This window comes from Pelobates fuscus, chromosome 12, assembly GCF_036172605.1.
Source record: "Pelobates fuscus isolate aPelFus1 chromosome 12, aPelFus1.pri, whole genome shotgun sequence".
In the NCBI taxonomy this organism is placed as follows: Eukaryota; Metazoa; Chordata; class Amphibia; order Anura; family Pelobatidae; genus Pelobates; species Pelobates fuscus.
The window spans coordinates 139,214,598-139,286,686 of NC_086328.1; the positions used below are offsets into that span (position 1 = coordinate 139,214,598).

Consider the following 72,089-nt stretch of genomic DNA (forward strand, 5'->3'; position numbering starts at 1 on the left):
GACCTCAATTTGATACTTTTGGATGTTGTAATATTATTAAATGATGTATTTTTAATAAACTTTTAATATATTAAAGTGTCAATATATATATAAAAAAGCAAAAATCCCCTGCACTCACGCTTTAACCGCTTCACTGCCGGGTGCATCAACCAGAGCTCCACATGACACAGTATCCAGAAAGGAATGGCTGCCAACAGTGGTCACTATTTTTTAAACTCAATTAAATAAAGTTTCATTTTTTTAGGACTGGAGAGCAGCCATTCCTTTCTGGATACTATATATATATATATAAATCTAAAAAAAATTCAAACATTAAAATATTTCTCAATATATTAAATCATTTTTAAAGTTTATAAAAAAAATATATAAAATCATTTGAAAAAAAACATATTGAGTAATGTACTGAGCGCACTTATGGGTTAGAGTTATTCAAAATGTAACATGCAGTATTTCCAGAAGGAAGTGTATATGCCATGAGTATAATTAAAAGAAGATCTGAAAAAGCTATATATTATCTTTATGATAAAGGGAATGGGCTGTACTTCTTCTGCAAAATCACTGCTTTGAGTAACATTGCTTTTTACAGTGTTTATGGTGTTGCCTTGGACCCAAATTCCCCAGATCTTAATCTGATTGAGCATCAGTGGGATCTCCTGAAACAACAAATCCGATCCATGGAGATCCTACCTCGTAACGGCTGACGTCTTGGTGCCAAATACCGCAGGACACTTTCAGAGGTCTTGTAGAGTCCATGCCTTGATGCATCAGAACTGTTCTGGCACGAGGGAGTTCCTTCCCTTGACCTTCACTTATTAACATTTTTAACCCCTTAAGGACACATGACATGTGTGACATGTCATGATTCGCTTTTATTCCAGAAGTTTGGTCCTTAACACTCTTATGGATATTTCAATCCTTTTCTTTAACCCTCTTGATATCAGACCGTGGGTTGTGTAACTCCCATGGGATAAGCCTTTCCGATCTCATGGCTTGCAGTCTGGAGACTCAATATTGCCAGGCTCTGGACTACCTTACACAACTTTATGGTATGGAGCAGAACTTTGCAGTTATTAATTACAGGGACATTTAAAGCAGTCTAACATGCTTACTACAGCTATTGTGGTGGATATGGTGCTAGAAAGCCATGACCTCAGTCCTTCAGTTTGTTGTCAAACCATTTTCAATTAGCTTGAGGAACTGCCTGCACCCAAAATCCATACCATTTTCAACATCCTGACAGAGAAAACAGAGAATGGATCTAAGTGTCTTAATGTGTTCACGTCATGCACTGGGAGATTAAAAGCTCCAATGTGCAAATGTTCATTCAGCACAGGTCAATCGCTCTTAAAGGGGCCAGTGATGAGTTGTTTGCACCAAAAGGCCTCCGGTGATTTGGCCATGCGTGCACTTTTCCAGATTTGATATTTTTATATGCTAATCCAAGTAGTGCCACATGTTATACAACACACTTTACTACAGTGAGGGTTTCCCTGACACCAACTCACATTCATTAGCTAATCACCAGATTTACCTACAAAGTGGTAGCAAGCCAACTAGAACCCACTTTCTTAGCTCCGTACTTTAATACACAAAATAAACCACACAACAGGCAGATGTTGGAGAAAAAAAAGGTCCCAACCAAGGATTTTATTGAGAATCTTTATATCTGTTTATATTTATACATATATATATATTTGTAGTTGTTCTATGTGATGATGAAGTATGTGGTGTGGGAAGGGGCTGATCGTGCAGGGAAGGGGACAAATAATTAAAGAGATATTTACCCCCTCTTATCATTATGAAAACAACATCATTTACAACGGGGTAGATTGGATCAAACTGCTAAAAGGCACTTCAGAGTAGCCCATTGCACTATATATGTGAATGGTCCATACAGGACACATCCAGTTGGTCAGGAAAGAAATGATACCACATATTTCACCAATCAAGGGATAACATTAGTAAACAGGAGGAGGTGTTACCCGTACAACTCAGGCAGACATTAAAAAGTAGTGAAATTCGCATTAGGTGCTATTGATGTCACATGCGAACAAGCAACAATTTTAAGCATTTCACAAATTAGTCAAAAATTTCAACCCAGAAGATAAGTCGACATCTAGTTAAACATCTAAACTACTGCCTGGGTGTCCAACCCTGGGCCTCTAGCTGTTGATGAGCTACACAGTGGAATAGTTGGAGTCCATCAGAGACTGGCAGTGACTTGTGAGAGTTGGATACCTGCCCCATTGCAGAACAGCGTCATGGTGGCATAATGTCCTTTGCAAAGAGCTGTCAGTTGTCTATACACATGAAGTGGAGTTACATTCGCAGTACTCAAACTCCTGAGTGCCTTGCTGTATTATGGCGACCTTGTAAGTGGGAAAAATATATCCTCTTGGGTCAGTAGAGAACAGGAACTTTGTGGGGGATCGCCTCGGACAGTGTTAATAAAAGAGATAAATGGGGTGGGAGTGAGAGAAACAATGTCGGGTTATTTACACAGGAAAGACAGCTTGGGTCTTCAGTACACGGAGTAGATACGGATTCCACAGCACAGAACCATGCTGAATATCATCTCAACAATCTAAACAGGGAGAAAGTACAGAGAAAAAAATATGATTTCTATGGCACTCAAAACGTAACAGACCAAAAAAGTAAACACAACACCTGGGTGCGCAAGTACAATGGAGGGTGTGCAGATTTCAGACTTAGAGACCTCATCACTGCACCAGGTATGAAATGGTTAGCTCACATTGACCCTCAATAAATGCTACACTTTGCTAGAGTGAGATATACATAACGGGGTAAATATGAAACGCACTTATTAATGAAGCCTTTTATGGTTGTAACACTCGAAGGCACAGAATCTATATGAAAATTGATGTACATGCATGCATTTGGCATCACAATATTCCCATGAATTATGCTATGCTAGTAAGATTGTGCCATGAGGTTCTGGCATATCGTATACATCTCCCCCGAAAACAGGCTTCACATCACCATCTACCAGACTTCCTCAAACACTCTCCCAGCTCTAAATACCCTTTTCATTTTTACCAACCAACTGTGTTAGCAATAGCAGACATCTTGTTTTGGGGTATTTATTTTATTTATTTTTTGTATTTGAATCACGTAACATGTTGTAACTCATGCACATAACGATTTGAGGATGTACAATTACATGTACCATTTTTATTTCTCTAATTTCCTAACAGTTTGTATTTTTTAAGTTACTCTGTATGCTTAGCTATCCGAACACATTTATGTCTATGGCACTATGGAAGGAAACGCCATGAACACAAAGTGCTTACAATATGTCTCCCCTGAACTAGTCAACACATTAAAAGCTTCAGTAATGTTTAGTGGTCACTGCCAGAGAAGTTCCATTTTAAATAATAAATTTAGCTGCATTGGGATTAATCGTATCTAGGGTGACTGAAATGATTTCATTGCACTGGGCGCATTGCTATATTTTTCCTTATAAACAGATAATAAATCATAATAAATAACCAGTTCAGATAACTATGTTGTAAAAATAAAATGTATGATTCATTTTCTTGTAAAATTAATCAACAAGTCTTCTTTGTTGGTTTAAAGGGACACTCCAGGCACCCAGACCGCTTCTGCCCATTGGAGTGGTCTGGGTGCCAGCTCCCACTACCCTTAACCCTGCAAGTGTAATTATTGCAGTTTTTTATAAACTGTAATAATTACCTTGCAGGGTTAACTACACCTCTAGTGGCTGTCTACTAGACAGCCACTAGAGGGCATTTCCTGGTCTATAGCACAGGTTTTCGCTAAAATCACCATAGGAAAGCATTGAAAAGCATTTTCAATGCTTTGCTATGGAGAGGTCTAATGTGCGTGTGCGGCACTGCCACGCATGCGCATTAGGTCTCCCCAGCCGGCGGGCGTGATCAGTCTCCCCTGCCAGCTGATGTGATGAAGGGGAGGAGCGGCGGCGGAGGAAGAAGCAGCGTCGCTATGCGAGGACCTCCAGCGTCGCTAAAATCCCCATAGGAAAGCATTGAAAAGCATTTTCAATGCTTTCCTATGGAGAGGTCTAATGCGGATGGGAGGTGGGAGGGAGAGGGGACCTGCAGTGACAGGAAAACGGATTGTTTTCTTTCCTGGCACTGGAGAGTCCCTTTAAAGGAACACTCCTGGCACCATAACCACAACAGTTTGCTGTAGTGGTTATGGTGTCAGAAGTGCTGTGGCTCCCCCTCATTATAAGTAGTCAAACCGTTTTAGAATGGTTTGAATTCTTACCTGGCGTTGCTCCCTGCCTCCACTACAGCTTATAGAAGAGCTGTAAGTGCTCTGTCTGAGCTAAATCTGGCAGTGCAGCGTTTAGCTCAGGAGAGCTGTCAGCTCCTAAGCAGGAACTTTCAGATCTCTTACTAGCTGAGAGGTGGTGGGAAGCGGCACTTGTCGAACCCCACACAAGTTGTCAAGGTGTTCTAAATGATTTGACTACACTGCAGGCACCATAACTACTACAGCACAGTCATTGTTATAGTGTTTGCTGTAAAAAAAAGTTTTGCCAATTTTTATTAATAATTTCATAACAAATTAAGAATTTCCAAAAAAATTGGCACTTTTAAAAACTAATCTGGTTACACCTCCCTGGCTGTCAATCAGACTCCCGGTCCTGTTACTTCCTGGCTGTTTAGCTCAGTAGAGAGAAACTCAAGAGGCAGCAATTGCCCAGAGCACCTGCCGTGCAATGACTTCTCATTGAGCTGCATTGGGAGTCTGTGATTGGCCAGACACAGAAAGTCTGGGCGGGGTTAGCAAAGGCTGCAGACAACAGAACTTCAGCGTTTGTAAACTGGTTTTGATACAGGCCCATGAATGCATTTAATCCATGCATATTTTCATTTGCGGTATATCTACAGTACTAAGTAGTGTTTTTTGTTATTTTAATTTGAGTAGTGCAGCATCCCTTTAAGTGAGTCGAGTGCCTGTTTGTTTGTTCTTTTGGTACTTTACATCAGTTACCTTGCATAATGTGTTTGTTTATTATTTATGGTAGACATTATCTTGTGGCTATTGCAACGAGAGAACATTTCCCACAAACCTTCCGCTTTTTTTTTGCTGCAAGATTTCTGACAACTCGCCCTTCTGGTTTAGTATAACTGTTGGGCTTTATAATTTAACCAAACTTTCATCACCCGGACCTCAGAACTGGAATGAGGTTCACGTGGTTGGTTTCCTATCAACAATAATGGTGGCTTAGCTGACACTGGCTTTGAACTGACTGCAAGTGAAAGTAAATCTCAATGGAATGACCACACTAACAACGTTAACCTAAATAATAACCTGCATTTTTAAATGCATTTTTGTATCAAATTTGCATTCTGCATCTTAAACTAAATTCCACTGTCTCACCCACCTCCCCCATTCTGAAAAAAAACATTTAATTTCCTCCCAGAATCCTCTGCTCTAACCATAAAGCAATTTGTGGGATAAAACCAGTCCCATATAACAGTATTAACCCCCGATTTGCTGATCACTTTCTTGTTTTGGCAGTTAGTTTGCAGCCTATGTAACGCATAAACAATTATTGCAAATGTAACAACTTTCAATGGGAGTATCTTTATTATTTTATTGTTTTGGATTGGTAGCTTTTGCATCCATTTTCAAAATAAATAATAAATAAAACATAATAAATAATTAAGAGTGGGTGTACTGACTATTGGAGTTTGTACTTACCATGATTACGGCTACGATGACGGCCGCAATGCCAATCAGGTAAAGCTTTGTAGAGAAGAGTTCATCGATCTTTTGGTGACAATCCTGCGGGAAGAGATTGTGTTACTGAGCAGATGCAGTGCTATTCCTCGCCCGCCCTCCACAGTGACTATTGCTTAAACAACTAACCTTCGAGAACGGCTCGATGGGATCTTTGCACAGTGGTGTATTCTGCATGTACACCTGGATTGATCTGTCTGCACAACACTGGAGCTGTGAAGGGGAATTATCACAAAATCAGAGAATTCCTACAGGTAACAAGAGGTAATGGCAGGAGAGCTCCACAGATACAGTGAGTAGAATTACCGTCTCGTGGAAAACCTTCAGTACTGGAAGGGCTTTATCCCTATTTTCCTTGGACCCAGTCTGTGTCAGAGAATAGGCCTCGTCGTAAAACTGCTTTATCTCTTTAGACACCTTGGGGAGGAGGAAATAAAGCAAAAAGATTAATTCATTGAGCAAGTCCACCATTTCTATTTCTGTACAACATCTACCTGTCTCCTGCAAGTCTATCTGACGCCAGACGTTAAAAAATCAAACAGGCTAAAAATGAATTCTAGAAAGAAATGCACATACCGACCTTATTCCCTCTAGGTCCGCGGTGCCCAAAAGGTAGATCCCAGATGTTGCACAACTCCAACTCCTATGGTGCTTTGCATGCCTTTAGATTTAGAATAACAAAGCATCATGGAAGCATGATCTCTCAGAGAGAATATCCGGCATTTCTTTACTGCTCGCCGGGAGGTGGTGATGGTGACCTAAACAGTTGAGTAGTGTCAGGACACTATAGCGTTAGGACTCCATGTCTGCATGTCTAGTGCTATGAGGAAAGCTGAAACATTTGAATTCCTTTACAAGCAGTGTGCAGGGAGGCTGTGTGAGTCTCCCCCGGGATGTGTGGCTAGGTCTAGGTGTTTAATGAAGAATTGAGCAGTAACAGTGCAGCGTTATGACCTATATACCAAAACCACTGCATTAAGCTAAGTCCGTTATTTCTGTGCTTAGAGCGCTCATGTCAGTGTAAATTGTCCCCAATGGTAATCCTAAATTCAGGGCCAAAATGGATGAATTGGAACATTTTCCAAGTAAGTAGAGTTTCCTGCTCAGCTATTCTAACATAATGATATTGAATTCCTGACAAATCACACTTTAATATTAGTAAAAAACTGAGCCAAACCAAGAAGGTCCAGTATTTTCTGATTTGATGTAATCAACATAATTATCTAAACTACTAATCTTTGACTGTCCAATCACAGACTTCCCAATGCAGCTCAATGAGAAGTCATTGCAAGCCCTCCCCTTCTTACCCCACCCAGCCTTTCTGTGGCTGTCCAATCACAGACTTCCCAATGCATCTCACTTAAAAGTCATTGCAAACCCTCCAATCTAAGCCCGCCCAGTCTTTCTGTGGCTGTCCAATCACAGACTTCCCAATGCAGCTCAATGAGAAGTCTTTGAAAGGCAAGTGCTCTGGGCAATTGCTGCCTCTTGGGTTTATCTTAACTGAGCTAAACAAACCAGGAAGTAACAGGACCGGCTGTCTGATTGACAGTCAGGGGGAGTAACCAGATTAGTTTATAAAAGTGTCTATTTAAATCTGAATCATTTTGTAAAATGAAAAGAAGAGGGCACACCATCCACACATAAAGCTTTCCTGCAATGTAAGGAAAGCTTGGGGTCTGGATTGTCCCTTTAAATCAATCGAACAATTTCATGACATGTTTTGGTCTATTCCAAATCAGAAGTGTTTGTGCAGGAAGCCTCCCGGGATATATAGAGAGGATTGGCTGCAACTGTTATATAACTATGTTGTAAGTGAAGAGTTATCATTATACTTTCCATTTTATTCTTCTCCCCTGAAGGTGTCAAGTCCAAATCTTATGAAACACACAAGGATATTTTTTCTTTTTTTACAGCTTTTAAACCCTCCAACAATGTTTTGTGGCTCTGACAGTCTCATTTTGCTGTCTCCCTAAGGCTGACCTCAGGGCGAGGGATGAGATCACAGACTGTACCCGAGGGGTTGGAGTATTCATACAAAGCCTTTACTGTTCTTATAACTGTGAGTATGTTTTATGAATAAAGTATTGTTAGATTTCTAAAGCTGACCTACTGTTTCTGCTGGTCATTTTTGTTCCCTCGCGCCAATAACAATGTCATATTGCACAGCACCTGCTGAGACGCATCTGATATAGTAACACAATTTCAGATTTTTTAATTTGAGTATATTTCTTTTTAAACTAGATACATTTCCCTAATATTGTTTAAACATTATTTTTTTTATATTTCTATATTTTCTACTTGTGTGTGTGTGTGTGTATATAAGTGTGTGTGTGTGTGTGTATATATTTAGAGAGAGTGAGAGAGAGAGAGAGAGTCTATAGGTATCTTAAAGGAATATGGATAACTATAAAGGCTGTATTTTTTTCTCCACATCAGGATGGTTTGAGTCTTTAAATGAATATTAAACACCCCTAAGGCATTTAAAGGATCACTCCAAACTGAATTTTTATTTAAAATAACATTCACTTTTTGTAGATAAACCCTCAATGAATATGGATACATGCATGCATTTTCCATGCATTGGGGTCATATCTTAAAATAGCTTGAAAACCCTCCACTTCTTATAAACTTCACTTTGCAAGCCCTTCCTTTTTCAGGAAGAGACTAACCGTTTCTTCTTGAGGAAAGAGCCAATCAGAGCTTCTGAATCTGAGAGCCGAAAAGCACTCGAGCGTCTGATCTGATGTCTGTAAAGGAGCAGGTCTGAAGTCTGAGTGCAAGGAGGCATGCGCGCTCAAGTAGTGCGAGCCTGTAACTTATATCAGCTCAGGTTAGCTAACGGAAGAAGGCTGCTTATTGACAGAAAGGAGAGTGTTCCACTTTTATAAACTGGGTTAATAAGAGGATACTCCTCGCCTATAAAGCATTTCAGCAAGCTTTGTGCTTTATGGATGTGGAGTGGTCCTTTAAGCACGGTAAGTTGCTCTACGGCTTATCGTTCTACCCTTCATTTCACACTTTATAAACATGATGATTTCAAGAGAAATTGGTATCTTTATAAAATCAGACAGCCGGGAGAGTGCTTTTCCTGAATGATTTGTGCCCACCATAAAAAGATGATGGCAGTGCTTCTATATAAGACCCTCTCGCAGATTATCTACTTAGGGGGAAATGGGGGGCGGGGGGGGGCAACACAGACTGGCAATGTAACACCCTTCACACCCTGAGAGTTGGTGACTGTGTCAGATAGCAGGGAGTCTAGGATCACATTGACATGGCACCACCTACTATAACCACAGCAGGTGTTATTGGCACGGCATGGGTGTGAAAATAGGTAAACACACTATGGTCAGGAGTCAGAGGTAGTGATGATGTTAAACTACTACAACATATACCTTGTGCAGTACCTAAAAACAAACTAATTAGAATACCCAATCATCAAAGGAAAACCATCTGTTTAATGATCCAGCTCACCAGCTCTCTCAAACAACACGAAGCATTATTCTTTATATATAGGATCATATTAATCATACTTATGGTAACTTGCATCTAAGAGTGGCAAACCAAACATATGTTATCGTGGCTCACTCCCAGTAATCACAGCGGACATCTCACCTGTTCCCTGTTCACAAAGCCCCAGATTCCAGCGGCCACCTCACAGGCAAACAGGATTACCAGGCAGGCAAAGAACTGGGGAGAAGAAGGGATAAAGCAAGTGAGATATTGGGAAGGATGAGTACTTGTTACTATAAAGAGATCCATATGATGCTAGTACCTGTGATTATACAAGTGATCCTAGAACCTGAGATCATATTACACATCAATAAATGTAATTCTAGTACTCTTAATTAGTCTCCATTACTTTATTGAGAGGTACCCCATGACTCTATTATAAACAGATAAATATGGTGCTGGTTCCTGCGATTCTATTATAAATATGTAGATATGATGCTAGTTCAGCCACTGTTACAAATATGAGATAGCTAAAATGTCATTGTTCCCTTGATACTGTTTATGTGCATACAGATGGCCACGTCTCAAGCCTCGTTAGCCCAGACAATTTATAACCTCTCCATATAAAGGCACTCTGCAGTGATTAACGTAACGAGCACCGCACACTGCAGACTCTGCATCAGACTTACCGTCAGTAGCCATGAGTTAATCCACTTTAATATTTTCTTTCTCTTTATCTAAGTAAGTGCCTGCTTACACTCCACACATTGAAAGAGTTAGCAGACAATGGTCAGGGTGTAGATCACTAGCTGTTGCACCATTTGTTTAGATATCCACAGTTTTGCAATGCCGGGGAAATCTAAATTCTATCCACCTCTGGGTTACAAGAAATAGCCAAGTGATTGGTACAGGAATATATTTCTTCACATATCCCAGCTGATATACATCTCAGGTGTGCATCTCGATAGGAACCCCTTGGAACACATACAGATATTGAGACAGAGTATTTCTGAGCCTACGTCCCTCTGTCTTTCTGTTATGATAACAGACTGGTAATAAAGAGGCTGTGGTAATACATGCTGAGGCTCACATCCACTTACCGTTCCAAGGAGACACTGTGATTCTTGAATGGCCCCGTAACATCCAAGGAAGCCGACAAACATCATTACGGCTCCTACGGCAATCACAATGTAGATACCTGAGGTGGACAGATAGAGCCAGTCAGTATCTATGCTAATTAACGATGGGCTTGGATATGTGTTAATTACTCATAAAGTGTGTAGTCAGGCTTTCTACAGGACGTCTGGAAAAATGTTTCTACATTCGGCATTTTATGTAATGTCTGGAGAGACACATCCAATGAAAGAAAGTAAATACAACTCCAACATCTTCACCCAATTTTACACAAATGGCTCTCATATCCAAGTCAAACTACCATGGCTTATATTTTGAAACAAGTTTTAATTTTTAAACTTTTGGTTCATATGTTTCTAAAGGTCTTCAGTTCAGTACTTTTCTATTCAATACCGAGATAATATCTGTTTAAATCATTTTTCATACATAATCTATTTTTCTGTATAAAGCTATTCATTATAATGCCCAATTCAGGGCTTATAATCATCTGGTGACATTTATTCAGCTCCATACTCTAGCATTGGGCTGGTTATAGGGACACTATAGGCACCAATACAACTTTAGCTTAATGAAGCAGTTTTGGTGTATAGAACATGCCCCTGCAGCCTCACTGCCCAATCCTCTGCCATTTAGGAGTTAAATCCCTTTGTTTATGAACCCTAGTCACACCTCCCTGCATGTGACTTGCACAGCCTTCCATAAACACTTCCTGTAAAGTCATCTAATTTTTATTTTATTGCAAATTCTGTTTAATTTGGAATGTATTATTCCCTGCTATGTTACTAGTTACTAGACCTTGCAGGAGCCTCCTGTGTGTGATTACTGTTAAATTTACAGAGCAGGAGATAAACATTTTTAAAGCAAGTTAACATCTGAAGTTGTGCCTAGAGCTGCATGTACAGAAACAAAAGTGATTTAACTCGTAAAATGCAGAGAACTGAGCAGGGAGACTGTAGGGTCATGATCTATACAGAAAAACTGATTCATTAAGCTAAAGTAGTTTTGATGCTTATCGTATCGCTTCAAATTCCTCTGTGGTTCAATGTATTTACTAACAACGGAATGCCAATCAAATTTAGCCTAGAAATGATCTGTGCTATTTTCAAATGCATTTTATTGCAGCACTGAGGTTTGGCTGAAAATAGCTCTAATTACCTAAACTTACTGTTTCAATAAAAAAAAAAGAGAGAAAAAAAAATGCCACGATGTAGTAATAATTATTCAGTGTTGGTTTAGAGTCGGGGTATCGTTATTGGGTTAAGAATTATTTGGGGAAGTGTTAGAGTAACTTATGGGGCAACCAGTTCTGGATGCAATTCCCCTGCTCGATATCATGGAAACTGAAACAATTGAGTAAAGAGAACTTGGCTGCAATTTGGATGTTTGTGGCCAGCGAAATCAGACAAGTTGTATGAAGATTTGGAATTGGAGATTAATGGACACAACAAGGCTCACCAATGTAAAATGTCCCAGGAGCTGGTTTGTCTCCGATCTGCTGAATCAAAAGGTTGGACGTTTTGGGCTCATGTCGAAGCCATAAGGCAACTCCAAGTATGACTCCTCCAGCCAGCTTCACAGACAATCGAGTGGGATTAATCAAAACGTGCAGAAATAGAAAGACGTGGAGAAAAAGACAAAGATTAATTAGCCAACTTAGAACATCACAAACCATATTATGGCTGCAGTGACGGACATACATGGGTGCTTAGGATATAAATATAGTATTATGTTGTTTGAATAAACATGTTTTTAAACATGAAACAGGCTTACGTTATATTACATTTATTGATCTTTATAATGTCTAGTAAATATCACGGAGAGATTTCAAATAGGTCTTCATGCAAATATATCCATTCTTCCCCTCATGAAAAGGAAAACGGAAATAATTCTAAAAGTTTATACAAAAATATTTACCAATCAATAATCTCTGCTCTGGTGGAAGTGTTGTTTTTGCAATTAACATAATTATTGAAAATTGTTCTCACATTTAATTACTAAACACAGTTTTACAGAAATGAAAAACACGTGAGACTAATATGCCAGCTATAATGTAAGAATGGGTCATATTTTTGTGCAATGTCATTATAGTCAGTGTTACATAGTAAGATAGTTACATAGTAAGATAGTTACATAGTAAAATAGTTACACAGGCTGAAAAGAGACTGGCGTCCATCAAGTTCAGCCTTCCTCACGTTTTGTTTTTGCTGTTGATCCAAAAGAAGGAGAAAAAAAAAACCCAGTTTGATGCAAAAAAAATCCTTTTGACCCCAGAATGGCAGTAAGATTTATCCTTGGATCAAGCAGTTATTACCCTACATTGAAAGATTATATCCTTGAATATTCTGTTTTTGCAAGTATGCATCTAGTAGCTGTTTAAACATCTGTATGGACTCTGATAAAACCACCTCTTCAGGCAGAGAATTCCACATCCTTATTGTAAAAAAAACCTTTCTTTTGCCTTGGACAAAATCTTCTTTCTTCCAGTCTAAACGCGTGACCTCGTGTCCTATGTAAAGTCCTGTTAGTGAATAGATTTTCACACAATGATTTGTATTGGCCCCGGATATATTTGTATAATGTAATATAAATGAGTTGGATCGGTACTCGAGTCTAATTTGCAGGGCTGAAGGCCAACCAACTATTATAGAGGCAATTTGTCAGGCATATTAACGTAGGCATACCTCTGTAGGATGCCCGATCCTCGGGTGTATACACACCGTGAGAGTTTGTGTAATTTTCTAATGCATGCAAGGCTGTCAAGGCAGAGTTTGGCATCTCATGTAAATCACCTCAAATCCCTAATATCACTGTTAAAACGGAGTAAAAATGGCATTATGGGAAGAAGATGCCTGAGCGTGTGCATGCTCACCCAGCATCAAGATATCAAGGGAAGATGTCAGTGCCAGTGAATGTGTAGCCAAGGTAAGTGGTCTTCATAGATACCAACGTCACCCCAGTAAAAGTTTCTAAACTATTTCCAGCAGTGAGTGAAACCAGAACTGACCGCAGCTTAACATTTGACGGATCCTCTTTATATAATAATACAACGTCTTCCTTGTCATACAGGTGAAGCAGAATGGACATTATTGCATTATTTCTATTTAAATATAATGCACACTCCATCAGCTTTATGGATATACACCATATATTTATGTCCCCTGCCCCTGGAAGTAACAGAAATACACATTTCTGCAGGTTGTCCCAGTATATTTGCTTTTTACAAACATGTATTCCTAACCCTATTGTGTTAAAACCACCACCTAGGCCCCCTGGGCCCCTCATCTTACTGTATTTAAGCCTAAAGCTGTAAATCTGCATGCTTGTAGACTCAGAAAAACAAGCAGTCTGCTGACATCATTAGCAGTGGTAGTCTCAGCCAATCACAATGCTTCCCCATAGGATTGGCTGAGACTGACAAGGAGGCAGACCAGGGGCAGAGCCAGCATGATTCAAACACAGCCCTGGCCAATCAGCATCTCCTCATAGAGATGAATTGAATCAATTAATCTCTATGAGGAAAGTTCAGTGTCTGCATGCAGAGGGTGGAGATACTGAATGTTTGGATGCATTTTAGGCAGCCATGACCCAGGAAGGATCTCTAACAGCCATCTGAGGAGTGGCCAGTGACGTTATCACTAGGCTGTAATGTAAACACTGCATTTTCTCTGAAAAGACAGTGTTTACAGCAAAAAGCCTGAAGGGAATTGTTCTACTCACCAGAACGAATTCAATAAGCTGTATCCTATAAAATAAGCTGTAGTTATTCTGGTGACTATAGTGTCCCTTTAAGCTGAATTCACAATATTTCTGTTCACATCCATCATACAATAAGTGTTTTTTTCTGAGAGATTTACTACTTCCCAGAACATTTCTGAACAATTTATTCCTACACAAGGCACAGGGCATAACGTGCCTTCTGGCTCCATACAAGAAATCCAATATTAATCATATATCAATATTAACATGTTACGATAGGACTCCTTTACAGGAAGAGTCCCTGGAAACAATTAAAGGGACACTATAGTCACCAGAACAACTACAAATGAATGTACGGTATACAGCTTAATGTATGGTCTACAGCTTAATGTATGGTCTACAGCTTAATGTATAATATACAGCTTAATGTACGGTATACAGCTTAATGTATAATATACAGCTTAATGTACGGTATACAGCTTAATGTACGATATACAGCTTAATGTACGGTATACAGCTTAATGTACGATATACAGCTTAATGTATGGTATACAGCTTAATGTACGATATACAGCTTAATGTACGGGATACAGCTTAATGTACGATATACAGCTTAATGTATGGTATACAGCTTAATGTACGGTATACAGCTTAATGTATAATATACAGCTTAATGTATAATATACAGCTTAATGTACGATATACAGCTTAATGTACGGTATACAGCTTAATGTACGGTATACAGCTTAATGTATGGTCTACAGCTTATTGTACGGTATACAGCTTAATGTACGGCATACAGCTTAATGTACGGTATACAGCTTAATGTACGGCATACAGCTTAATGTACGGTATACAGCTTAATGTACAGAATACAGCTTAATGTACGGCATACAGCTTAATGTACAGAATACAGCTTAATATACGGTATACAGCTTAATGTGCGGTATACAGCTTAATGTATATTATACAGCTTAATGTACGGTATACAGTTTAATGCAGGGCTTGACAATTTTTTTTGAAATCTCAGAGCCAGCTAAAAAAGTTAGGAGCCAGTTTTTTAAGGGACACTATAGTCACCAGAACCACTAGAGAGTAATGTACGGTATACAGAATAATGTAGTGGTTCTGGTGCCTATAGCCTGTCCCTGTAGCCTTTTCAATGTAAACGCTTTATTGTCAGAGAAAAGGCAGCGTTTACATTGCTGCCTACTAGGACCTCTAGTGACAGTCCCTCAGACGGCCACTAGGGAGTCCTGTGTCAGTGCTCTGCATGGACACGCTGAATGTTACCCATAGAGAACATGCGCAATATCCTCCCAATGCTTTCCTAAAAATAATATCAGGAAGTATTACTTTACTGAGAGGGTAGTGGATGCATGGAATAGCCTTCCAGCTGAAGTGGTAGAGGTTAACACAGTAAAGGAGTTTAAGCATGCGTGGGATAGGCATAAGGCTATCCTAACTATAAGATAAGGCCAGGGACTAATGAAAGTATTTAGAAAATTGGGCAGACTAGATGGGCCGAATTGGTTCTTATCTGCAGTTACATTCTATGTTTCTATGTTACAAGATGGCATTAAATCGTAACACGCCCAGTACATGCTTTGATGGATGTATTTCTGTGTACGGACTGAGTACCGCTAGGTGGGGTTTACTAATAGAGGCAGTTTGAAGATTGAAGGTGATACAGAATAGCAGGAAGTGGTAACCTCGAGCTTCAGGGATCATCTGGAGATCAGTAGCGAGCAGTCTGGTTTACATAGGAATGACTCAGATCCTTTTCTGGGGGAGGAAATCCGTGTTTGAATACTTTATTTTTTCAAGGAAAGCAATGCAGGGTCAGATTTGGCACCACAGGAAAGAAAAGGTCATCTCGAGGAAGGCACGGATCGTGAACATACCCAACGTTTAACGCAGGATGTAAACATTTTATTCCTCCCAGTGGGGACGAGGAATTATGCACACTACTAGCCATTCTAAAACGGCCTCACTGCTAATAATAAGGGGGGGCCACTCCTGGCACCATATCCACTACAATGCGCTGCAGTGATTATGGTACTTCGAGTGTTCCTTTAAACATGAGAGAGAGAAAAAAACATGAAACTCATGGTTGGAAAAAAATCTGGATTAAAAAATAAATAAATATGTACATTTTAATTTTAAAAGATTGTTTTTATTTTATTTCAACAAATTTCTTTTGCTTGTGAATAACCATTCACAAAACAGTAGTTGTGTTGGTAAGATTGCTTGCATTCATCACTTTATTTATTTGCTAAATGTCATATAAAAAAAACCTTAAAGGAACACTATGGTGACAGGAAATCGATAGATTATATTCCAGATACCATAGTTCTAATAGCGCTATTTAGGTGGAGGCCCTCCTGTCTGAAGAGTATAAGGTGTTAAAACTCACCTTTATTCCAGTGCCACGCTGGTCTCATGGCGATCACCAATCTTGATGATCTTAGCCAATCCAATGCTTTCCCAGAGGAAAGCTTGGGAGGCTATTGCACATGCGTTGTGCCAATCAGTGCATCTCTATGGGGCACATTTAGCGCCTCGATGAGGAACGCAGAGACGCTGAATGTCAGTGCTGCGCATTGTAAAGCACTGACCCAGGAAGCACCTCTCTTCACTGAAAAGGCAGTGTTTACATTGAAAAGCCGACAGGGACAGGCTGCAGACACCATTATAACGAACGTGAGCTGTAGTTGTTCTGGTGTCCCTCTTTTGGAACGAGTGCAGCAAACAGCCATTTATTATAGGTACTTGGGGATAAATATACAAACTATGGCACGATGAAGAACGATGGCTGATGCTTATTAGAGAAAACCGAGTGACCATTTTCTCATGGTGACATTCTACGGTACACTTGGAACTTGTTATAAACCAGTCTGAAACTAGAATCCGGGCTGGCTAATGTGTGTGCGTTCATTAGCTGAGAGCTCTCCCGATACCCATGGATTTCACAGCTCGGTAGTTGTTAAAAGTGCGTCACTGGACCACCAGGTAGTATCTGAGTATCTGCCCCAATACCGAGGAACCCTGGTTATTATATTACTGTTTCGTTTATTTGCTTATTGCAAGTAGAGTTAACAATTAATTTTACATCCTTTAACTTATAATGAAACTGAATAAATTAAATGATTTATTAAAAATAAAAATCAAATTATTAAAATCAAACAACCTTGGAATTACCGCCAAGCGCTGAACTCCATATCCCAGAAAGCTTTGTTCAGAAATGGGTTATGGGAAATAGTGTTCCCATTGAGAACAGAGTGGACTGACATATCTCAGCCACTTCCTGGTCTGCTGAAATGTCGAAAACTAATGAGGGAAGTTCAAAGGCCAGTACCATGCTTCTCTTCCTTCCGTCATTTCTTTAGTGCATGTTATTTTTTAAATGCTTTGTCCTGTATTTACCCACATGGTATGGGTCATGCACAGCAACGCATTTCTCAGGCGTAAATAGACTAGCTTGCAGTATGAGCAGCTACGGAAATCACTTAACAAAACAGGAAGACTTGAAGTGGCTGACACAGGAAGGCAAATGTGAGACACATGAAGGAATCCAAATAGTTTTAGAATAGTACATTTGTAAATAGATAAAGTACACATATCCCACGCACACCCCTGCCCCCCAATGCGATCTATTGCTTTCACTTTTTTATTTTAATTCACAATTCACATCAGACAGACTAGAAGCTATGCCAGGATAGAAGGTGCACCCCAGGTGGATGTAGTTACTGATCACATCAGACAGGCTAGAATGCCAGGATAGAAGGTGCACCCCAGGTGGATGTAGTTACTGATCACATCAGACAGACTAGAAGCTATGCCAGGATAGAAGGTGCACCCCAGGTGGATGTAGTTACTGATCACATCAGACAGACTAGAAGCTATGCCAGGATAGAAGGTGCACCCCAGGTGGATGTAGTTACTGATCACATCAGACAGGCTAGAAGCTATGCCAGGATAGAAGGTCCACCCCAGGTGGATGTAGTTACTGATCACATCAGACAGGCTAGAAGCTATGCCAGGATAGAAGGTGCACCCCAGGTGGATGTAGTTACTGATCACATCAGACAGACTAGAAGCTATGCCAGGATAGAAGGTGCACCCCAGGTGGATGTAGTTACTGATCACATCAGACAGACTAGAAGCTATGCCAGGATAGAAGGTGCACCCCAGGTGGATGTAGTTACTGATCACATCAGACAGACTAGAAGCTATGCCAGGATAGAAGGTGCACCCCAGGTGGATGTAGTTACTGATCACATCAGACAGGCTAGAAGCTATGCCAGGATAGAAGGTGCACCCCAGGTGAATTTAGTTACTGATCACATCAGACAGACTAGAAGCTATGCCAGGATAGAAGGTGCTCCCCATGTGGATGTAGTTACTGATCACATCAGACAGACTAGAAGCTATGCCAGGATAGAAGGTGCACCCCAGGTGGATGTAGTTACTGATCACATCAGACAGGCTAGAAGCTATGCCAGGATAGAAGGTGCACCCCAGGTGGATGTAGTTACTGATCACATCAGACAGGCTAGAAGCTATGCCAGGATAGAAGGTGCACCCCAGGTGGATGTAGTTACTGATCACATCAGACAGACTAGAAGCTATGCCAGGATAGAAGGTGCACCCCAGGTGGATGTAGTTACTGATCACATCAGACAGACTAGAAGCTATGCCAGGATAGAAGGTGCTCCCCAGGTGGATGTAGTTACTGATCACATCAGACAGACTAGAAGCTATGCCAGGATAGAAGGTGCACCCCAGGTGGATGTAGTTACTGATCACATCGGACAGGCTAGAAGCTATGCCAGGATAGAAGGTGCACCCCAGGTGGATGTAGTTACTGATCACATCAGACAGACTAGAAGCTATGCCAGGATAGAAGGTGCTCCCCAGGTGGATGTAGTTACTGATCACATCAGACAGGCTAGAAGCTATGCCAGGATAGAAGGTGCTCCCCAGGTGGATGTAGATACTGATCACATCAGACAGGCTAGAAGCTATGCCAGGATAGAAGGTGCACCCCAGGTGAATGTAGTTACTGATCACATCAGATAGACTAGAAGCTATGCCAGGATAGAAGGTGCTCCCCATGTGGATGTAGTTACTGATCACATCAGACAGACTAGAAGCTATGCCAGGATAGAAGGTGCACCCCAGGTGAATGTAGTTACTGATCACATCAGACAGACTAGAAGCTATGCAAGGATAGAAGGTGCTCCCCATGTGGATGTAGTTACTGATCACATCAGACAGGCTAGAAGCTATGCCAGGATAGAAGGTGCACCCCAGGTGGATGTAGTTACTGATCACATCAGACAGGCTAGAAGCTATGCCAGGATAGAAGGTGCACCCCAGGTGGATGTAGTTACTGATCACATCGGACAGGCTAGAAGCTATGCCAGGATAGAAGGTGCACCCCAGGTGGATGTAGTTACTGATCACATCGGACAGACTAGAAGCTATGCCAGGATAGAAGGTGCACCCCAGGTGGATGTAGTTACTGATCACATCGGACAGACTAGAAGCTATGCCAGGATAGAAGGTGCACCCCAGGTGGATGTAGTTACTGATCACATCAGACAGACTAGAAGCTATGCCAGGATAGAAGGTGCACCCCAGGTGGATGTAGTTACTGATCACATCGAACAGACTAGAAGCTATGCCAGGATAGAAGGTGCACCCCAGGTGGATGTAGTTACTGATCACATCAGACAGACTAGAAGCTATGCCAGGATAGAAGGTGCTCCCTAGGTGGATGTAGTTACTGATCACATCGGACAGACTAGAAGCTATGCCAGGATAGAAGGTGCACCCCAGGTGGATGTAGTTACTGATCACATCGAACAGACTAGAAGCTATGCCAGGATAGAAGGTGCACCCCAGGTGGATGTAGTTACTGATCACATCAGACAGACTAGAAGCTATGCCAGGATAGAAGGTGCACCCCAGGTGGATGTAGTTACTGATCACATCAGACAGACTAGAAGCTATGCCAGGATAGAAGGTGCACCCCAGGTGGATGTAGTTACTGATCACATCAGACAGGCTAGAAGCTATGCCAGGATAGAAGGTGCACCCCAGGTGGATGTAGTTACTGATCACATCGGACAGACTAGAAGCTATGCCAGGATAGAAGGTGCACCCCAGGTGGATGTAGTTACTGATCACATCGGACAGACTAGAAGCTATGCCAGGATAGAAGGTGCACCCCAGGTGGATGTAGTTACTGATCACATCAGACAGACTAGAAGCTATGCCAGGATAGAAGGTGCACCCCAGGTGGATGTAGTTACTGATCACATCAGACAGGCTAGAAGCTATGCCAGGATAGAAGGTGCACCCCAGGTGGATGTAGTTACTGATCACATCGGACAGACTAGAAGCTATGCCAGGAGAGAAGGTGCACCCCAGGTGGATGTAGTTACTGATCACATCAGACAGACTAGAAGCTATGCCAGGATAGAAGGTGCACCCCAGGTGGATGTAGTTACTGATCACATCAGACAGACTAGAAGCTATGCCAGGATAGAAGGTGCACCCCAGGTGGATGTAGTTACTGATCACATCAGACAGGCTAGAAGCTATGCCAGGATAGAAGGTGCACCCCAGGTGAATGTAGTTACTGATCACATCAGACAGACTAGAAGCTATGCCAGGATAGAAGGTGCTCCCCATGTGGATGTAGTTACTGATCACATCAGACAGACTAGAAGCTATGCCAGGATAGAAGGTGCTCCCCAGGTGGATGTAGTTACTGATCACATCAGACAGGCTAGAAGCTATGCCAGGATAGAAGGTGCACCCCAGGTGGATGTAGTTACTGATCACATCAGACAGGCTAGAAGCTATGCCAGGATAGAAGGTGCACCCCAGGTGGATGTAGTTACTGATCACATCAGACAGACTAGAAGCTATGCCAGGATAGAAGGTGCACCCCAGGTGGATGTAGTTACTGATCACATCAGACAGACTAGAAGCTATGCCAGGATAGAAGGTGCACCCCAGGTGGATGTAGTTACTGATCACATCGGACAGACTAGAAGCTATGCCAGGATAGAAGGTGCACCCCAGGTGGATGTAGTTACTGATCACATCAGACAGACTAGAAGCTATGCCAGGATAGAAGGTGCACCCCAGGTGGATGTAGTTACTGATCACATCAGACAGGCTAGAAGCTATGCCAGGATAGAAGGTGCACCCCAGGTGGATGTAGTTACTGATCACATCAGACAGGCTAGAAGCTATGCCAGGATAGAAGGTGCACCCCAGGTGGATGTAGTTACTGATCACATCAGACAGACTAGAAGCTATGCCAGGATAGAAGGTGCACCCCAGGTGGATGTAGTTAATGATCACATCAGACAGGCTAGAAGCTATGCCAGGATAGAAGGTGCACCCCAGGTGGATGTAGTTACTGATCACATCAGACAGACTAGAAGCTATGCCAGGAAAGAAGGTGCACCCCAGGTGGATGTAGTTACTGATCACATCGGACAGACTAGAAGCTATGCCAGGATAGAAGGTGCACCCCAGGTGGATGTAGTTACTGATCACATCGGACAGACTAGAAGCTATGCCAGGATAGAAGGTGCACCCCAGGTGGATGTAGTTACTGATCACATCAGACAGACTAGAAGCTATGCCAGGATAGAAGGTGCACCCCAGGTGGATGTAGTTACTGATCACATCAGACAGGCTAGAAGCTATGCCAGGATAGAAGGTGCACCCCAGGTGGATGTAGTTACTGATCACATCGGACAGACTAGAAGCTATGCCAGGAGAGAAGGTGCACCCCAGGTGGATGTAGTTACTGATCACATCAGACAGACTAGAAGCTATGCCAGGATAGAAGGTGCACCCCAGGTGGATGTAGTTACTGATCACATCAGACAGACTAGAAGCTATGCCAGGATAGAAGGTGCACCCCAGGTGGATGTAGTTACTGATCACATCAGACAGGCTAGAAGCTATGCCAGGATAGAAGGTGCACCCCAGGTGAATGTAGTTACTGATCACATCAGACAGACTAGAAGCTATGCCAGGATAGAAGGTGCTCCCCATGTGGATGTAGTTACTGATCACATCAGACAGACTAGAAGCTATGCCAGGATAGAAGGTGCTCCCCAGGTGGATGTAGTTACTGATCACATCAGACAGGCTAGAAGCTATGCCAGGATAGAAGGTGCACCCCAGGTGGATGTAGTTACTGATCACATCAGACAGGCTAGAAGCTATGCCAGGATAGAAGGTGCACCCCAGGTCGATGTAGTTACTGATCACATCAGACAGACTAGAAGCTATGCCAGGATAGAAGGTGCACCCCAGGTGGATGTAGTTACTGATCACAGGTGGATGTAGTTACTGATCACATCAGACAGGCTAGAAGCTATGCCAGGCTAGAAGGTGCACCCCAGGTGGATGTAGTTACTGATCACATCAGACAGACTAGAAGCTATGCCAGGATAGAAGGTGCACCCCAGGTGGATGTAGTTACTGATCACATCAGACAGGCTAGAAGCTATGCCAGGATAGAAGGTGCACCCCAGGTGGATGTAGTTACTGATCACATCGGACAGGCTAGAAGCTATGCCAGGATAGAAGGTGCACCCCAGGTGGATGTAGTTACTGATCACATCAGACAGACTAGAAGCTATGCCAGGATAGAAGGTGCACCCCAGGTGGATGTAGTTACTGATCACATCAGACAGACTAGAAGCTATGGCAGGATAGAAGGTGCACCCCAGGTGGATGTAGTTACTGATCACATCAGACAGGCTAGAAGCTATGCCAGGATAGAAGGTGCACCCCAGGTGGATGTAGTTACTGATCACATCAGACAGACTAGAAGCTATGCCAGGATAGAAGGTGCACCCCAGGTGGATGTAGTTACTGATCACATCAGACAGACTAGAAGCTATGCCAGGATAGAAGGTGCTCCCAAGGTGGATGTAGTTACTGATCACATCAGACAGACTAGAAGCTATGCCAGGATAGAAGGTGCACCCCAGGTGGATGTAGTTACTGATCACATCGGACAGGCTAGAAGCTATGCCAGGATAGAAGGTGCACCCCAGGTGGATGTAGTTACTGATCACATCAGACAGACTAGAAGCTATGCCAGGATAGAAGGTGCTCCCCAGGTGGATGTAGTTACTGATCACATCAGACAGGCTAGAAGCTATGCCAGGATAGAAGGTGCACCCCAGGTGAATGTAGTTACTGATCACATCAGATAGACTAGAAGCTATGCCAGGATAGAAGGTGCTCCCCATGTGGATGTAGTTACTGATCACATCAGACAGACTAGAAGCTATGCCAGGAAAGAAGGTGCACCCCAGGTGGATGTAGTTACTGATCACATCGGACAGACTAGAAGCTATGCCAGGATAGAAGGTGCACCCCAGGTGGATGTAGTTACTGATCACATCGGACAGACTAGAAGCTATGCCAGGATAGAAGGTGCACCCCAGGTGGATGTAGTTACTGATCACATCAGACAGACTAGAAGCTATGCCAGGATAGAAGGTGCACCCCAGGTGGATGTAGTTACTGATCACATCAGACAGGCTAGAAGCTATGCCAGGATAGAAGGTGCACCCCAGGTGGATGTAGTTACTGATCACATCGGACAGACTAGAAGCTATGCCAGGAGAGAAGGTGCACCCCAGGTGGATGTAGTTACTGATCACATCAGACAGACTAGAAGCTATGCCAGGATAGAAGGTGCACCCCAGGTGGATGTAGTTACTGATCACATCAGACAGACTAGAAGCTATGCCAGGATAGAAGGTGCACCCCAGGTGGATGTAGTTACTGATCACATCAGACAGGCTAGAAGCTATGCCAGGATAGAAGGTGCACCCCAGGTGAATGTAGTTACTGATCACATCAGACAGACTAGAAGCTATGCCAGGATAGAAGGTGCTCCCCATGTGGATGTAGTTACTGATCACATCAGACAGACTAGAAGCTATGCCAGGATAGAAGGTGCTCCCCAGGTGGATGTAGTTACTGATCACATCAGACAGGCTAGAAGCTATGCCAGGATAGAAGGTGCACCCCAGGTGGATGTAGTTACTGATCACATCAGACAGGCTAGAAGCTATGCCAGGATAGAAGGTGCACCCCAGGTGGATGTAGTTACTGATCACATCAGACAGACTAGAAGCTATGCCAGGATAGAAGGTGCACCCCAGGTGGATGTAGTTACTGATCACAGGTGGATGTAGTTACTGATCACATCAGACAGACTAGAAGCTATGCCAGGATAGAAGGTGCACCCCAGGTGGATGTAGTTACTGATCACATCAGACAGACTAGAAGCTATGCCAGGATAGAAGGTGCACCCCAGGTGGATGTAGTTACTGATCACATCAGACAGGCTAGAAGCTATGCCAGGATAGAAGGTGCACCCCAGGTGAATGTAGTTACTGATCACATCAGACAGACTAGAAGCTATGCCAGGATAGAAGGTGCTCCCCATGTGGATGTAGTTACTGATCACATCAGACAGACTAGAAGCTATGCCAGGATAGAAGGTGCTCCCCAGGTGGATGTAGTTACTGATCACATCAGACAGGCTAGAAGCTATGCCAGGATAGAAGGTGCACCCCAGGTGGATGTAGTTACTGATCACATCAGACAGGCTAGAAGCTATGCCAGGATAGAAGGTGCACCCCAGGTGGATGTAGTTACTGATCACATCAGACAGACTAGAAGCTATGCCAGGATAGAAGGTGCACCCCAGGTGGATGTAGTTACTGATCACAGGTGGATGTAGTTACTGATCACATCAGACAGGCTAGAAGCTATGCCAGGATAGAAGGTGCACCCCAGGTGGATGTAGTTACTGATCACATCAGACAGACTAGAAGCTATGCCAGGATAGAAGGTGCACCCCAGGTGGATGTAGTTACTGATCACATCAGACAGGCTAGAAGCTATGCCAGGATAGAAGGTGCACCCCAGGTGGATGTAGTTACTGATCACATCGGACAGGCTAGAAGCTATGCCAGGATAGAAGGTGCACCCCAGGTGGATGTAGTTACTGATCACATCAGACAGACTAGAAGCTATGCCAGGATAGAAGGTGCACCCCAGGTGGATGTAGTTACTGATCACATCAGACAGACTAGAAGCTATGGCAGGATAGAAGGTGCACCCCAGGTGGATGTAGTTACTGATCACATCAGACAGGCTAGAAGCTATGCCAGGATAGAAGGTGCACCCCAGGTGGATGTAGTTACTGATCACATCAGACAGACTAGAAGCTATGCCAGGATAGAAGGTGCACCCCAGGTGGATGTAGTTACTGATCACATCAGACAGACTAGAAGCTATGCCAGGATAGAAGGTGCTCCCAAGGTGGATGTAGTTACTGATCACATCAGACAGGCTAGAAGCTATGCCAGGATAGAAGGTGCACCCCAGGTGAATGTAGTTACTGATCACATCAGATAGACTAGAAGCTATGCCAGGATAGAAGGTGCTCCCCATGTGGATGTAGTTACTGATCACATCAGGCAGACTAGAAGCTATGCCAGGATAGAAGGTGCACCCCAGGTGAATGTAGTTACTGATCACATCAGACAGACTAGAAGCTATGCAAGGATAGAAGGTGCTCCCCATGTGGATGTAGTTACTGATCACATCAGACAGGCTAGAAGCTATGCCAGGATAGAAGGTGCACCCCAGGTGGATGTAGTTACTGATCACATCAGACAGGCTAGAAGCTATGCCAGGATAGAAGGTGCACCCCAGGTGGATGTAGTTACTGATCACATCGGACAGGCTAGAAGCTATGCCAGGATAGAAGGTGCACCCCAGGTGGATGTAGTTACTGATCACATCGGACAGACTAGAAGCTATGCCAGGATAGAAGGTGCACCCCAGGTGGATGTAGTTACTGATCACATCGAACAGACTAGAAGCTATGCCAGGATAGAAGGTGCACCCCAGGTGGATGTAGTTACTGATCACATCGGACAGACTAGAAGCTATGCCAGGATAGAAGGTGCTCCCCAGGTGGATGTAGTTACTGATCACATCAGACAGACTAGAAGCTATGCCAGGATAGAAGGTGCACCCCAGGTGGATGTAGTTACTGATCACATCAGACAGACTAGAAGCTATGCCAGGATAGAAGGTGCACCCCAGGTGGATGTAGTTACTGATCACATCGGACAGACTAGAAGCTATGCCAGGAGAGAAGGTGCACCCCAGGTGGATGTAGTTACTGATCACATCGGACAGACTAGAAGCTATGCCAGGATAGAAGGTGCACCCCAGGTGGATGTAGTTACTGATCACATCGGACAGGCTAGAAGCTATGCCAGGATAGAAGGTGCACCCCAGGTGGATGTAGTTACTGATCACATCAGACAGACTAGAAGCTATGCCAGGATAGAAGGTGCACCCCAGGTGGATGTAGTTACTGATCACATCAGACAGGCTAGAAGCTATGCCAGGATAGAAGGTGCTCCCCAGATGGATGTAGTTACTGATCACATCAGACAGGCTAGAAGCTACGCCAGGATAGAAGGTGCACCCCAGGTGAATGTAGTTACTGATCACATCAGACAGACTAGAAGCTATACCAGGATAGAAGGTGCTCCCCAGATGGATGTAGTTACAGATCACATCGGACAGACTAGAAGCTATGCCAGGATAGAAGGTGCTCCCGAGATGGATGTAGTTACTGATCACATCAGACAGGCTAGAAGCTATGCCAGGATAGAAGGTGCTCCCCAGGTGGATGTAGTTACTGATCACATCGGACAGACTAGAAGCTATGCCAGGATAGAAGGTGCACCCCAGATGGATGTAGTTACTGATCACATCAGACAGACTAGAAGCTATGCCAGGATAGAAGGTGCTCCCCAGGTGGATGTAGTTACTGATCACATCAGACAGACTAGAAGCTATGCCAGGATAGAAGGTGCCCCCCAGGTGGATGTAGTTACTGATCACATCAGACAGACTAGAAGCTATGCCAGGATAGAAGGTGCTCCCCAGGTGGATGTAGTTACTGATCACATCAGACAGGCTAGAAGCTATGCCAGGATAGAAGGTGCACCCCAGGTGGATGTAGTTACTGATCACATCAGACAGACTAGAAGCTATGCCAGGATAGAAGGTGCACCCCAGGTGGATGTAGTTACTGATCACATCAGACAGACTAGAAGCTATGCCAGGATAGAAGGTGCACCCCAGGTGGATGTAGTTACTGATCACATCAGACAGACTAGAAGCTATGCCAGGATAGAAGGTGCACCCCAGGTGGATGTAGTTACTGATCACATCAGACAGACTAGAAGCTATGCCAGGAGAGAAGGTGCACCCCAGGTGGATGTAGTTACTGATCACATCAGACAGACTAGAAGCTATGCCAGGATAGAAGGTGCACCCCAGGTGGATGTAGTTACTGATCACATCGGACAGACTAGAAGCTATGCCAGGATAGAAGGTGCTCCCCAGGTGGATGTAGTTACTGATCACATCGGACAGACTAGAAGCTATGCCAGGATAGAAGGTGCACCCCAGGTGGATGTAGTTACTGATCACATCGGACAGGCTAGAAGCTATGCCAGGATAGAAGGTGCACCCCAGGTGGATGTAGTGCTGATATATAACTAAATCGAGCAATTCTCCACGTATCTCGAGGTCTCACACACTACATGCCTGGCCATAGTAAAACATCAGACTGGAATCACATATAAGACTGCTATGTTAGATAGTGTCTGGTAGGACACCGAATGATGTCCTTATTTGGCCTGTGTGTTCGAGTCCCAGCACAATGAGGTAAAGCAGATGAACATATTGTGTTCCCTTTGACTATTTTCCTATGCTTTCATTTCGGGCAGGTGAGAAGGCTTTTCCCAGAGCAAACAGGATGCAATAGATCGTTTATGACTGCTTTATTTTTTAATTGATATGTTACAGAAATAATCTAATAAAACATAATTATTTGGACGGAGCATAAGCAATGTATAATTTATACCCCATTAAATCACTAGTCTTCATGTTTTGGACTTCTACTACAACTCCCACAAATATCTCCCAGCCATTATCTGTCTTTGTAATGGTACCTGGATGGGAGTTGCAGTCCGCTAACACTGGATGTCTGATTTTCGACTACTCTGCCTTGAAATATTGTATCTGACGGACTCTACACAGTAACAGGTTGGTTTTGTTTTCCATGCTAGGCCTCAATAGCCAAACTGTAATCATAGCTGATTTGGGGGATTGTTCAAATTCCACTACTTTGGCCTGACATTAGAAATTCATTTTTGAGTTTACCCTTTAGTGATTAACTCTTTGTAAACAGCGGTGACATTGTCCTTCTCCTGTAATAAGCTGCCCTTCTAATCTCCAGAACTTTCAATGTATTCCATAAATTAAAACGGTAGGGATTAATCGCCAAATACAATATCTCAGATACACGTTTTGAGGAGTTTATTAGCGACTTGTGCAACGCTCGGCCCAGATCAGTTGGGTGGACCTTGGAAGGCAGTAAAATGACTCCTCGGTTAAATAGAAACCATAATAATTTCTAATTAGTATTTGTGGTTTTACAGTTTTTTTTTTTTGTTTTTTTAAAGTGGTCTTGAAACACATTAATGTGATGATTAATTAAATAAACAATAAGCCACACTGCACGAAGACTGAGGTTTAATTAATAATGAGGAGTAATTAATGATGTAGGATAAGATGAGCTGCAGACATCTCACACAGTTCCCCTTGGATAGATGACTGGGGTCCGTGGATTGTGGGCTGGTGTTAAAGTTGCAGAAAATGGAGGGGTTTTAAGTGGAGCAGAGGGGAGGGGATGATCAGTTAAGGGACTCTGACTGAATTTCCCACCCCCCTCCATGGTTTTTTGGTGTGTTTGTGTGGTCTCTCTTAGTTTTTTACTCTATGGTCACAGCTCACAGCGCATTGTCTATTGTGGACAGCGCAGTCGAAGGAAGGAGTATGACGCAGTGTCACCTTGGGGACACTACAGTCAACACATGGCTGATGGCAAGTGACGGTTGTGTTGGGCTCTTGGAAAGTAAGATGGAGAACTGTCTATTGGGCTCTCACCCAACAGCTGACAGAGTTTAAGAACATTATGTTATGATTTAATAAAGCTGTGGCCGTTGCCCTTATCCACTTAAACAGGTGTCCAGCGTGTTATTGGGGGCAACGGTGATCTGATATGGGTCAGCAGTCGTGTTTTATTGGAGGATGGGGCAAACTATGTTATTGGCCTTGCATACATTTTACCCAATGGTTCCCATACAGAGCGGTAAAGGGTGTATCTGTGGGATATGGAGGTATGGATTTCCTCCATAATCCTAAACGATTCCACCGTGTGGATCCATTCCCTAATAGAGGGAATAATGGGATTTTTACACTTTGTGGGGATGAGTAGGTTCGCAGCCGTGAGGAGGTGAGTGATAAGAATACGTTGGGGCTTGTGGAAAGGACACGAACAAAACAGGAAAACTAGCGTTTCTGGTGTGTGAGCCAGTTGAAGTCCTGTTATAGTCTTGATCATTGTCACTACTCTAGTCAAAGGCCACCAAGTGTAGGCGAGTGAGGCCCAGGTTGGGTACATTTCCAGCACAGGTCGGGTGTATTTGGAAATAGATTGTGGAGTTTAGCTGGAGAGTAATACCATCTGGATATTCTCAATGGTATTGTATATATATATATCTTTGACTTGTTGGGTTACATCAAATTATTGGATGGAAGTGAGGAACTTAATACAGAAAACTATGAAGATAAATCTTCCCCTTAAACCAGAATATTCCTTACTAGATATGTTCCTAGATGTCCTTAGTGGACCTCCTTTGGTATTACATATTCTTTTAGTAGCTAAAATTGGGATTCAGCTGCTTGGAAATCTTCTAAAACCACCTATTATTTCAGAATGATTTCCTGGTTGGAGGTCACCAACATGTATGAAGAAATGCCTAGTAGGTTGGCAGGTGATATGTCCAAATTCATAAATACTTGGGGACAATGGGGTCTCTAGCGATTGCCCTTGCTAAAGGATATCCCAGGTTCGATACGGTTCAAATTATTATGGGTATACAACGTAATTGCAATTGCTACCCTTAGAGCGGCACTGTTACCTCTCCCTGAACAATGACTAGTCCATAAACACTCATTATGACTGTGTTGGAGTTTCCCTGAAATTCCAAACAAGTCAAGAGATATACTGAGACAATGTAGGGACTACTTAGTCTTAATATTTCTCCTCCGTCTGACGTTCGTAGACACAAGGCGGAGTCTAAGAGTCAAACCGACAGCTGTCACCAATGACGGCTGCAGGGAATTGGCTGGGTTTATGGAGTATACGCCGCCTTGCTTGAACTGAAAGTTTTACGACTGACCCCACCGTTACCTGTTTATATCACTTGGAGAGTTTTATCATTAATGCACTTATTGTACTTGATAAGGTATATTGTGCAGTAGTCACGTATTGTCAATGTCTTTACTGTATTAACCACGAACTATACATTGAAAAAACATTAGCAGAAGTGTGTTGTATAACAGAAGCTTTGGTTAGAAATGTGAAGGAAATTCAAACCCGAATCTTTTTAACCCCTTAAACTTCTGGAATAAAAGGGAATCATGACCCTTAAGGGGTTAAAGACGCAGTAATATCTGAACGTAATGTTAAAACCTCTGTATATTTGGATCCCAGGACAAACTGTACCAATTACAACAAGCTAAACCCTAAACAAGAGTGGGCAACAACCAGAAAAAAGGCGTAAAAAGGGAATAGCACGTGGCCAGCATAAACTTCCATGGCTCTTAATTGACAAGGGCGGCTGTTAAAAGAAAATCAGTAACCTCAAAAGTACAGACTGTTTCCTATAGAAGTAAAAATAACCGTGGCTTTCAGAAAACCAGAAACTTTGTTTATTTATTTTTTCTAACGCTAACTTGAATTGTTTGATTTCCTGGTGGATTCTTGGTGGATTTGGTGGATTCCTGGTGGATTTTGGTTTTATCTGATTGATATCAAAAACAAATCTGTGGGAAAATATGGCAATGAATTAATGGCAAGGGCCTGAGGCCAATAAACATCCCAATACATTGGAATTTTAGGAGGCCACATGAAGTCTGTTGTCAAGTAATACCTAACTGTGGAAAAAAAAGAAACGCATTATCCAGCAGGCGAAGCTTCCAGATGACGTATTAAGGTGGAAGGTCTGTGGGACCATTTATTATTATAGTGGGTGTCTTAGTCAAGTAGTCTTCATGCCCTTATCACTAGTGAACTCATATTCTAGCTGTAACACAGATATTAATTCTCGATGTGTGCAACATATTAACAAACCGGTAAAAACTCACGTTTCACATGTCTGTTTCAATTTCGAGATGTGTTTATCATGGGAGGTGTGAAATATGGGTGATGTACGAGAACAGAGGCCTCCAAGTGGTGCAGCACATATTGATGGTGAAACAAGTATCTACAAAGAATGTCAGCTCTGCAGGCCAACCAGACTGGGCTACCAAAAAGCAGGACATCAGGATAAACACAAACATATTTTCAGGTGTAACATGCCACACAGGGAAATTTAAAGGGGCAGTCCAGACCTTGAGCTTGCTGAAGTGCTTTATGTGTGAAGAGTTTGTCCTATTTTACAAAAAGTGTAGATTTCATTAGAAATTAGTATTTTTATAAATGAACCTTGGCTCTATCACTTCCATCATGCAAAACATTATGGGTCAAACAAGTCCCTATGCCCCGGCTTTTAACACCGTATTATTAGTATGTTTCCAGGAAATATAAGGGTTACTGGACTCCGCGTCTTCTCTGAGTCTATAAAAAGGCAGAGACTGAAGGAATGTTTTTGGCAGAGACCCTTACAGCTGGAAACAGGAAGGGTGCGGCCCCCAAACAGCTACTGAGGAGACGTGAGTGCAGGAGAGCACAGCGAGAGTGCAGGAGAGCTAGACAGACAGGGCTACTCTCTAAAGTGGAAACTGTCTCCAACTCAAAGTGAAGTTCAGATTGGAGGACAATAATGCCAAATTAGAAAAATCCTCTAGTCTGCTATTCTGGACTGAAATTTAAATTCACTCTGAATTCCTGGCAATTCACACTAATAATGAAAGGGATAATATAAGTGCCAGGAATACAAGCTACAACAACTCCCTCTGCATCCCCCCTCCCCAGTGCCCCCCACCTTGGTGAATAAATGGTTAAAAACCCTTTATTTAATTACTTTATCCCAGCGCAGAGGGTTGCGGCTCCGCCTCCTTCTTTGTCCTGCGAAGAGCGGGCGCTAATGCGCATGCATTGAATCAATGCTTTCCTATGGGGAAAAATCTGAAGCTGGGGTCCTCATGCAGAGCGTGAGGACGTCCAACATCAGATACCAGACCAAAAGGTCCGTTTCGATTTGAGGAAGCCCTCTGGGGGCAGACTTGGTGCTGCAATGTGAACATTCTAGTTTCTCTGGAACGGCAATGTTTAACCGCTTAAGGACGCTGGATGGCAAATTTTCCATCATTGCAGTCCTCCCCTTAAGGACGCCAAATATCCTAATATTACTAAAATTAACCCAAGATTGCCGCAATTGTAGGGTTAATGTTGGATTTAGGTAAACTAGAAAAATGGTCAGAGTTGTGGCAACTGACATTTAATGTGGATAAGTGCAAGATAATGCATCTTGGACGTAAAAACCCAAGGGTAGAGTACAGAATATTTGATAGAGTCCTAACCTCAACATCTGAGGAAAGGGATTTAGGGGTGATTATCACAGATGACTTAAAGGTAGGCAGACAATGTAATAGAGCAGCAGGAAATGCTAGCAGAATGCTTGGTTGTATAGGGAGAGGTATTAGCAGTAGAAAGAGGGAAGTGCTCATGCCATTGTACAGAACACTGGTGAGACCTCACTTGGAGTATTGTACACAGTACTGGAGACCGTATCTTCAGAAGGATATTGATACCTTAGAGAGAGTGCAGAGAAGGGCTACTAAACTGGTTCATGGATTGCAGGATAAAACTTACCAGGAAAGGTTAAAGGATCTTAACATGTATAGCTTGGAGGAAAGACGAGACAGGGGGGATTTGATAGAAACATTTAAATACATAAAAGGAATCAACACAGTAAAGGAGGAGACTGTATTTAAAATAAGAAAAACTACCACAACCAGAGGACATAGTCTTAAATTAGAGGGACAAAGGTTTAAAAATAATATCAGGAAGTATTACTTTACTGAGAGGGTAGTGGATGCACGGAATAGCCTTCCAGCTGAAGTGGTAGAGGTTAACACAGTAAAGGAGTTTAAGCATGCGTGGGATAGGCATAAGGCTATCCTAACTATAAGATAAGGCCAGGGACTAATGAAAGTATTTAGAAAACTGGGCAGACTAGATGGGCTGAATGGTTCTTATCTGCCGTCACATTCTATGTTTCTATGTTTCTATGTTCCTGCAGTGTGCCCCAGACACCGAGCAGGCAGTATCTCCGATTCAGCTTATATGATTGCCCTGACCGGAATTCAGAGCGATCACACGTGCTGCAGTAAATCTGATCTGCCTCCCTGCATCTCCGTGTAACTGCGATGTGAAGGGAGACAGATTGGTGCTGATCTATTTCTCACTGTTAAAAAAAGTGTCATGGTTAAAATCCAACCCCTTCCCAAATAGAATGTAACCCCTTCCCTGCCCTTTGGTCACTGTCTGTAGTGATCAAAATACAGATCACAGTATTTCACTGTGATATAATTTTTTTTCTTCTAACCCCTGATAACCATTTTTTCTAACCCCTGGGTTAAATTTTATTTATTTTTTTAACCCTCAGGTGCTTTATTTAATTACTATTTATAAAATATGTATTTATTTACTGTTAGGCTAGTTAAGGGTTAACTGTAAAAAAGTTTAAAAAGTTAAAACAAAGTTTTAAAATAGTAAGAAAAAGTTGTTAAAAGTAAAAAAGTTTTCAAATATAGGAAAAAAAAAGTTTAAAAAAGGGAAAAAAATGCTTTTATACCTTAACACTTGGTACAGGCTAGCAAAAAAAATTATTCCACGCTAAGACTCCAAATATGCCTTTTAAAACACCATGGGATGTCTTAAAATGGGGTAGCTGGAGTTTGTAGCCTGCTAAGAGTGGACTATGCAAAACCATCTATGAAAAAATGTACACTTAAAAATCTGAAATTGTCACGTCTCTTTTACAGCACTGTAATTTCACAAAATAGTATCTGTCATACATTGGGCATATTGTTTTACTCAGAAGATGTAACTGAGCACAATTTGAGGGATTTTATGACACTGGCACATATGAAATGTGAGAAATGCACAGCAAAAATGCAACATGTCACTACTATAGTCTAAGTTTGTCTGGACCACCCGTCCTTATTAAAAATGTGCCGATGAGATATAATGTGCACTGTTCCTCATGGCACATACTTGCTAAAATTCTACTCGATATTACGCTTATGTTTAACTACTTTCACTATTCTCACGCTAAACTCGTTAGCAACACTATGAAACGTCTAATTACCAAAAACTGTGCAAGTTCTATCTATGCCACATATATGTTTATCACTCTATGAAAATCGTGCTTGTGAGAGCTGTTGTGGCTATACAAGCAATGTTGTAATCTCCTATGCACAACAAAAATAAAAAATTAAAAAAACAATGCAACATGTATGTAAAAAAATGCCATTGTTTTTCCTCACTACATACATTGACATAAATTGGTGTAAAAATGGTGACAAGTTAAGGCACAATATACGCCATATAAGATACCCTGGAGTGTCTGATTTCTCAAATGGAAGCACTTTGTGGGGTTATTTGTACAGTCAAAACCTATTCTGACTATAGTGTCCCTTTAAGTGTATGTCCAGCTGCGTCCTTAAGGGGTTACCATGGCAGCACTAAGTGCATAAGGGACACTGCACCCAGACCCCTTCAATGAGCTGAAATGGGTGCCTTTAGTGTCCCTTTAACCCAGTTGTGGTTTATTCGCTGAGCACTGATTTATAGCAATAAAAAACTGTAATTTACTATAAAATAGTAAGAGCGACCCTGTGCCAAAAATACACGTTTATCAAATTTGCTTCTATTTAGCTCCAGAAAAAGTGAAGATAACCTGCAGATCCTCCTGGACTGTATAAAATAATGTAAAAACATTAAACAATAGTAATGTACACTGCTCTATTATTATGTTATTTCTAATAATCATTACACCATACAATGCACAATACACTATATAGCTCCCTGTGTCTGAATATATGGTAATTCACTTCCCCCTCGAGGACGCCAACTTTCATAAAATACATATATCAGGAAAATTAGGGAGCGCTATTCCTTCCTGACAATGGGCGGAGCTTTCAGCTGCCAATCAAATAATCTCACAGTAGGGCAAACTGCAGACAAAATGGCTGCGCCCAAGATCCGACACATGGAAGAAAAAATATATAAATAAAGTCAAGTGGCGAATGGGGGAGAGCTTAATCATCAAAAAACAGGAGCGTAAAGTAAAAAATATCAAAAAAGAAAAACATGATGGTGACATTTTAAAGGAACACTATAGGTCAGGGGCAGAAACATGTATTCCTGACCCTATAGTGCTTAACCCACCCCCTTAAAAGGAATAAAACTCACCTTATTTCCAGCCCCCCCCCCCCCCCCCCCCCGGTGAAGGCGATGATTGTACTCACCAGAACAACTACATTAAGCTGAGTAGCATACATTAAGCTGTATACCGTACATTAAGCTGTATATTATACATTAAGCTGTATACCGTACAATAAGCTGAATAGCGTACATTAAGCTGAGTAGCATACATTAAGCTGTATATCGTACATTAAGCTGTATGCCGTACATTAAGCTGTATACTGTACATTAAGCTGTATACTGTACATTAAGCTGTATATCGTACATTAAGCTGTATGCCGTACATTAAGCTGTATACTGTACATTAAGCTGTATGCCGTACATTAAGCTGTATACCGTACATTAAGCTGTATTCTGTATATTAAGCTGTATACCGTACATTAAGCCGTATACTGTACATTAAGCTGTATACCATACATTAAGCTGTATACCGTACATTAAGCTGTATACCGTACAATAAGCTGTATACCATACATTAAGCTGTATACCGTACAATAAGCTGTATGCCGTACATTAAGCTGAGTAGCATACATTAAGCTGTATATCGTACATTAAGCTGTATGCCGTACATTAAGCTGTATACTGTACATTAAGCTGTATATCGTACATTAAGCTGTATGCCGTACATTAAGCTGTAGTTGTTCTGGTGACTATAGTGTAACAGCTTCCTCAGGTTTGAAACATAATAAAATAAGTTATAAACCAAAAGTACCAACAAACAGAAGCAAAATCTGCAGAATTTGGTTGTCCATTAAAGTACAATAAATCCAGATTGTAACTCACATAGTTATCGCGCTACCACCATATACCATTCAAAGCCTTGCAACTCCTGGCTCAGTGTCAATATTCAGCAATACACTATCACACATGGCCAGACATCTGATAACAGGATTGTTCTTTGTGTAATTCCGTACTTGGCACACACTTGCTGTCTTTCATTTAAAGGCAGAATAGTAACATGTTTAAAATCTCTTACCCTCTCATTTAGGGATGCACTGAAATTTCAGCTGCCGAAATATTCTGCTGAAAATGGGCCTATATGTATACATATATTTTTATTTTTGTAGTGCTTAGTTTACCAGACATGCTTGCATTAACAATTCAGGTGATCATGGGGGGGGGGAGGAGGGGGGGACAGGGGAGGGGGGAAAGGACACTCTGGGACAGGGGAGGGGGGAAAGGACACTATGGGACAGGGGAGGGGGGAGAGCACTAGGGGGCAGCGGAGGGGGGAAAGAACGCTATGGGACAGGGGAGGGGGGAAATGACACTATGGGACAGGGGAGGGGGGAGAGAACACTATGGGACAGGGGAGGGGGCGAGAACACTATGGGACAGGGGAGAGGGGGAAGAACACTATGGGACAGGGGAAAGAACACTATGGGGGAGGGGGGGAAAGAACACTATGGGACGGGGAGGGGGGGGGAAAACACTATGGGACAGGGGAGGGGGGAGAGAACACTATGGGACAGGGGAGGGGGGAAAAGAACACTATGGGACAGGGGAGGGGGGAGAGAACACTATGGGACAGGGGAGGGGGCGAGAACACTATGGGACAGGGGAGAGGGGGAAGAACACTATGGGACAGGGGAAAGAACACTATGGGGGAGGGGGGGAAAGAACACTATGGGACGGGGAGGGGGGGGGAAAACACTATGGGACAGGGGAGGGGGGAGAGAACACTATGGGACAGGGGAGGGGGGAAAAGAACACTATGGGACAGGGGAGGGGGGAAAAGAACACTATGGGACAGGGGAGGGGGGAGAGAACGCTATGGGACAGGGGAGGGGGGAAATGACACTATGGGACAGGGGAGGGGGGAGAGAACACTATGGGACAGGGGAGGGGGGAGAGAACACTATGGGACAGGGGAGGGGGGAGAGAACACTATGGGACAGGGGAGGGGGGAGAGAACACTATGGGACAGGGGAGGGGGCGAGAACACTATGGGACAGGGGAGAGGGGGAAAGAACGCTATGGGACAGGGGAGAGGGGGAAGAACACTATGGGACAGGGGAGGGGGGGAAAGAACGCTATGGGACAGGGGAGAGGGAGAACACTATGGGACGGGGAGGGGGGAAAGAACGCTATGGGACAGGGGAGGGGAGAAAAGTACACTATGGGACTGGGGAGGTGGGGGGACACAATATGGGACTGGGGAGGAGGGAGGAAAGAACATTAAAAAAGAGGGAGAGGAACACTAGAGGGGGGAGAGAGGAACATTAAGCAGGGGGGACCACAAAAAGAGAAAGGACGTTTTTCAAAATAAATCAATTAAATTCATTAAAAAGTCTAATATTAATACAATTATAGGGAAAAAACTGCATTTTCGGTTTTTGGCCAAGGGCATCCTGAATTTTCGGTTTTGACACAGAAATTAATTTTGGTTCATCCCTAATCTCATTACTGTGCCTATATTGTATCATACTTGCCAACAGCCTTGAATTCAGTGTGACAGTCTCGATTTTGTGCCTATAGCAATGTTAGAATGTTCTGTAGTACAATTTAAGCGGTTAATTCATTTCATTAAATTGACTCTATAAGACAAATTAAAAATGGACTTGCAGTCAATGCTGTGAGCCTGCTTTATAAGCATTCAGCTAATCATAATGCAATTGTTTCATTCATGCAAAGACATGACTGAATAAACCGACATAAATAATTGACATTTATAAGCCAATGGGAAACAAGACAGAGGCATGGGGAGATACATAGCCTATAACCCAGGGCTTGACAAATTTGCTTGGAATCTAGGACCATCTAAAAAAGTTAAGAGCCAAAAAGTGAAGTTTTTATTAACAAAGGTTTATTTTTAATGATAAAAATACAATTCTTAAAGGGACACTATGGTCACCAGAACCACTATTGCCTTTCCAGAGACAAGTTTTATATTGCTGCCTATTAACACCAATAGTGACAGTCACTGAGACAGTGAGCAGCACTGGCATTCAGTGACTCCGTGCTCTGCATGGAGGTGCTGAATGTTCCCCATTGATTGAGATGATTCAAGGGCTCTATATGAGGAGATTCTGATTGGATCAGCCTCCCAATGCTTTTCTATGGGAAAGTATTGGATCCGTGGAGATCAAGACCAGCATAACGTGGGGCAAAAAGGTGAGTATAAAGACTTTGGCCATACAATCGGAGGGTGGCCTGTCACCGAAATAGTTTGTTTAACTCAACAGTGTCAGGAATACACGTTTGTTTGAATACAATGTTCCTTTAAAATATAAGAAACTCGGGGGGCGGGGCCTGACCGCCATGCTGACCGGTCGCAGGCCAAAGAGGCTCCTGATAAACCTGGTCCACTATGGTGAAAAATATAAGCAACAACACAAAATGAGTGACCGGGAGCTATACCAAGCATTCGGGCAGAAGCTGGAGCCACCGCCTACCCTGAGATCGGGAGTGCCGGTGCCCCCCGCGGGCGACATGGGACTTCGGAGTCTGCGGCCTATGAGGGTGGAGAGCGGGACGGACGGTGCACCTCACAGGCCTCGCTTCCCCCCCATGGACCGGGGGGTTATCCCGGTCCCCACCGAGGGGAATCCTCACCCTACATAGCCCAGCATCGGACCTACCTGAAGGCGCGCACCACGAGCCAGGCCTCTAAAATGGCGGCACTGCGATCTGCACTATACCACGCAACCTTGCATGTCTTCAGGCGAAAACAACCCACTGAGCATCACCCTCACTGAAGAAGCCCGCATAGGATCATACCTTCTGACTACATGGAGAACGGGCTGGGGCAGGAGATGGAGAATAGCGTCGGCGAACGGAGCCCACAGAAGCACCACTCACCTGGTATCCCTGAGGCTGGGCCTGGGAAAAAAGGCTGACTGAAACGACTCACTAGCGGCACCAACGGAAAATCTAAGCCGACACCAAAGCAACAGAGCCCATCGGCTGCCCTCCCCACTCGCATATGCCACTAACCTACGAGCGGCTCACCCACACCATGAGATTCTCATGCACAGACCTCCATACCTCATCAACCAACGTAGATGGCTGCCCCAGCCTCGGACTTGCCTACCACCCAGTGCTCCCTATGTTACACCACAGCACTCTGGGGACAGGGACATGCATATGGACAGGTCTACCAACGGTGGTTTTACTTTTAATTTTAATTTAATTTTAATTTTTTAATTTTGAAATTATTCATGCTCGCTATTGCACGCTACACTGGTATGCTATGCTAATTCACCTATCCTCTAGCTGATGAACCATGCTTAACCGCACTAGCCTGTGTAACCTACTCACATAACTGTATAGCACTGCTCCTTATCTAGCATGCTTTTTCAGTGATAGTGCCTACAACATTGAGTTGGCATAACATGTTCTTTTTGCAGGCAGTGTCCCAGCCTTTTAGTTTATAATATCTGCTAATTCTACACTTTATTTCCATGACCAACTTAGAAGTCAGCCTGTGTACTCTCCAGAGTCTCTATCAACTGACCACTCAGTATAAGCATTATCACACTTTAGACTATCTTGTAATATCTTGTTTAGCCGTCAACACCAGACCTGACTATGAAGTCTATCTTTATTACTTTTGTTTATTATCTTTAAAAAAAATGTGCAATTGATCTACATATGCCATGTACCTATGTTTTTGAAGTGCTTCTAATTGCTATTGTGGCATTGCAAGCATAACTGTCATCTCCTGCACATCAAAAATAAAGAATTAAAAAAAATATATATATAAGAAACTCAGATGTGGGTATTTATAAAAAAAAACCGAGTGAATGATGTGATAAACAGAACCCATTACCAAAGTAAGCATTAAAAATGACTCTGCTTCGAGTCTGTATTGTGGCAAACCTCCAGTGGCATCTGCTGCAACCAGGACCTGGCTGTGATCTCCCAGCCAGTCCCGGTCTTCTATTTCTTACTTTGGAGGGAATTCATGAGCGGGCACGTGTGCATGAATGAACTATTCTGTATGTTGACTAGTCTGTATTAAAAATCATAACACGTTTATACAATGATCTGACGTTCACACAACACGTCTCCTATTCATTTCTTTTTGAATGAGATTCTGCTTGTTTCTCGTTCCTCTCACTTCCGCGAGGGAAACTCTAAATATACACGATGGTATCAATTCCTGTTATGCTCAGAGCATTTCTTCTGGTAAATAACACTAGGCAGGTGGTGTGAAATTTTTTTTATCTTAAAGGGAAACGGTCACTTTACTGTCTGGCAGCATTCATTAGAACTTTGAAAATCACCTAAAACGTATTTCATGATATTCTCTTTTCTGGAATGTGCAGAGAATCGATAGGACTGTCCAATGGACTGTTTGAATGCGCGCCTGGCTCTTGCCGTACATGCACATTCCACTCCACTCGGGAGCTGACGTCGGCGGGAGAAGAGGACGCCCGGCGCTGGATAAAGATAAGTAGCTGAAGGAGTTTTAACACCTTCAGTGCCAAGGGGGGGAATCCTGAGGGGGGGGCTTAGGATGCTATAGTGTCAGGAAAACGAGTTTGTTTTCCTGACACTATAGTGATCCATTAAGTATTTTATTTACTCTATATTCTTATTACTAGCATTTATATAACACCAATATCTTCCGCAGGGCTTTACAATTGTAGAACGGGGATACTTGACAATATGTAATCGAGATACAAAAATAACGGACTAGAGATGAAAGTGAGCTTACAAACACTGGCACATGAGTACGATTAAACAAGATTTAGATTCGCTTTACAGATATATTTGTGAAGTGGGCACAATGACTGTAAATCAAATAAGACAGACTGTATTTTATATCCTAGAAAGATGGGTAAAACGTGAGATTTTGTCCTGGAATTAAACCTTGACACATTGACTTCAACAAAGACTTGCCCTGGGAGCTTACGCAGAGCCAAAGGAGAGACAGGAATCATGGGTTATACAGGTCGATGGGCTCTGCGCGTTTAATAAGACAATTAAACATGATACTAAAACTATAAAATATTTATATATCGATACTAAATATTAATTAAAATGCACAATAAAGACACTCAATGCTAAGACGCAGACTGTAGCTATTTGTATTTCCTTTGACATTGGGTGTGAGTGTTTCTGTGTGATCCCCAGATGGTTTATGTAAAGCATAGAGTGTAGCATCGTGTCTCTGCTCTTTCCTGTGTCAGCCCTAGGGAATATGCTTCTGTAGAGGGTATTACTATTATTATTTATATAGCGCCAGCAAATTCCGTAGCGCTGTACAATAAATCTTTATAAGTAGAACAAAGAATGAATTGGCACAATGCATGCTTAACGTATGGAGTTTGTTTGACCAGGTACAGAATATGACATCTGTTTAAATGGGCTCCATTTGTTAACATTGGTTAATATTTCTGCTCGGATATACTCAGTGAGCTGCTGAAGTGTGCGCCGTTTGATCACACCGGCTCCTTCAGATCTGCCCACAGGAAGCAATCGGGAGCTGAAAGGTCGGGTGAACGTCGTGGTGGCCAATTAATCTGGGAATTTCATGAAATTGTCCTCTTGCCAAACAGTGAAAATAAAATTGCACAATATTTTCTAGCTGTTACAAATCCTACTCTGAATTTTGTCCCTCCCTACAGGGCTCGACAAATCTCAGGCGCCAGGTCGCCATGGCGACTAGGATTTGTCAGCCCTTTACCTAAAGCGGCAGGCTGGGCAAACAATTGGGCCGGCCACCCACCCTGGGGATCATGGAGGCGGCTGGCTCATGGAGCTTTGTAGCTGGCCACCCCAGGCTGCATGGAGGCCGCTGGCTCATGGAGCTTGTAGCTAGCCACCCCAGGCTGCATGGAGGCCGCTGGCTCATGGATCTTTGTAGCTGGCCACCCCAGGCTGCATGGAGGCCGCTGGCTCGTGAACCTTTGTAGCTGGCCACCCCAGACTGCATGGAGGCCGCTGGCTCATGGAGCTTTGTAGCTGGCCACCCCAGGCTGCATGGAGGCGGCCGGCTCATGGAGCTTTGTAGCTGGCCACCCCAGGCTGCATGGAGGCGGCGGGCTCATGGAGCTTTGTAGATGGCCAGCCACCCTCCCAGGGCTGCATGGAGGCAACAGGCTGAGACTCTGCCTGCAGCTCCTCTCTGCTCCCTCGCGCTGTAAAGTGATGCCAGCAGTCGGAATACGATATAATTCCTGTCCCAGCATCACTACAGAGAGTGCAAGGGAGCAGAGAGGAGCTGCAGTTAGCTTACTGCACCCTCGCGCACAGGAAGAGAGAGCAGTCCCATGGACCCAGGGAAAGTCAGTGTGTGTGTGTCAGTGTTTGTGTGTGCCTGTCAGATTGTGTGTGTGTGTGTGTCAGTGTTTGTGTGTGCCTGTCAGATTGTGTGTGCCTGTCAGATTGTGTGTGTCTGTCAGATTGTGTGTGTCTGTTTAGGTACCTGCCCCCCTCCGATCACATGAGAGGTGTTTTTACTCACCTTTTTTTCTATGCCATGCTGGTTTCGCCGTGGCTCCATAGCCGAGATCATCAATCTTTATGATCTCAGCTAAGCCAGTGCTTTCCCATAGCTAGCATAGCTGGTGACTATAATGTCCCTTTAAAAAAAACTGGCTCCTAACTATTTTACTGGCTCCTAGATTGTAGATCCTACAAATAAATGTGTCAAGCCCTGCCTCCCTGTAATTATAAAGGAGAGAAAAATACCTTCTAGAAGCAGTTAGTAAAACGTTTGTTCAGAATATTAGGTTGAACAATAAACCTGTAAACCGGGAAGTCGTAATATCGCGGTATTTTCCACAAAGCTGTGTCCCCATACTATCTTAGTTGGTCCCAATATTCACCCAATCGCAATACGTTGTTTATTCGTGTATCTTTTCCTTTGCAGTAAATTCCTAAGGAACAGTCGAAGGAAGGTGCTTTTTTAGATTTTATTTTATTATGTATTATATAAAAATGTAGGCCAATCACTGCCATTATATATAAACGAAATTCAAATGGCTAATGCAGAACAGTTTCTGGCTATATAGCCTTGTTTGCCAGTATCGCCTAATCCACTTCTGAAACGGTTTATTTCCATCAAGATCAGGTTTCAAAATAATCTTCAATTCAAGTAAAGCTGATTAAATTCCTATGAACTGTAGAGAGTTTTATAATGCCCCAATGTCAGTCTGGGTTCAGTACAGTTTGACGCTACAGTAAAGCAGGGCTCGACAAATCCCAGGCACAGCGCCGGGACCAAATTCCCAGTCACCATGCGAGCTGGCTCCTAGGGTTTGTCAGACCGTTCAGCAGCGAGGTGCACTGCCGCACGCGCATAAGATCTCCCCAAAGGAAGGTATTGAATCAATGCTTTCCTATGGGGAAAAATCTTAGCGTGAGCACGTCCAGCGTCAGATACCGGACCAAAGGATGCAGGAAGCGCCTCTGAAGGCAGACTTAGAGCTGCAATGCAAACATTCTAGTTTCTCTGTTTAACATTACAGCACTAAGTAGAACAGGGGCACTGCACCCAGACTACTTCAATGAGCCTATGGGGTCCCTTTAAGAATTATATTTTTGTTGTTGAAAACAATGCTGGCTCCTAACTTTTTTAGCTGGCTCCTAGATTCCAAGGAAATTTGTCAAGCTCTGCACAATAACTATAGAGATAAGATGTCATAAACCACAGACATAGGAGGAAAAAAGTAAATTGAGTAGTATGTCATTTTCATATTAATACTAAAATATTCCCCCAATGTACAGCAAGGAGGTAATGTGTGCATTGTGAAAGCTTTTATCCCAGGGTTATGTTCTGCAATGAAATTCTGAATACAGTACTTTCAGAAATTAATATTTCTCCTGGCTGAATATAATCTGTTCAGCACTACAGCTCTCATAATGCTGGCAAAGCATCATGGGCGATGTAGTCCACAAACTCTGGAGTACCTCAGATTGCCTATCACTTATAGCCACTCGTCATGTGTCAGCCCCCTGCTCTGCCTGGTACTCACCTTGAACTCGCACTCAGGGCGCCTTTCTTGTCACTGCGAGGTGTTCCTTCAGAGGCCATAGACGTTTGCACCACCGAACAAGAGGTCACGTCTCAATTCAGGCCGGCCAAGGTCCTTCGGTGGGGTTGCGAATGGGACCTCACACCGGCAAATCATTACGCGCGGCTAACCCGGCCTGTATTAATGATGCAGGTGTGACACGGTGGGGTTGGGGTGACCCCCCTCCTTCCTATTTAAACCTGCTCACACAAGCTGTCAGTGCTCAGTATTACTGTGCTCCTCGGTGTGATCAATCCTGTTATTATTCTCAGTTTATTAATCTGGGCTGCCGGACCTGACCGTTCACTAGTCTGACCCTGCCTTTGCCTCATCCTTATCGGTAGCTCGTCTTAGATTAGTCTTGGCCCATTACTGCATACTGGGCTCTGTCTACTAAACCCTTACACCATAGCCATAGATGGGCTATCCAGTAAAGGTTAAAGCTACTACTGAACTCCATTTTCTGCCTCCTGAGAAAGTCCAAACAGGGATGAGAGAACTTCTTTCTTACCCCAAATGCTTGGAATGGGTTCCTGAAAATCCTAGGCGTGCAAACTCCATCCTTATTGCTTAGCAATATGGGTGAAAACATTCGTGCATCCACGGGTGTGGTCCGATGTGTAGTTTGGCATCTCATTCCACAAGAACATTGCAAACATGTGTGAAGGATGGAATCTTCCACCATCCTAGTTTGTAGTAAGAGAACCGAGATGACAAGGTTCCTGGAAGGGTCAACAGGAACTGAAAAGGTCAAGATACTGAAAATGGAGAAGCCAAGAAGGGAGCGCTTCAAGTACATATACCTCCCTTCTCTCCGTATACAATGGCAATCTAGAAAACATGTCACCCTTCTCTCGGTATACAATGCCAATCTAGAAAACATGTCACCCTTCTCTCGGTATACAATGCCAATCTAGAAAACATGTCACCCTTCTCTCGGTATGCAATGCCAATCTAGAAAACATGTCACCCTTCTCTCGGTATACAATGCCAATCTAGAAAACATGTCACCCTTCTCTCCGTATGCAATGCCAATCTAGAAAACATGTCACCCTTCTCTCCGTATACAATGCCAATCTAGAAAACATGTCACCCTTCTCTCGGTATACAATGCCAATCTAGAAAACATGTCACCCTTCTCTCGGTATACAATGCCAATCTAGAAAACATGTCACCCTTCTCTCGGTATACAATGCCAATCTAGAAAACATGTCACCCTTCTCTCGGTATACAATGCCAATCTAGAAAACATGTCACCATTCTCTCCGTATACAATGCCAATCTAGAAAACATGTCACCCTTCTCTTCGTATGCAATGCCAATCTAGGAAACATGTCACCCTTCTCTCCGTATACAATGCCAATCTAGAAAACATGTCACCCTTCTCTCCGTATACAATGCCAATCTAGAAAACATGTCACCCTTCTCTCCGTATACAATGCCAATCTAGAAAACATGTCACCCTTCTCTCCGTATACAATGCCAATCTAGAAAACATGTCACCCTTCTCTCCGTATACAATGCCAATCTAGGAAACATGTCACCCTTCTCTCCGTATACAATGCCAATCTAGAAAACATGTCACCCTTCTCTCCGTATACAATGCCAATCTAGAAAACATGTCACCCTTCTCTCCGTATACAATGCCAATCTAGAAAACATGTCACCATTCTCTCCGTATACAATGCCAATCTAGAAAACATGTCACCCTTCTCTTCGTATGCAATGCCAATCTAGGAAACATGTCACCCTTCTCTCCGTATACAATGCCAATCTAGAAAACATGTCACCCTTCTCTCCGTATACAATGCCAATCTAGAAAACATGTCACCCTTCTCTCCGTATACAATGCCAATCTAGAAAACATGTCACCCTTCTCTCCGTATACAATGCCAATCTAGAAAACATGTCATGAGGATCGGACACCCACAAGTAATTGCAAATTCACATTCACTGAAACCCTACTTAAACAAATTGTAGATATATATATATAGACTTGATAGCTCATTCTGCCGAGATTCCATGTATCGAGGGTTAATACATACATAACCAGTAATATAATCCATGTGTAGGAAGAGAGCACATTATTGTTTTAGAATTGGTTTACAGATAACTGACAAAGAGGAAAGTGTAATTGTAGAAACAGCTAGAAGGATAAGATTGGAGTGATACTAAAAACCTCGTCATTTCTAAGTACATCGGGATTTGGGTAGTGCGCAAGAAACGCTTGTTTTTTTAGAAGGATAAGATTGGGCTGAGAATCGATTTGTACAGTTTGATTTTCTGTTTCCCTAATGATGACAAAACAATCTTGGTATCCTTACGTCTTTTCTTATCTTCAATAAATAAATAATAAAATCAAGTGTGCACAGCACTTTATAAAGCCGTCTCTTTATAAGAAGACGATCGGAATCTAAACGTTATCGTGCACTGCTTTGTTTCAGACTGTTCACGCAATATCACGCAAACCAAGAGAAGTCCTCTTCACGTAATGTGAAGCTGCCATTGTAGATGTAGGTTGCAGTTTACGGACTCATGGCGTGACTCCGTGACTCGTGTTCTATAAGTACCTATGTTTCTTTCCTTAATACTATTAAAAGCTCATTTTATCCCATTGCTGTGTTCAGTGGGTGTTGCTGTAAGACAAACCTCTCCTGCATGCTCCTATTTGGGAAACACAGACTGGCTTCCCATAACAGGTTAAATATCCCCAACTCTTTATGTTGGCTTTGTGTGAATAAAACATGTTTCTCCCAAATCTTTCCCTTGCACCTTCTTAGGGTGAACAGTCAAACTATTTGTGAAATGGTTTGACGACTTACTGGGGGTCCACCAGTCACTTCTACCTGCGGAGCCTGGAAAATCTCCTGCCGGGAGGTTCCATTAGCTCCCCTGAGCTAAGACCTGCTGTGCAAGGCCAGCTGAGAGTGTCAGAGTGGATTCCTCAGCCAGCCTGTTAGATTGGGGGCTCATTTTAGCAGGACCCCCTTCATCTCGTCTCAGATAACATTACTTTGTTGTTTTACATCCCCAGGGTATTATAGTAAAGCACTATATAAACTACAATAAAAATAAAGATTTAAGCCCTGCACTGCCAGACTTACTGTAACGCCAGCACTGAGACTAGTGGAAGTTGCAGACCTAAAAAGCATCCATTTCAGTCTATGAAATAGTAACCGGTGCCTCTCGGGAATGTAATACCCACTGACCATGACCGGTCTAGGATATGTACGTCGCGATGAGCCTGCGATTGGGGCCCACAGACTGCATGAAGGTGATCAATTATAAGCCATTCAGTACAGGTAATAATTAAAGGACAATCTGAGTAGCCCAGAATTGGGATTGTAAGACACGATCTGCTCATTATTATATTGGCAAATCATGTAAAATAAACACGTAGGAATTCACGCGCATGCAGCATTCAGATTCAAAGCTCAGTTGGTCTTGTTTAAAATGCAGGATTATTGAGTAAAACGGGAAATGTTGGAAACTGATTAATTTCACATTTTTACACCTAAATATCAGTTTTATAAGTAGCTGAATTGGAGATGTTTTTTCAATGCAGTTACTTTGGGTTCGATTTTGCAAATCACTGATTGATTCAGAACAAGTTAGTAAATAATATAGATTTTCACTCTGGTACCATTGCTGGCTAGAACCAGGTGTGTTGGGTTCTCGCTCTGGTTGGGTCTAGTGAACCAGTAATAATACCGGCGTTTAACACTGCGGTATATATATCCTTACTTTTTATATATTATCTGCAAACACAAACCAATTTGGGGTTTATTCAGTAAAACTGAACTGTACAGAGCTGATATCTGAATTGTGGAGTTTGGGATAAAATGTCCAAACTGGGAATTTAGCAGAAATGGGGAATTTATTGCAAATCAATTCAGTTTGCAGTTTAATGTGTAAACTGGTAAACGTGGAGAATTGAGACAGAAATGACAGACTATCTCCTAATATATTGTAAACCAGAATCCAGATTAGGTCTTCTGGCCAATTCCCCAACTTCCTCCGCAATCGCTGGTTTTGTGAATACAATGTTCTGATATTGTACACTGACTTCCATTACTATAAACTCAGTTTATACATTCCTTCCCACACATACAGCCGGCTACACATGCGTACAGGCCAGACTCACATACTCAACCCCCAAATGCACACACAAACACATTAAAAATCCCCCCACCTCTTAATAAAAAACAGGTGGGTATCCTGAACAAATCACCCAGCCACAACACCCCCAGATCTACAAACTGCACACAAATAACACGATCTAATAATACAATGTGTGCACAGTCTGCAAGTCAGTAAATCAATCCTAAACTCTGATATCCACAGTGAGGGGCACCTGCTGCACCATGTGGGATTGGGCACCAAAGGGTAAGGCGGCACAATGCTGGGGAGACCCATACCCCCTCCCAGTCTGGCCCCCTGCTGCACCATGTGGGATTGGGCACCAAAGGGTAAGGCGGCACAATGCTGGGGAGACCCATACCCCCTCCCAGTCTGGCCCCCTGCTGTACCATGTGGGATTGGGCACCAAAGGGTAAGGCGGCACAATGCTGGGGAGACCCATACCCCCTCCCAGTCTGGCCCCCTGCTGTACCATGTGGGATTGGGCACCAAAGGGTAAGGGGGCACAATGCTGGGGAGACCCATACCCCCTCCCAGTCTGGCCCCCTGCTGTACCATGTGGGATTGGGCACCAAAGGGTAAGGGGGCACAATGCTGGGGAGTCCCATACCCCCTCCCAGTCTGGCCCCCTGCTGCACCATGTGGGATTGGGCACCAGAGGGTAAGGGGGCACAATGCTGGGGAGACCCATACCCCCTCCCAGTCTGGCCCCCTGCTGCACCATGTGGGATTGGGCACCAGAGGGTAAGGGGGCACAATGCTGGGGAGTCCCATACCCCCTCCCAGTCTGGCCCCCTGCTGTACCATGTGGGATTGGGCACCAAAGGGTAAGGGGGCACAATGCTGGGGAGTCCCATACCCCCTCCCAGTCTGGCCCCCTGCTGCACCATGTGGGATTGGGCACCAGAGGGTAAGGGGGCACAATGCTGGGGAGACCCATACCCCCTCCCAGTCTGGCCCCCTGCTGCACCATGTGGGATTGGGCACCAGAGGGTAAGGGGGCACAATGCTGGGGAGACCCATACCCCCTCCCAGTCTGGCCCCCTGCTGCACCATGTGGGATTGGGCACCAGAGGGTAAGGGGGCACAATGCTGGGGAGACCCATACCCCCTCCCAGTCTGGCTCCCTGCTGCACCATGTGGGGTTGTTTATTGAGAGGGGCAGACAAAGAGCTGAACTAGTGCCCCATTCCATTTATATTAAATAAAAACACAGATTGCATTGTGCTATAACAGATATAACATAAACTACAATAATAATGCAGATAATTGGTTTTAATGTTATAAATAGGGCATCCTTGCCTCTCCAATATTTATAAACACAATATATAATATAAGAGGGGGGTATCCTGGCACACTGCCCCATGGTCCCCTTGCACATTGCTCCTGGTCCCCTAGCATATTGCCCCTGGTCCCCTTGCACATTGCCCCTGGTCCCCTAGCATATTGCCCCCTGGCACACTGCCCCCTGCACCTTGCCCCTGGTCTCATAGCATATTGCCCCCTGGTCCCCTGGCACACTGCCCCCTGTTCCCCTAGCATATTGCCCCCTGGCACACTGCCCCTGGTCCCATTGCACACTGCCCCTGGCACACTGTCCCCTGGTACATTGCCCCTGGTCCCCTAGCATATTGCCCCCTGGTCCCCTGGCACATTGCCCCTGGTCCCCTAGCATATTGCCCCCTGGCACATTGCCCCTGGTCCCCTAGCATATTGCCCCCTGGTCCCCTGGCACACTGCCCCCTGGTACACTGCTAATACCCCTGATCAGACACCCTGCAATGCTCAGCACTCACCCAGAATATGAAATTGAAGACAAACAGCATGTATTTAATGCATTTGGTGCATCCTTCTACCCCCATGGCGCCTGGACCACGTTCCGTTACTCAATCTGCAAAGAGGATCAGAGCTGTGTGACTGCAAAGGGGAACAGACAGTGACAGCCCTCCTCCCTGACACTCCTCTAAACCCTGCCCAGCTACCCACCCACCTACCTCCCCCAGCTCACAAATAGAGGGGGGGGGAGCCAGCACACAAATAGGGAGGGGGCTGCCATCCCTGAGCCTGAGTATTATGGGGGGGCTCCTCCATTATCTGCCATCCCTGAGTCTGAGTATTGGAGGGGGGCTTCCTCCATGCCTGCCATCCCTGAGTCTGAGTATTAGGGGAGGGAGAGAGGGGCTTTCTCCATGCCTGCCATCCCTAAATCTGAGTATTAGAGGGGGGGAGGGGAGGGGGTTAGCCTGCCATCCCCGAGTCTGACTATTAGGGGGAAAGAGGGGGGGCTTCCTCCATGTCTGCCCTCCCTGAGTCTGGGTTTCAGGGGGAGAGGGAGGGTTAGCCTGCCATCCCTGACTATTAGGGGGGCAGAGCAGAGGGGGGGCTTCCTCCATGCCTGCCCTCCCTGAGTCTGGGTTTCAGGGGGAGAGGGAGGGGGGCTTCCTCTATGCCTGCCATCCCTGAGTATTGGGGGGGGGGGGGGGGGGGTGCTTCCTCCATGCCTGCCACCCCTGTGTCTGATTATTAGGGGAGGGAGGGGCTTTCTCAATTCCTGCCATCCTGAGTCTTAGTATTGGGGGGCTTCCTCCATGTCTGCCATCCATGTGTCTTAGTATTGGGGGTAGAGGGGATTTCTCCATGCCTGCCATCCCTGAGTCTGAGTATTGGGAGGGGGGGGGGGCTTCCTCCATGCCTGCCATCCCTGAGTCTGAGTATTAGGGGGCGAGGGGCTTTCTCCATGCCTGCCATCCCTGAGTCTGAGTATTAGGGGGGAGGGGATTTCTCCATGCCTGCCATCACTGAGTCTGAGTATTGGGAGGGGGGGGGGGGGGGGCCTTTCTCCATGCCTGCCATCCCTGACTCTGACTATTAGAGGGGGGCTTCCTCCATGCCTGCCATCCCTGAGTCTGAGTATTAGGGGGGGCGAGGGGCTTTCTCCATGCCTGCCATCCCTGAGTCTGAGTATTAGGGGGGGCGAGGGGCTTTCTCCATGTCTGCCATCCCTGAGTCTGAGTATTAGGGGGGAGGGGCTTTCTCCATGTCTGCCATCCCTGAGTCTGAGTATTAGGGGGGGCGAGGGGCTTTCTCCATGTCTGCCATCCCTGAGTCTGAGTATTAGGGGGGGGGCTTTCTCCATGTCTGCCATCCCTGAGTCTGAGTATTAGGGGGGGGCGAGGGGCTTTCTCCATGTCTACCATCCCTGAGTCTGAGTATTAGGGGGGGGTTTCCTCCATGTCTGCTCTGAGTATTAGGGGGGAGAGGGGCTTTCTCCATGTCTGCCATCCCTGAGTCTGACTGTTAGAGGGGGGGCTTTCTCCATGTCTGCCATCCCTGAGTCTGAGTATTAGGGGGGGGTTTCCTCCATGTCTGCTCTGAGTATTAGGGGGGAGAGGGGCTTTCTCCATGTCTGCCATCCCTGAGTCTGACTGTTAGAGGGGGACTTTCTCCATGTCTGCCATCCCTGAGTCTGACTGTTAGAGGGGGGGCTTTCTCCATGTCTGCCATCCCTGAGTCTGAGTATTAGGGGGGGGCTTCCTCCATGTCTGCTCTGAGTATTAGGGGGGAGAGGGGCTTTCTCCATGTCTGCCATCCCTGAGTCTGAGTATTAGGGGGGGCGAGGGGCTTTCTCCATGTCTACCATCCCTGAGTCTGAGTATTAGGGGGGGCGAGGGGCTTTCGCCATGTCTGCCATTCCTGAGTCTGAGTATTAGGGGGGGCGAGGGGCTTTCTCCATGTCTACCATCCCTGAGTCTGAGTATTAGGGGGGGGCGAGGGGCTTTCTCCATGTCTGCCATCCCTGAGTCTGAGTTTTGATGTCAGGGAAGGGACACATCCTGTTTACGTAGCTGGGGGTTCACTGGGGGTGATTCCGATTTTTAGACTGTAACTTTATAAGACTCGTAGTTCTAAAAACTGTAACAGAAACAACATATTGGTTTCCATGGTGATTGCTTCACTTTTAGAACCACAGCTGCTTTATATAAACATACAGAGCCCCCCTCCCACCCCCCTATAAATCAGATCCAAGCCACATTCACACTGAGTGAGTTTGGCAGTGTAAGTGGGTGGAAAATATTTCTAAATTCACACTGAGTGAGTTTGGCAGTGGAAGTGGGTGGCTTTTTTCATGCGGTGTGCGTTCACAGTAGCGTCACGAGAGACCATCTCCCATTATTATCGTTCCTTTGCTGGAAGTATTTGGTGGCATTATTGGATGGCATCGTACGATGGGTAAATGAAGATATCAGCGCGTATGAAACATTACTAAGTGTGGGCTCCACATTGGACATAATACGCACCCCACGTTGACTGAATGTTTATGAGACAGGAAATATGGAGAAAATTGCTGCAAATTCAGATGTAAATGTAGACATTTTGCTGAGAAAATTAGACAAATCTGGCTTTCAGCAATATTTATTCAGAGATGGTCGCCCCCCCAGTGATTGTTAGTAATAATAACTTTAAAAAAACTAAATGCAAATAAATAAATTGCTACTTTCTCTCCAGAGCCAAATCTCCTTCATTCAGTGGTGCTGCAGGCTCCTCCTTCTCTGATGTCATCCAGGATGACGGTCCAAACCAATAGGATTATAATATGACTGTAGGTTAATGCATGGTGCTTACCGCTAGGTGCCTATGATTCTGCTGTAAAGAATTATTGAAGACAATGATTCTCCATGGCAGCCGGTGATGGCACTGCTCGTGACGTCACGCATGGCAGAGTATGAGAGGTCCCGTACCCAGAGAGCTTAAAGCCATTACTGAAAGTCGCACTTCCAAGCTTCCTATTTAGTAAAATAAAGATATATGTGTCCGCGAAAGAGGGGGAGCTACTTTAGGCACTATAACAACTTAATTTAGATGTGGATGTTAAGGGGAGTGCGGTGTTCTTTAAGTGCTACAAGTGAACAACGTTTCAACTAATCACACAGTCTTTATTAAGGTGGATAGAAGCCGTGTTGTTGGCCAGAACTTAGCTGTTTGTGGCACTTAAATAAAATAAAGGAAATTTAAACAATAAGTAATCAGCTAAAATCAGCTGAAAAATAACCGTTTTATGAATTGCAGAAAATAAGAAATAATGGAAGGCATTGCGCACTTCTCGGGGGAACTTGCATAACAGAATACAGTAAAATCCCTCAAGAAAAAAAACTAAGCAACACACTAATATCCCAATGATATGAAAGCACTGCCCTCTATGGGCACACATACGTCCCTATCCCAGTATAACAGCTGCTAGCCCTTTAAATTATATAACAAATCCACACAAAAAAACGAGGAAGTTATTTATTATTAACTTGATAATGGTAAATCAGAGTCTGTCCTGTAAGTCTGGCTCAAGTGCAGAGTCACGTTTTTAAATCCAACCTAGTTGATTGCAGAGTTCCGAAAGGATAAAACAATCCAACATATGAAATACGGCAAAAAAAGGATAAACAAGATTTTTTTTTTTTTTTATGAAAAAAAAACACTGCAGTGATCACCAAATAGTCTGCACTATTTAACCAAAATGGGGCATACCAGGTGGGAAATACCAGGTGGGGCATACCAGGTGGGGCATACCCAGGGCCAGTGCAAGGATTTTTGACTTCACAGGTGAAGATGCAATTGGCCTACCCCCTACGTGGCGAAAAAATAATGTATCTTCACCTGTGTGTCTTCTAAGCCCCTTTTAACTAACTTACCCACTTCAGGGTTTTATATCCCATTTTTTTATGTCTTGCCCCACTTTTCCCCTTGGTGTCCCCTTTGCTGTATTTTATCCCTCATGTGTCTCTTACAACCCCCCTTGTGCATTTTTTACTTCCCCCAGCACTTTTGTGTGTCTTTTGTCCCCCTGCCCCTTTCTGTGTCTCTTTCTCCCACCCAGTTCTTTTGTGTGGCTCATTTTTTACCGAACACATTTGTGTCTTTTTACCCCAGCACCGTTGTGCATCTCTTTCTCACCCTTAGCCCCTTTGTGCATCTCTTCCTCCCCCCAGGCCCTCTGTGTATTTGTCCCCCTTCAACCCGCTTGTATGTCTCTTTGTGCTCCCCAGACCTCCTGCGCCTTTTTTATAAAATAAATAGCATACATGTCCTTTATTTTCCTTGAAAATTGTGTGTCACAAGGCACAAGTATGTGACTTGGTAGGTCTGTGTCTGTTTCCCAGGAGGTGAGAATGTTTCGTGAAAGTAAGTTCACAGGAATAAATTGTAATATAATTAAATGTGTTTCAGTGTATTACGCAACTTCTCCACAATACAACTACGCCAGGAGCTGTGAGAGTACAACAGAGATGACTATGGAGAACCAAAAAGACCACAGGAGAATCCGTGGGCTAAATCCTGCAATCTTCCCAAACATGTCTTTTGTATCTTCAGCCTTGAACATTTTGTAACTTGTTTGATCCAGCAATTGACTCCACTTAACATCTGGAAGGTTTACATAGTCATTGATCTCAGTAAGCTGTGAGGGGTTACCTGTGCACTTAACTGAAAATAAAAGTTACCATGTTTCACATAAAAAAATAAAAAAAAATCCTGCAATCTTCAAGAATCAGCTAGAGTCGGAGGATTAGTCCAGTACCCCCTTCTTCCCCTTTGCATGTCCTGTCATACCTGTGCTCAGGGTGGCATTTATCTTCAGTGGGACCCTTTGGCTGGAGTCCAGGAAGAGCAAGACCTCAATTATGTCCACAAATCAGTACATGCTGGACGCATCTTGACCTGCTCCTAGAAGTCAGCACCAGCCTGTTAGGCTGTAAGAATTTTACAGGGTCTGTAACCCTTAAGCTGCCATGGACTTGTGCCGTAACACATCCTGCTTTCGTTAATCTTAGTGTACAATTAATGCAGACCAGTCATTATGAATGTGGCGGTCACCCCTTGAGAGACTGGGGTGTTCACCGCCAGAGACGTTCTTCTCCCCTAGTGTGGGTAGCACTGCAGTATTCCCAAGTCGATGACCATGACCATGAATCCAGTTTAGCTGTACAGCTCTTATAAGAACTAGTGGTTATAGCTGTTATAGCTGTTCCCTACAATTACGAGACGAGGCTGCGTGTTGAGGGTGCAGTGAACTGATTTTAATGGGGCCACACTTGGTCTTTTATGACAGTCCCCATGCAAGGGGAACTCCCACCTGGACCTGATGGTAGACTGAATTACAAAGTCACAGGCCAATGACAACAGTGTTACAATGCATCCCTCCCCTCTGCCTGGGAGATAATTGAGTCAGATACTGTATTAACTCAATAATCTCCAGGCGAAAAAGAGCACAATTTACAGGCAACCTGAAAGAACCCCAAATACTTGCATAAACCCCACAAATATTATCCTCTGATAGCCCCAATCTGGGTGAGCAACATATCCAAAAATCACCCAGATCGGTTTAGGGGTTCAGGATTTTCATGGAAGTCTTCTTTTGATTGACCGATCACAAAGCTCCTGCCCAAAATAGTTCCATAGATTCAGGTTGTGAGATCGGTCTCTTTCGGGAGCTTCAAATATAAAAAAATACCAACATTATCAGTTCGTGGGAGAACTAGTCGTGTGCCCCTCGTTCGGGAATTTGATTTCACCGAACACCGCTTTTGTCGGATGAATATGCATGAACATAGTCGAGTACAGAAGTCTCAGCGGTGTTCGGGCCGTTGAGTGTCCGATAATAGTTCCATGCACTCGATGACCAAACACAGCTGGAAGCATTCGCCAAAACAAGATTGCCGCCGCCACTTGTACGAACGGCGGCCACCCAGTTGACCACTTACAATGTTCAAGTGTTTGCGGTTAGAGTAAGTGTTAGTGGGGTCAAATGGGTCAACTAGCATCACACGACTGTTCTGGGTGGTCCAAGTGTTCGGTACTTTGTTCGGTATACGAATCAGAAGGGGAAATCTGTTCGGTTAGATTCGTATACTGAGCTAGTTAAGCAAAATTATCCTCCAGGAACAGGGGTATCTGTTACAATGAAGTTCCAAAAAATTAATAATGGCTTTTTTAATGCGGGTACAGCGTATATATGAAACAAACACAGTTTTCATAGGGGTGTATCCAACTGAAGACAAAATCAACCAATCATAGACGTTCAGTGCAAAAAGTATAATTTCTCATATGTGTCAGCTTGCTCTGTGAAATAAAAGGTAGTATCGATTGCAGCCGAGAGAAAATTATTGCTTTTAACCCCTGCAGACGTGGAAAGACCTAACTAGGGCAAAAAGGCTTTTTAACCCGTTATTTACCTGTATCTATGCCACGTCCCTTCTCTCTGGTACTGCTGGTGAGAGTTAGGCAAGGTATCTCCAGATGTACTAATTACACCTGTGGGCCTTTAATTAGCACTTCACCTCTATTCCCTTTGCCCCCCCTCCCACCACAATCTATCGAGGAAGACCTGTCCAGGTATTTGCAGATACAGGATAATATTGTTGTTAAATCCACATCTCAGTATGCAATACATCTATAGGGTATGGTATATATTTATAGCTCTGTATGTCTAGGGAAATATTCACTAAGCATTGCGTAGGTAAAATAATTCATTCTCCATCACAGCCTCAGCCATGTGCACGTTGTTCACTGTTAGTGCCTACTAGCCCTCAGAATTTCCAGCCATGACTCTATTTTGAGCTGCCAAAAGATGTCTGCGGTAACTGTGTTGGCCGCCATATTCCAGGCAGGTTGTGTGCAGGGCCCTGCACCCGGCGCATTGGTCTGTGACCGAGTGCCTGACTGGTCAGTCCTTCCATGAAGTTATTTATTATTTAGTAGTTTCAATTTGTAAGGAGATTGGCAATATAATACAACAACTACAGATATTTCTGTCCAAACAGATGCAGCGTTGATTATATCAAACTTAGTCTATGGACCAGACTGTTCCAATCAGAGAGTGACAAATGCTTTGCTACCTTTAAACTTTCAGTTTAACATTATTTTGTGTAAAAAAAATCTATACATTGATGCGTTAATCAATAGTTTGTATCACTAATTGACATCTCTTACTGATTGACGTTTAGAGGCCCCCAGTGACAGTCAGTAGCTGTCCTCCATTTTGAACAGGAAGTTTTAAAGACGATTGTGACAGACACATTTTTATCTCTAGCAGGAAACAAGAAAGTGACATCATGATTCTCCTCTGAATATGGAACAACAGCATTCGAGTCTGGCTTTGTGAATTCAGAAATCCCTAGTTCTTACTGTTACTAATGAATTATTATAAATATTATCACCTATATAATGGCAATATATTCGGCCTTGCTTTATAATTTTACGATAGGATAAAAACAAACTGTAAATTATGGTGAAAGGTTGCTCAAACAAGCTTCAAATCAAAGTTCTTGTCCCTTACAGAGTTATTCACTAAAATGGGAAATGTCAGGAAGTTAAAGTAAATTCAAAGTGAATTTGTAATGTCTCAGGACCGGCCTTAGACCTTAAAGGGCTCTGTGCGAAAATTCTTCACAGCGCCCCGTTTTGGCCGCACCCCTTTATTCAAAACGTCCTCAGCCAGTGCTAAGCCTCCGTTACAGTGATATTATGTATTAATATAATTTAGGGGCACATTGTGCATATATAGAAGCATATTAATACATTTGCCGTTTTTATAGGCAAATTAATACAAATATAAAAAGCAGACGCTGTAGGTGTATTGTATAGTGTTGATCCATACCTGCATAGATATATTGTTTTTAATTACAGCCGTTGTTGATTACTGTTGTTAATGCGTTGTTGATTAGTGGTTAGCCATACCTGCATAGATATATTGTTTTTAGTTATCGCTGTTGTTGATTACTGTTGTTAACGCGTTGTTGATTAGTGGTTATCCATACCTGCATAGATATATTGATTTTAATTACAGCCGTTGTTGATTACTGTTGTTAACGCGTTGTTGATTAGTGGTTATCCATACCTGCATAGATATATTGTTTTTAATTACAGCTGTTGTTGATTACTGTTGTTAACGCGTTGTTGATTAGTGTTGATCCATACCTGCATAGATATATTTGTTACGGACCGTTTCACTTACAAGAGGATAAAACCCAGTTTAAGCGATAATCCCCTTTTCCCAAAAAGGCACAGCTACTGTAAAAGCACCAAAACTCACGAACTGGATATAGGTGAATAAGGTAGCACTCCAGCTGGAACCTCACAAATAGCTGCTAGCAGATGAATAGGAAAAGCAGACATCAGCTTACACTCCTTAGCAATCAATCTCCAACAGCATACAGTGAATCCCCCCAAGAACGAGACAAGGCTCCGTGTTGAGGGTCAAGCAGTGGTCTGAGGTGCTGGGCACCCAGCCTGGTTTTTATTACATGAGTACACATACAGGCCACACCCAGGGGGAGGCATAAAATAACCAATCACATACATGGTTCAGCCCACACATCCCCTCCCCTCAGATAACATTAAACCCAATTATCCGGTACACTTTTCCAGCCAAGTTCTGGATGTACCCCAAAAACAGGGGGTACACCTTTAAATCCAGCATCGCTGGATAGCCCTTATTCAGGGGGACAACATATGCAAGAATCAGCCCATTCGGATAAATGGTTCGGGAGATATGAAGTTCCAAAGATTTGACCGACCGCATGGGTAAAGTATCCGAAAACAGTTCCATGCATTTTGGCCCTGCGGTCGGTCACAAACAAGGGAATGAAAACAGGCGAATTGCCTGTGTTATAGAGCCTGGAGAGGGTTTGAATGAATTCCCTTGTTTGTGGGGTTCTTTCTACCGAACGGCGGGTCATTCGGTAGTTTCTATACGAATTTCTGGAAGTATGGAGGTCTCAGAGGTGTTTGCCTAGTCAAGTGTCCGATTTTAGTTCCAGACACTCGACGGCAAAACACCGCTGTTCGGTAGTTTAAGATGGCCGCCGCCACATGTTTGTTTCCCGAATGGCGGCCACCCAGAGGACAAAGAATACATTACACTGATTGCCAATTACCCGTTTGCAACATTGTTGCAAACTGTAATTGGAGGCACACTTATTCCTGGGTGGTCTGGTTGTTCGGTAGTTTCACTCAATATAATGAATGGAGTGATTCTACCGAACAATCAGATGAATGCTGCCTACATATCACCCAGGTTAACCCCTTAAGGACACATGACATGTGTGACACGTCATGATTCCCTTTTATTCCAGAAGTCTGGTCCTTAAGGGGTTTTAAACTTAACACATGAATACATATACAATATTACAGGCAGTACACTAGAATATGCTTCACAGTCTTAAAGGGACAGTAGTCCCAAAAGTCCCAATCTGTTCATAGATGATTTTAAAGGGCCAGTAGCAGCCATATACATTATTACATGCCCAAATATAGTTTTTATAGAGCAATATGTCCAGGGGCCGTAGACGCAGGGCAGGAGGCGGGCAACCAGGCTCCTCCAAAACAATGTGGCGAGATTGGTTTCGTCACAATATTGTTTTTAGTTACTGCCATAATTGATTACTGTTGTTAACGCGTTGTTGATTAGTGTTGATCCATACCTGCATAGATATATTGTTTTTAATTACAGCCGTTGTTGATTACTGTTGTTAACGCGTTGTTGATTAGTGGTTATCCATACCTGCATAGATATATTGTTTTTAGTTACCGCCGTTGTTGATTACTGTTGTTAAAGCGTTGTTGATTAGTGGTTATCCATACCTGCATAGATATATTGTTTTTAGTTACTGCCATTGTTGATTACTGTTGTTAACGCGTTGTTGATTAGTGGTTATCCATACCTGCATAGATATAATGTTTTTATTTACAGCCGTTGTTGATTACTGTTGTTAACGCGTTGTTGATTAGTGGTTATCCATACCTGCATAGATATAATGTTTTTATTTACAGCCGTTGTTGATTACTGTTGTTAACGCGTTGTTGATTAGTGTTGATCCATACCTGCATAGATATATTGTTTTTAGTTACCGCCGTTGTTGATTACTGTTGTTAACGCGTTGTTGATTAGTGTTGATCCATACCTGCATAGATATATTGTTTTTAGTTATCGCTGTTGTTGATTACTGTTGTTAACGCGTTGTTGATTAGTGGTTATCCATACCTGCATAGATATATTGTTTTTAGTTATCACTGTTGTTGATTACTGTTGTTAACGCGTTGTTGATTAGTGGTTATCCATACCTGCATAGATATATTGTTTTTAGTTATCGCTGTTGTTGATTACTGTTGTTAACGTGTTGTTGATTAGTGGTTATCCATACCTGCATAGATATATTGTTTTTAGTTATCGCTGTTGTTGATTACTGTTGTTAACGAGTTGTTGATTAGTGGTTATCCATACCTGCATAGATATATTGTTTTTAGTTATCGCTGTTGTTGATTACTGTTGTTAACGCGTTGTTGATTAGTGGTTATCCATACCTGCATAGATATATTGTTTTTAGTTATCGCTGTTGTTGATTACTGTTGTTAACGCGTTGTTGATTAGTGGTTATCCATACATGCATAAATATATTGTTTTTAATTATCACTGTTACCTGTCCCGTATGTTTCTATGGCTAATAATTTTTTTTTTACCAATACAAAGAGGGCTTCTTTTTTGTGATTATTCCATAGTTTAATATCGTTTTGGCAAAAATCAACTCATCAGGCATAATTCAGTTCTACGTATTCTCTAAATCCTTAAGTGGAACCAATCCCATCTAAACCCAGTTACTATTACCCACTCCTTTCCCCATCTCAGTTTGTAATTTGGCAGATCCGATTCCTTTTTATGGGCGAGTGCACACCAGAATCCATTAGTGACCACTCACTATTTAAAATGCTTGTGCTAGTCTCTCTAATCTATAATCCTGGATCCAGCAAGGCAGCGAGACTGCCTACTCAGCACTCTACCCGTAGCAAGCAAGACGACCTGTGAACGTGGATGGAAGGAAGTGATTTTGCATAATTTTCCCTCTGTGTTTAAAAAAGGGGAAACTAAGCAGCAGGCACAGCCCTTGTCTTTTACCTGGCCAGGACCGCCACCACTTGACCCCAGGGAAGCCACCCTGCTGCTGGTAAATGGTATGCAATAAGGAGGGCGGCTAAAATGACATTAAAATCAATGTGTGGGAGTAGCAGAGTGGGTCTAGCTGTGCATTTTGTAGTGTGCTGGTATGCATATCAGTGTGTGTCTAGCAGTGCGATTGTCTCTGTGTGTGTAGTAGTGTGTGGGCTTAGCATTGTGTGTGAGTGGTAGTGTATGTAACTGTGTGTGCCTGCCAGGTACATGGATTGTGTGTTTCTGGCATTGTGTATTGCGGTGTGTATGTGTGTGTGCATAACTCATGAGTGTGTCCAGAATGTATATATGTGTGTATGTGGTATGTGTGTCTGTGACTGTCTCTGTCTGGGAGTATGTGTGTGAGCGTTTCTAGGATGGCGTGTCAGGGTATCACTGTGATAGTGCATACCTGTCTGCCTGGGAGCATGTGTGTGAGTGTGTCTAGGATGGCGTGTCAGGGTATCACTGTGATAGTGTATATCTGTCTGTCATGGAGCGTGTGTGTGAGCGTGTCTAGGATGGCGTGTCAGGGTATCACTGTGATAGTGCATACCTGTCTGTCTGGGAGAGTGTGTGTGAGTGTGTTTAGGATGGCATGTCAGGGTATCACTGTGATAGTGCATACCTGTCTGTCTGGGAGTGTGTGTGTGAGTGTGTCTAGGATGGCGTGTCAGGGTATCACTGTGATAGTGCATACCTGTCTGTCTGGGAGTGTGTGTGTGAGCGTCTCCAAGATGGCGTGTCAGGGTATCACTGTGATAGTGCATACCTGTCTGTCTGGGAGTGTGTGTGTGAGCGTGTCTAGGATGGCGTGTCAGGGTATCACTGTGATAGTGTATACCTGTCTGTCTGGGAGTGTGTGTGTGAGCGTGTCTAGGATGGCGTGTCAGGGTATCACTGTGATAGTGCATACCTGTCTGTCTGGGAGTGTGTGTGAGAGCGTCTCCAAGATGGCGTGTCAGGGTATCACTGTGATAGTGCATACCTGTCTGTCTGGGAGTGTGTGTGTGAGCGTCTCCAAGATGGCGTGTCAGGGTATCACTGTGATAGTGCATACCTGTCTGTCTGGGAGTGTGTGTGTGAGCGTGTCTAGGATGGCGTGTCAGGGTATCACTGTGATAGTGCATATCTGTCTGTCATGGAGCATGTGTGAGCGTGTCTAGGATGGCGTGTCAGGTTTTCACTGTGATAGTGCATACCTGTCTGTCTGGGAGTGTGTGTGTGAGCGTGTCTAGGATGGCGTGTCAGGGTATCACTGTGATAGTGCATACCTGTCTGTCTGGGAGTGTGTGTGTGAGCGTCTCCAAGATGGCGTGTCAGGGTATCACTGTGATAGTGCATACCTGTCTGTCTGGGAGTGTGTGTGTGAGCGTGTCTAGGATGGTGTGTCAGGGTATCACTGTGATAGTGCATACCTGTCTGTCTGGGAGTGTGTGTGTGAGCGTCTCCAAGATGGCGTGTCAGGGTATCACTGTGATAGTGCATACCTGTCTGTCTGGGAGTGTGCGTGTGAGCGTCTCCAAGATGGCGTGTCAGGGTATCACTGTGATAGTGCATACCTGTCTGTCTGGGAGTGTGTGTGTGAGCGTGTCTAGGATGACGTGTCAGGGTATCACTGTGATAGTGCATACCTGTCTGTCTGGGAGTGTGTGTGTGAGCGTCTCCAAGATGGCGTGTCAGGGTATCACTGTGATAGTGCATACCTGTCTGTCTGGGAGTGTGTGTGTGAGCGTCTCCAAGATGGCGTGTCAGGGTATCACTGTGATAGTGCATACCTGTCTGTCTGGGAGTGTGTGTGTGAGCGTGTCTAGGATGACGTGTCAGGGTATCACTGTGATAGTGCATACCTGTCTGTCTGGGAGTGTGTGTGTGAGCGTCTCCAAGATGGCGTGTCAGGGTTTCACTGTGATAGTGCATACCTGTCTGTCTGGGAGTGTGTGTGTGAGCGTGTCTAGGTGTCAGGGTACCTGAGGCCTCTACCTCCGAAAGAGGTAGAGACTTAGTAGTTTACTCCTCCAGCAGGTCGGCTTCCTCCATCCCTCGCGGCTCTCCTAGACACTCTCACGCCGGCCGCGAGGGATCCGTCTCATTTTATGACGTCACACACGCTGCCCGACGTCATGACGTCAGTCCGGACCGATCTGTCACTCAAGTGACTGGAAGCCACTCAGGACTCGTCGGAGGCGGGCATACTCACTGTAACCAGGGTATTTAAACCTGTTTCTCCCATTCACTCATTGCCCTGTCGTGGTTCTAGCCTGTCTAGTCACACAGTGCTCTGGCGATTTCAGTTATTCCTTTGGTTCCGACCCGGCTAGTTTGACTTACTCTGTTTCCCTCTGGTATCCTTGACCCGGCTTGTTCCTCGCTCACCTGTCCTCTCGTTCCCTCGATCTCGGCTTGTTTCTGACCATTCTCTTTACTCTCCGTACGTTAGTCCGGCCATTCTAAGGTCCGGTATACGTACCCTGTCCTGTTTGTACTTTGCGTGTTGGATCCCTGTCCCGATCCTGACATTACGACAGGGCCAATGGATCCTGCAGGTACAAACAGTCAGGTTGGTCCCTCTGATTCCAGGTTTGACGCCATGGAACACAGAATGGACCAGATGGCACTAGCACTACAGGCGCTATTATCTCGTGCCAATAACCCACCTGAGGAGATCCGTACTACTTCCATCTCTCCTGTAAGTTCTGGTCTAGAGGTAGCCACTGTAGGTGCCTCTTCCCGTATTACCCCACCTGTACGTTATGGTGGTTCACCGGAGAACTGTCGTGGTTTTTTGAACCAGATTAGTATCCACTTCGAACTACAACCTCGCTCCTATCCCACAGATAGGGCGAAAGTTGGATTTATTATCACCCTACTCATTGAGAAAGCTCTGAGATGGGCCAACCCACTATGGGAGAATGATAACCCATTGGTATATAATTATAATGCCTTTGTAGCTGCATTTAGAAGAACTTTTGACCCTCCTGGTAGGAAGGTTAATGCAGCCAGATTACTGTTGCGCCTGAGACAGGAGAACCGAACACTTGTGGATTATGCACTAGAGTTCAGGTCTCTGGCGGCAGAAGTCAAGTGGAATGAGCAGGCTTATATAGATGTATTTTTGAACGGGCTATCAGATATTATCCTTGATGAGGTTGCTACTAGGGAGCTTCCTGAGAATTTAGAGGACTTAATTTCGTTCATTTCTCGTATTGATGAGCGTTTAAGAGAGAGACAGAATACTAGAGAGAGGAACTTCAGACCTGCCTTTAAATTAGCCCCTACATTTCAAAGTCCTGATTCCAATACCTCACTGTATCCTGAACCTATGCAGATAGGCAATACTCGCCTCTCTGAAGAGGAGAGGCAGTACAGGAGAAGGGAGGGTTTATGTATGTATTGTGGAGCCAGAGGTCATTTGCGTCTGAATTGTCCTACTCGCTCGGGAAACGCCCGCACCTAAGTTTCTCTAGAGGACAGGCCTTGGGTGTTTCTATTTTGTCCTCTACGCATAATTATAAAGATCACAGGCTTCTGCTACCAATTTCTTTAACGTGGGAGAAGGGAATGCTAAAGACCATGGCCTTGATAGATTCCGGAGCTGCTGAGAATTTTATCGACCAAGTCTTTGCTACTAAACACACTATCCCATCCCAGTTAAGGGATACACCCTTGGCCGTTGAGGCCATAGATGGTAGACCTTTACTTGAGCCTGTTATCTCTCGTGAGACTATACCCATTAACTTAACTATTGGTATCTTACACGAGGAGAACTTATCACTTATGCTCATTTCATCTCCTTCTGTTCCCATAGTCCTGGGCTACCCATGGTTAAAGAGACATAACCCTATTATCGATTGGGAATTAGGGGAGATAATCTCATGGGGCCAGGGTTGTCATGAGAGGTGTTTACGCAGGGTGTCTCCATTGGCTATGATTAACACACCAGAGAGTTCTACCCAGTCTACAGGGAGACAGATACCTCCTCTGTACATAGACTTGAAAGCAGTGTTCGATAAGAAGAACGCTGATACACTACCCCCACACAGGAGCTTTGATTGTAAAATTAATCTTTTGCCCGGCACCATGCCCCCCAGGGGTAATGTATATCCTCTATCCATTAAAGAGAATTCTGTTTTAGAGGAATATATTCAGGAGAATTTAGACAAGGGATTCATTAGGAGATCCTCTTCTCCCGCCGGGGCTGGATTTTTTTTTGTTAAAAAGAAGGATGGCTCACTCAGACCATGTATTGATTACCGAGGTTTGAATAAAATAACCATTAGGAATGCCTATCCAATCCCCTTGATTACCAAGCTCTTTGATCGGCTAAAAGGTTCTAAGATTTTCACCAAGTTGGACCTCAGAGGGGCATATAACTTGGTGAGAATTCAACAAGGTCACGAGTGGAAGACGGCGTTTAATACCCGCTACGGGCATTATGAGTACACGGTCATGCCTTTTGGCTTTTGTAACGCACCGGCGGTTTTCCAGGATCTAATTAACGAAGTTCTTAGGGAATTTCAACAGGATTGTGTTATTGTATACCTGGATGACATTCTCATACACTCTAGAGAGATTGAGACCCACCATAGACAAGTCAGAAAGGTATTACACAAACTTCTACAACACGGCTTATACTGCAAATTGGAGAAATGCAGCTTTGACCAGACCCAGATAGATTTTCTTGGATACGTGATTTCTGGGGAAGGCTTTAAGATGGATCCTGACAAACTCCAGTCTATTCTAGATTGGCCATTGCCTAAGGGACTCAAGGCTATCCAGAGGTTTATTGGGTTCTCCAATTATTATAGGCGCTTCATTAAGGGTTACTCTTCTATTATTGCACCTATTACCAATATGACCAAACAAGGGGCTGATACTAAGACTTGGTCTACTGAAGCTCTCGTTGCTTTCAAAAATCTCAAAGAACTTTTTGCTTCTGCTCCAATATTAGTCCATCCTGATACATCCTTGCCGTTCCTACTTGAGGTCGATGCCTCTGAGACAGGAGTAGGTGCCGTTCTCTCACAAAGGTTGGGGGTGGATAAACCGTTACATCCTTGTGGTTTTTTTTCCAAGAAACTTTCTGGGCCTGAGAGCAGGTATGACATCGGAGACAGGGAATTGTTAGCAGTCATTAAAGCCTTGAAAGAGTGGAGACATCTATTGGAGGGCACCTTACATCCGGTTACTATTTTGACGGACCACAAGAACTTGTCCTATATTGGGGAGGCTAAGCGTTTGTCCTCTAGGCAAGCTCGTTGGTCCTTATTCCTGACTCATTTCAATTATGTACTTACTTACAGACCTGGCTCTAAGAACTCTAAGGCCGATGCTTTGTCTCGACAATATGAACCTTTCACTGTATCTGAACCGATTCTTTCTTCTATAGTTCCTAAATGCAAGATTGTTGCTAATACGAATCTCAGGATTCATTCCCCGTTACTGGCCGAGATCATTAAGCTGCAACATCTAGCACCTAAACAGACTCCTGAGGGTCGACATTTCGTTCCTCCTACTCTTCAACTGGAGCTGTTGCAATGTTTCCATAACAGCAAGATGGCGGGACATCCTGGTATCCGCAAGACGTATGCTTTGATTTCTAAAGACTTCTGGTGGCCTGCTTTACGTAAAGATACTAAAGATTTCATCGCTGCGTGTGAAGTGTGTACTAAGACCAAACAACCTCATACGCTCCCAAGCGGATTCCTGCATCCCTTAGAGGTACCAGAGAAACCATGGTCTTGTTTGGCCATGGACTTTATTGTCGATCTACCTATCTCTAAAAAACAGACTGTTATCGTCACTGTGGTTGACAGATTCAACAAGATGGCCCACTTCATTCCCTTGCCTAAACTTCCATCCTCCCAAGAGTTGGCAGAGATATTCGCGAGGGAGATTTTTCGCTTACATGGGATACCTTCCCAAATCGTATCTGACAGAGGGTCCCAATTTGTTTCCCGTTTTTGGAGATCCTTTTGTTCTCAACTAGGTATTAAATTAAATTTCTCTTCTGCCTATCATCCCCAGTCTAACGGAGCTGCTGAACGTACTAACCAAAAGATTGAGCAATATCTACATTGTTTTGTTTCCGAACACCAGGACAATTGGGTCGGTTTGATTCCTTGGGCGGAGTTTGCTTACAACAATCTCGTTTGTGACTCTACTCATTCAAGCCCCTTCTTCATGAACTATGGCTTTCATCCATCTATTCTTCCCTCTGTTTCTCCTTCCCAAGGTGTACCGTCGGTTGATGTACATGTTGCCAATTTGAGGAAGTTGTGGGATCAGACTCGACAAATTCTTCTACACAATTCTATGCTGGTTAAGAAACACGCCGATAAACGTAGAAGGGCGGCTCCGATTTTCGTTCCAGGCGATAGAGTATGGTTAAGCACTAGGAATATTCGGCTTAAAGTTCCTTCCATGAAATTCGCTCCTCGATATATTGGCCCTTACAGGATCTTGACTCGAATTAACCCAGTGGCGTATCGTCTAGCTCTCCCAGCTGCCTTACGCATCCCTAACTCCTTTCACGTTTCATTGTTGAAACCCCTAGTTTGTAACAGATTCTCCTCCCCTCCTCGCTCTGTTCAGGTGGAGGGTCAGGAGGAGTATGAGGTTAACTCCATCATTGATTCTCGTATCTCTCGGGGGAGAGTACAATATTTGGTCGACTGGAAGGAATATGGTCCTGAGGAGAGAAGTTGGGTACCACAAGAGGATGTTCATGCTCCTCGCCTTCGCAGGGCGTTTCACTCACGCTTTCCGTCTCGTCCCGGTTCCTTCCGCCGGTGGGCGTATCTGAGAGGGGGGGTACTGTCAGGGTACCTGAGGCCTCTACCTCCAGCAGGTCGGCTTCCTCCCATCCCTCGCGGCTCTCCTAGACACTCTCACGCCGGCCGCGAGGGATCCGTCTCATTTTATGACGTCACACACGCTGCCCGACGTCATGACGTCAGTCCGGACCGATCTGTCACTCAAGTGACTGGAAGCCACTCAGGACTCGTCGGAGGCGGGCATACTCACTGTAACCAGGGTATTTAAACCTGTTTCTCCCATTCACTCATTGCCCTGTCGTGGTTCTAGCCTGTCTAGTCACACAGTGCTCTGGCGATTTCAGTTATTCCTTTGGTTCCGACCCGGCTAGTTTGACTTACTCTGTTTCCCTCTGGTATCCTTGACCCGGCTTGTTCCTCGCTCACCTGTCCTCTCGTTCCCTCGACCTCGGCTTGTTTCTGACCATTCTCTTTACTCTCCGTACGTTAGTCCGGCCATTCTAAGGTCCGGTATACGTACCCTGTCCTGTTTGTACTTTGCGTGTTGGATCCCTGTCCCGATCCTGACACTAGGATGGCGTGTCAGGGTATCACTGTGATAGTGCATACCTGTCTGTCTGGTAGTGTGTGTGTGAGCGTCTCCAAGATGGCGTGTCAGGGTATCACTGTGATAGTGCATACCTGTCTGTCTGGGAGTGTGTGTGTGAGCGTCTCCAAGATGGCGTGTCAGGGTATCACTGTGATAGTGCATACCTGTCTGTCTGGGAGTGTGTGTGTGAGCGTGTCTAGGATGGCGTGTCAGGGTATCACTGTGATAGTGCATACCTGTCTGTCTGGGAGTGTGTGTGTGAGCGTGTCTAGGATGACGTGTCAGGGTATCACTGTGATAGTGCATACCTGTCTGTCTGGGAGTGTGTGTGTGAGCGTGTCTAGGATGGCGTGTCAGGGTATCACTGTGATAGTGCATACCTGTCTGTCTGGGAGTGTGTGTGTGAGCGTCTCCAAGATGGCGTGTCAGGGTATCACTGTGATAGTGCATACCTGTCTGTCTGGGAGTGTGTGTGTGAGCGTGTCTAGGATGGCGTGTCAGGGTATCACTGTGATAGTGTAAATCTGTCTGTCTGTGAGTGTGTCTAGGATGCCGTGTCAGGGTATCACTGTGATAGTGTATATCTGTCTGTCATGGAGCGTGTGTGAGCGTGTCTAGGATGGTGTGTCAGGGTATCACTGTGATAGTGTATATCTGTCTGTCTGGGAGAGTGTGTGTGAGCGTGTCTAGGATGGCGTGTCAGGTTTTCACTGTGATAGTGCACACCTGTCTGTCTGGGAGAGTGTGTGTGAGCGTATCTAGGATGGCGTGTCAGGGTATCACTGTGATAGTGTAAATCTGTCTGTTTGTGAGTGTGTCTAGGATGGTGTGTCAGGGTATCACTGTGATAGTGTATATCTGTCTGTCTGGGAGAGTGTGTGTGAGCGTGTCTAGGATGGCGTATCAGGTTTTCACTGTGATAGTGCATACCTGTCTGTCTGGGAGAGTGTGTGTAAGCGTATCTAGGATGGCGTGTCAGGGTATCACTGTGATAGTGTAAATCTATCTGTCATGGAGCGTGTCTAGGATGGCGTGTCAGGGTATCACTGAGATAGTGTATATCTGTCTGTCATGGAGCTTGTGTGTGAGCGTGTCTAGGATGGCGTGTCAGGGTATCACTGTGATAGTGTTGATGTAGATTAATTTAGAAATAAACAAATATGTTTAAATGTCTATCTGTTCCTGTCCAAATCTGAGATGATTAAATTGCGTATACGCAGAAGTAAGCTCACACTGACACATGGAGTTCAGGTTAAAAGCACTTCAGAAAATTTAATGCAATCTGGTTGGAAAACAGTTATGCAGGCCTTTTTAAATGCAAAATGACATCATCATTGAATATCAGATAATAACAAATAAACATCATTAATTGGATTAAATGTTATGTGACTATATCAGTGTCCACCCATCAATATTATTAATTGGCTCAGGGGTTTGAGTGACTAGCTGGGTGTCCTCCCACCGGGAGGTGGTATTGTTCTGGACAAGGGTGTGGACAGAAGGCTCAGGCGCCATTTTTCCCAGCATGAGTTTTACTCGGTGGAAAGGGGGGCTTGAGCGTCATTTTACACAGTCAGCGATGTCAATCTTGTGGTCAGGTGCAAAGTTCTTTTATGAATAGAACATTTCATTAGTACAGTGTTCTCATGGCCTTGGCTCTGGCCTTGGTTATACTTTGTTGCATGTTACAGGAGATTCAATAATTCCGGAGTCAGCTATGTCTTTATAGAAAATACAGTCTCTGTTCATTGTATTGAATGTTGCTGGGAAATTCTGTCATGTAATGTAGTTTAAGATGGAGAATCTGTCAGGTAATGAGGACAAAATGGAGGGTTTGTTACAGTGTGAGGTTAAAATGGAGTTAGTACAATAATTCAGTACAAGTTCAATAAAGATTTTTAATAATTCTACATCAGTCCCCCCTATGAAATGTTAATATTCTAAAAGATAAACTTTATTGGTTAGTTCCAGAAGACAGGTTAGCCCAAAGGCACAAAACCCTATGAAGTAACGGTTCTTAAAGTCTTCTTAGTTCTTCGGAGGGACATCATAAATAGACAAGCTTACATTACCATATGGACCTGTGTTATCTGGAATATAGGCACAACAAGTCATGGTGACAGGTAAACGTTGTTGGTTGCAATAGATATAATAAATGCAAATCAAAATATTATTATTATTATTATTAGGTACCCCCCTTGGCACACCTATGGCATCAATATATATATATATGTGTCAAACTTTCCCTTTAGAGGGGTGCTCCTCTTTATGTTCTGAAGCATGAATGTGGTGTGTCAAGAGTACCTTGTCATGTATTATGTGTATGGACATAATAACCTTGGCTAGGGCGCATTTGCTTATGCATTGTAGTATTAAACCTGTCCCACGCTACATCAGCGTAGGTGGACTCGGATCATTTAGTCAATATTAATATCACCACAAACTCAGGATGGGCAAATAATCCTGAGGGAGCTTGGCGTTTGGATCTCTTTAGCTTCACGAGGTCTCCTTTTGGGGTCCTCGGCTTTCCATCGATGGCAGGTGGTCAGGCATTATTATGGCCATCAAACACCTACTTGCTGGTATCTTTTTATTTAACAAGTCATTTTTTCTTTAGAGTCAAAAGTGTGTCAAAATCAACAAATGTCACTTCTCATGTTGCAGAGAGAGAGAGAGTCTTGAATCTGGAACAATGAATCCACTGAGTGATCTCTGCAACTTTCACAATGCACTACTGGGTATATGGTCTTGGTTGTCACATTGATGACCGGCTAGGCTTCTGGCCATTCTGACAAAATGTCTATTATAACTAGTGCATATTTGACCCAGTAGCTCTTTGTCACCTGGATTCTTGAAAGGGATATTGAGAGTTAGCTAGGTGCTTAGGGGTATTTTAGAGATCAAAGAGTTCATGAGGGTCTTGGATAGGTATAAAGTT

General features: G+C 43.9%; 1 protein-coding gene across 1 annotated transcript; it reads right to left on the reverse strand.

Annotated features, from left to right (window-relative positions):
- Window positions 1-1,621: 1,621 nt before the first annotated feature.
- CD81 (CD81 molecule) lies at window positions 1,622-50,756 on the reverse strand. Its single transcript, XM_063437656.1, has 8 exons — window positions 50,610-50,756; window positions 11,803-11,917; window positions 10,314-10,411; window positions 9,376-9,450; window positions 6,064-6,174; window positions 5,887-5,970; window positions 5,719-5,802; window positions 1,622-2,584 (listed from the first exon to the last, which is right to left on the reverse strand). Exons 1-8 carry the CDS (start codon window positions 50,673-50,675, stop codon window positions 2,522-2,524), a joined length of 696 nt encoding a protein of 231 aa, XP_063293726.1. The 5' UTR covers window positions 50,676-50,756; the 3' UTR covers window positions 1,622-2,521.
- Window positions 50,757-72,089: the final 21,333 nt, after the last annotated feature.

Bases quoted from the DNA above. Each gene is read 5' to 3' on its own strand.
- CD81 (XM_063437656.1), bottom strand. From the start codon at position 50,675: ATGGGGGTAGAAGGATGCACCAAATGCATTAAATACATGCTGTTTGTC. The intron at 5,803-5,886 runs GTTAGTTGTTTA...CTCTTCCCGCAG, and splicing joins CCATCGAGCCGTTCTCGAAG to GATTGTCACCAAAAGATCGA. The intron at 2,585-5,718 runs GTAAGTACAAAC...CTCCCTGTTTAG, and splicing joins TCATCGTAGCCGTAATCATG to ATTGTTGAGATGATATTCAG.